Genomic DNA, 72,089 nt, shown 5'->3' with positions numbered 1-72,089 from the left:
CTGTTCGTGGTTTGGAGATTTTATTCTGATATGACAAATAATGAGTAGTTTTCTTTGATAGCACTTTTTAAGATGCAGCTGGATCAAAAATCAACCACAAAGGGAGTTCGATTTTATTTATCATTAATTTTGACATGTTTCCACAGATGTTTTCTGGAAATCATTGTAACCTGCTTAATTTGTCTCTGTATAATAGGAAGCAGATAGCCTCAATTAATGTACTGATTAGCAAGTTTTTAAATGAGTTTCAGTAGTTTTACTCATTATTGTGATACAGTACACTGAATCCTAGAAGTTGGGATTTAAGCCTTATTGGAACATAAAACCTGAACCATTGCAGAATTGCTTTTCTATGGCATATTTGTTGTTTACTAGTAACTTCTCTCTGTGCGTATGTGTAAGCAGGGAAGACATTGAAACCACACGGAAATGAATCCATAGAGTTGTGAAGTTTGCAGACTTGCTGATAAGTCCATGCAAGCCACAGATAAATGGAGAGCTGGTTGTGGTAACCCACTGGTGACTACAGAATTATAATTCATTTTAAAGATGTGGCTGATACCAAGAACCAAAGCAGACTCTAGCCTCACTTCATTATGAATATATGGATATTTTATACAAAGAGTTCTTTTGTGTACTCTTTACTGTGAGGAAGAGATAAAATACTTCATCCTTGGAACATGGATTATCTCCTTTAGGAGGCAGTTTAAGTATAGCAGTAGGGTTTTTAGAAAGATATTAGCAAGTTTCTTTTGTCCTGAACAGGGAGCAGTAAAAACACCCACTGTCTATACATTACCAAGAAAATTGTATATTCTCTGGCTTGATATCTGAGTCTTCTAAACAAGAAGATTTAAGACCTGTGGGATCTTCTAAATATTGTAGGTGCTTTGATAGCAATGGCCTTTTTTTTTTTTTGGAACAGGAAGACAGAAACCATGGTCAAAGCATCAGACTTTCTCCTGTGAAAGTTTACAGCCAATTTTTCTTTTGTTTCTATTAAGGGCATTTATTGTTATAGCTGTAATGTGCCAGATGAAGCAAAGACCTGAGTATCTTGCAACTGACTGTTAGAGAACTCTTCCACAGAAAGGTGCTTCCTTGTTGCCAATTTTATGGTAACATAAAGTTTCATGACATTTATGGAAGTGTGTGTCATGAAGCAGATGGCTTGTTAGCCTGTTTTAGTAATCTCATTCATATCCATACAATATTAAAACTTTTCCAAGTTCATGAATTATAAAAGAACACTAGATGCTACGTGGTCCAAAGAGTCCTTTAATTATTAAAATTAGATATGCCAAAGGATTCAAACCTGAGTGGAAATTAAAGATGAGCTTTGAATCAAGATAAGGATCCTGAATTTGATTCATGCAAAATTACTTCTCTTCAGGAGGTACTGAATTTCTACTAGTATTACAAGTACTAATTCAACTTTATCTCTTATTATTTCCTGACTGAAAACCTTTGTGAGAGCTAAACTTGTATTACAAGGACTGTTCACTTCCCTAGGAGCATGAAATGCACTCTATTAATTTAGTGCTTTTGCACATGCTGCCTTTATGTCTGAAAATTTTTTCCTTAGCTTTCACACATGCAACTTTGAAAAATCTACCTAAATGTCAAGGCCCATTTCAAATAAAACTTCCTCTAAGAATGTTTCCATGAGGACTTCCTTAACAGTCCAGTGGCTCTGTGTTTCCGCTGCAGGGCACATGGGTTCCATTAATGGTTGGGAAATTAAGATCCCACATGCTGCAGGATATGACCAAAAAATGAATGAATAAAGAATGTTTCCGTGATCCCTGCAGTCATGTGTGATTCCTCTCTCCTCTGAATCCCATTATATTCCTCTGTATTATTTCATATCTTGTCCAATATTATGTTCATGCAGTTTTTGTCCTGTGTCATCCATTAGACAACACTTCAAAATCTGATGACTAAAGGAAAATCTTAGAAGTAGTAGGTGCTTAATGGATATTTATTGAATTTTATTTTTTAAATATTCTCATAAAATATTATAAAATATTATTTTAATAGATATTATTTTCTTATTTAAGTGTGAAAATCATATGATCTTTTTACGTTGACTCTCAGGAAGTTGTGAGCTGACTTCTGTTCATTTACAATACCTTCTCTTAGGCTTTGCTGATAGAATTTTTCTGTTCCTTCTCCATCAGCACCTGGCTCTATCTTTGTATTCTTATTTCTGTGGTTATAGATTTTATTACAGCTTCTAGCTATATCAGATTCTCAGTCATTCACTTATGAGACATTTATTGTCTTTTACATAGTGGACATTTAGGCTAGACACTAAAGATATGAAAATTAATAAGAGTTTATGTAGTCCACAGCCTAATAAAAGTGTAGTTGAAGTACTAAAACAATTACAATAAAGTAAATAAAAACAAAAGCATAGCTTTCAGTTCTTTGTTCTTTCCCAATGGTGGTAAAAGAAAATCATATTTGCCTTAGGAAAAACTAATGCTTTTTCTTGCTTGTTTGTAAGAGTTCTCTGCAATTCTAGAAAGCTCCTTTCCTTTCTTCCTCAATAATCTTTTTGTGAAGCAAATATTAGTAGTTACAGGCTTCTCTTCATCCAGAGAGGATGCTAAAGAAAATCCAGGTCACTGAAAGCCTATTAATCTCTTTGGTTTTGTGAAATGTTTTACTTCCTTTAGTAGAAGTGAATAAATTATTTAAATCTATTTCCAGGGTGATCTTGGAATTAGGTAATATGGCAATAATCAGATTGCCAGAAAATGTTGCTTTAATGTCACCTCAAAAAACAAGCCAATTACACTTAAAAATGAGCACCCCAATCTTGAATTTTTCTTCACTGAAGCAGTGGACTCACAGGGTGATGTTTACAGGTACATAATCAGAAGATATAATTTTTCACTGTTTGTAATTTTTCTTATTACAAACACTTGCTTTTCAAATTTTGTTAAACTATTTCTCAAATAGTTTAACACATAGTTTTATATCCCGATTACTGTTGTGGAAAGAACATTAACTTAACAAATGAAACATCTGAGTTCAAATTCTAACACAGGGTACTTGGTGTCACCAAATTGTTGCTGGCGTGGGACTTCTCTCAACCCTTATCTACAAAATGCAAAGACTGGACTTGTATAGTCTCTAAGATCTTTTTAAGCTCCCCAGTTTTCTATTATTGCAGGTTTGATTTAAGAGATTCTGTGAACAAAATTAATTAAAATAAAGATTATTTTATTTAGATAATTTATTTTGCATTCTTTTCCCCATTTCAGTTAAAATGGAATCTTAACTTCATTAATTTGCTACATTAAAAAAAAGTATTCTGAGTATAAATTCATAAGTGTTCTGTTTCTACAAACATTAGGACTCTAAAAAAGAAAAAAGCTATGTTTGATCTCTTCATCTTGGCAGATAGTAATTGGGCTGATCACTTTGAAAATTCACTGTTGGCCAATTAGCAAGAGCCAGTGCATTTAAAATATGCATTCTGGGTGACTAATGTTATGTAAAATTATGTACAAAAAGTCACATAATTATAATCAGATCCCCATTTGTTTGTAAAAAGGTGATTTTTTCCAATTAAAAGCAATAAAGATGAAGTATAGGTTTTTTTCTTCTAACTTAAGCCTTTACTAAAACCAGTATCTAATGATATATGAGGAACATATGCAGTTTAAAAACAGACAACAAAAGCAGTGTTATACATACCTATAGAGTACTTAACGGTTCATCATGAGTCCTTCTCCTGTCCATCAGGATCAAACCTCCTCTACACATCAGAATTGAGGTCACTTCCTAGACAGTCTTTCTTAATTAGAAGTTTTGAAGATTATTGTGGTATATTTATGAAAAATTTTTTAGAAAGTTCTCTCTGAAATGTGCCTGGGATAAGCACATCATTCTTTACTATAAACTCCACAGGTGGTGCAGTTCCCTTCACATCCTGACCTCTCTGTGTCAAACCAATTACCAGCCAATTTTCAATAATGAGCAATCATATAATCACAAGATTGGAAGAGACCTTGAGAAGGCATATGGTTCACCCTCCTATCCCAATTTGGCCTGCACAGAAATCATTTTGTAAAGTGATTCTCTACCCTTTTCTTTCATATTTAAAAGTGAAGGATCCACAGTTTCTGAGCTCTAGTTAACCACTATAGTAACTGGCTTGATGGTGCACCTTTTATTGCCTTTCTTTTCTTCCCTATCTCATTCCTCACTCCTCCGATGACATTTCTTGGGATCAGCTCCCAAATGAATTGCTTGTACTCAAATCCTAATCTCAGAGTCCACTTTAGGGGAACTCAATTAAGACACTCTAATTATAGGCCTTAATAAAAAAGAAGTCATCAATTACATAAAGCAGTAGATTGATTACATAAATATTAACTTAAACTGTATCTTCTGATATGTATATTGTTACTAAAACCAGGTGCCAAAATGTCCTTCACATAAAATAGCTTTTTTGTATTAGTCATTATGCTGTTTCTAAATCCTGGTCTGCTTAGCTTTAACTTTCATCATGATAATAGAGGTTTTTGATCCACAATTCAGGCATTTCATTCAGGAATAGCTAGAAACAAATCTTTATAATATTGAAGGGATGTGGAAAAGCTTTTTAGGGAATACTTCAGCATATCTGTCAAAAAGAGTTGGGAGTCTCATCCTATTCTTATATTTCACAGATGTAGATAAATATGGGTTGGAAAAAGTCATCTTGGCTAAATCTGTTAGAGCTGTATTTTAAGTAATGTGTAAAAATCAGATTTTAGCTTAGTTGATTAGAATTAATATAGATCAAGCACTGCTGATAGCTCAAAATGTCAATTAGAACAATTTGAATATGTAGCCTGGCTGGGGGCCACACAAACTAGAATTTTACTCATTCTTCACTCTGTACTTCAAGAGTTATAAAGAAAATGTTAAAGGCTACATGGAGGCGATTCAGTAGGTCATCATAAATTATATTCTGTCCCCAACTCCTGAAAATAGGAGGGTGAATCTTAGGGACAAGCATATAAAAACACTACATCTATAAATTTTCCCTTCAGTCTCTTTTTCTGTTTCATCATTTATGGAGATAATAGATGGGTAAACAAGTTTAAGTTTCCTCATTTTTATTCCTCCTTTTTGAATGGTATGATATACTAAGGTATACCACTAGTTTGAGTGGTAGCCTTTAACTCTGGCAGCTCAATTTTCACCTGGGTAAAGACAAAGCAAGCCTTTGAAGGCTACTCTCCATAATCCATTTGTAGGCATACAGGCTCACTGGGTCATGTCCAACTTTGTGACCCATGGACTGCAGCCCTTCAGGCTTCTCTGTCCATGGGATTTTCCAGGCAAGAATACTAGATGGGTTGCCATGTCCTCCTCCAGGGATCTTCCTGGCCTGGGGATCAAACCCACATCTCCTGCATCCATAGGCAGATTCTTTACCAGTGAGCCACCTGGAAGCCCTTGTTGGCAGGAAAGCAGGAAGCTTATGGTATCTAGAGGCTTATGATATCCTGTACCTGCCATCCCCTTCTTGATCTTCGTATCTTAAACCTACTGTATAATGCAGCCTTCCTTTCATATGCTCACTGTGAACATCAGTCAGTTGGACTTAGTTTTCTGAGTATGTTTTTCTCCACCAGGAAAAGCTATCTGTTCTTTATTCAATTGATCTGATTAGAGTAGATATTTTATCCATTGCTTCACCACCCCATTGGTGAAGGGTAATTCTCATCTTGAGGCTATGGAGATGACCAAATGCACAATATCTAATCCTGGAAAGGAAACTTCAACAGAAGTGTACTGATTACGCATACTCACAGCTTGGGGGAGGAAGACACTGAATGCAGTCAAGGGTGAACAAGCAGGGGGTTGGGAGACGGGCTTTGTTGTAATAAGAGGGTGTGGGAACCCCTGGTTCTTGTGAGAGGAGACTATTGATTTGCTTGAATCATTTTGAGGACTAGCAGAGAAGTGAAGTCCAGTAGGCTTAGCACTAGGAGAAGTAGAGCTGGCCTGGCTGAGAGGGAAACTAGCCTGGTGAGAGCCTTCCTTCCCTCATCCATGAGGGCATGTCTGGTGAGAGTAGGGGAACTCACAATTAGCTCTTCAGGGCCCTGTGAGTTTTAAAGATGTCAGGACAGCACAGGACAAATTTGGTCTTGTAATAAATTAACTTTAATAGGAGTTTGGGGGCTAGTTTGGGGTTGTCCATAATATTCTGGTCCTAGTCTGATCTCTGAATAGGATTATCCTTGTTATATGAAGCACTGTCTGTTTCAAGTCTACCGGTTTGGACTAAACTTGGAATATCAGTTTAGTCTACTTGGTGTTGATGATGGTTACCATCAGTTTGGACTAGAATTGGAGTCACCACATTTCTTATAACAGTGTGGGTTTCATAAATCATGTACAGGCAGGTTGAGCCATCAAATCTAACTTTCTCCAACCTTGCACTTATCTCTCCTTCTGAACTCTCACCACACATTACAACTGTTTTGAAATCTCCTATGCCAGGTATAAGGGCTTCCCTGGTGGCTCAGCAGTAAAGAATTCAGCTTCAATGCAGAAAACACAGGTTCAGTCTGTGGGTTGGGAAGATCCCCTGGAGAAAGAAATGGCAATCCACTCCAGTATTAATGCTTGAGAGATCCCATGAACAGATGAGATGCTGGAGCCCAAGGGGTCTCAAAAGAGTCAGGCATGACTTAGCAAATAACAACAATGCCAGATATATCAATGATCCCTAAGAATAATTTTCAAATCACATTCTTTACACCAGTTCTGTTCAAGTTTCAGTAAAAATGAAAATGTTAATGATGATAGAATACACTATGGTGTGTGTGTAGGTACTACGTCGCTGCAGTCAGGTACAACTCTTTGCGACTTCAGTGACTATATAGCCTGCCAGGCTCCACTGTCCATGGGGATTCTCCCTCAAGAATTATTATGTATTCATTATTATGTGCCAGTTGCTTTGCTGAGTTCTTTATATACATGTTCTCAATTAATTCTCACAATCATGATTTCAGAAGTAAGGAAGGTTAGGCTTATCTGTCTTAGGCAACTGTTCCATCATCAGACAGTTAATGGCAAAGTCAAAATTTGAATATGAATCTATCTTTGACTCCAAGGATTTGATGCATGTCTTAAAAATCTCATAAAAATTTAAACAATGTAATTAAGCATCTCTGAAGTTCCAAATGAAGACTATGAGTTCCTGGAGTTTTGGAAAACCTTGACACTTATTTAGAGACCCCTGAGCCTGACCAGGACAAGTGCCCAGCACGATGGTCTCAGATGTTCACCCAGCATTAGACCTATGTTGCCAGCCATTATGTCATCAGATAATACCCACAGTGCAAGGCAAAAAGCAGAGATCCTTGGGGAGACAGATTTTAGTACGGGAAAGAGGCTTTTAATGCAAGAGTAACATCTTTCAGCAGGGCAACAGACCTTAAAATGAAGTTATTAGACTTATACATTACGGGGAACAATGCCATGGGTTAGAGAGTAGAAGGGGGTGTTCTTATAGTAGCAATGAAATCTTCTAAGTCTTCTGGGAGAATATACCAATGATTTATAGGGTACAAGGATTATATCTTCCTCCCTTCCCTGCTTAGTTTTGTGGCTAGCGCAATTAAGAGCAGTTTAATACTCCTAATAATTGTAATTTGTATCTCACCTTCTTGCTGTATGACAATTCCAAGCGAAGAAAAGAAGACAGTCTGCCACTCTGAAGGATTTATAGCTTTGGCATCCCCATCTGGGAGGGACCCTGGTACCTCATAGGAACAGAGTAATGGAAATTTTCCATGCTCAGGGTTGATTTGAGTTTGCCTATCTGGTCAGTGCCAATGTATTCTGTGGGAAGCATGTGTGAATCCCAAGATATTTTAGTTTTGTTAATCTGATCAGTGCCAGTCCATTTCTGGCTTTCCTGTCCACCTGCTGACTCCCTGGTGTTGGCTTCCTGCTGCTCTGTCCATCTGTTAAGAATTTATTTACAAAATACACTAAAATGCAAACTGCACCAGAGTGGGACTTAGCATCCCCCTGCTCAGTAAATGGCATTGCGCCAGAGCATAATTTCCAATTGTTACTAAGCTTGAGTACAAGAAATTGGAAGATGCAAGGGACTCTGACTTCCTCTTGAAATCCCTCAGGCAACATGGCAATGAAAATAATCTTTATTTCCATCCGGGGTAGGCAATGCTTTCAGAGAAGTAGAGTCTAATTTCAGAGTGGTTTGTAGAGATAACACTGGATTGGTAAACAGGAACCTGTGCTTATGAGCCTAGGTCTCTTATTACCTGTTTATGTAACTTTAGTTAGAGCTTTACTTTTGGAAAAAAATTGCATGTTAATATCTGAAGTTCACTCTAGTACACAGTCAGGGTTTTTCTTACTTTCATGTAGATACATAAGTGCATATAAATGAAACATGTAGTTGTAACATATATGGAGGCAAATTAAAACAACTGAAGATGTTGACTGTCATACACACTGAGGGTAGGATATTTTTATGAGATACAGGTTGCCTTGGACGTGGAGGGGCGGGGGGAACTCTTAGATTGATGAGGTAGGAAGTCTTCCAAAAGGACAAAAAGTAGAAACAAATCCAAATAGCTCAAAAACTATCAAGAGAAAGAGAAAGATATCTTTTGAAGTGCAAAGAAAGTAACTGAGTAAAAAGAATCTGCAGTTTTTCTATTTCTCTTGGTTTAAGGGTATGTGTGAAAGCAAGACTTGGGATATTATTCATCACTGAGCATAGAACAGGTGATTGGATTAATACCTCAACATACAAATGTTTTTATGAAACAAAGATTTAGAGGAAATGTTTCTGTTATAGTTCTAGTCAGAGAACCATGGTAGAAGGGTCTTAGCAGAGCCCAGCAAGGAAGGTGGATTAAAAAGGCCCTCCATTATTTTAGCCATCACAAATAATATGAACAAAATTGGGGCTCAGTAATATATAGAATTTTCACTTTCCATGTGCCTTACACTGGCTTAATGATCATCACATACAATTTTCTATTAAATGTCTTTACTGATCGTTGATGTAAAAACTTAGCAATTAGTTCGGCAAGATGTTATCTGTATGTCAGATATTTCCAAGAGGACTCAGAAATGGTAAGGGTGTGGATACCAATTAGGGTAATATTGTGTAAATTCTTAATCAGTATTTCCTAGATGGGATAAATAATATTAATGTATTTTGGGCTCTTATTAATTTATTCAGCAACCATTGTGCTCTGATCCTTATGGAGCATATAGTCTTGAAGTAGAAGGAGACATTAAATAATTTTAAAGTATAAATTTAATATAATTTTTAAATAGCTTTTGACTTTTAGTTTTAGGCTTCCAGAAATATGGTGTGTCAAGTACAGAGTTCTTATGTACTAGAGTTCCTCCTCACCAGCATTTTCCCTGTTAACATTTTGCTTTAGTGCAATAAAGAAACAGTACTGATACATTGTTATTAACTAAAAGTCATCATTCAGAGTTTACTCTTTGTACGATTTCAGTGGTTTTTGACAAATTTGTGTCATGTTTCCAGCATTATAGTATCATAAATAATAATTTCAGTTGTAAAAATACCCTGTGCTTCACCTATTTACTACTTCCTCCCCATCCTCAAACCCCTGAAAGCCGCCAATCTTATTTTCTCTGTAATTTTTCCTTTCTCAGAATGTCATCGTTAGAGTTATACAGTATGTAGATTGTTCCAACGGGCTTTTTCACTTAGCAATATGTTTTTAAGTCCCCTCTGTGTCATTTTGTGATTTGATAGTGCAACTTTTTACTACTTAATATTCCATTATATTTATATTTATTCATTCATCTACTGAAGGGCATCTTGGTTGCTTTCAACATTTGGAAATTATGACTAAAGGCAATATAAATGTTCATGTGCAGATTTTTGCATGGTCATAAAATTTTAACTTATTTTTATATATACCTAGAGACACTATTGCTAGATCATATACTAAGCATATGTTTAGCTTTGTAAGAAACTTATAAACTGTCTTCCAAAGAGGCTGTGTTATTCTATATTCTTGGCAGCAATGAAACAGAGTTTCTGTTGCTCCATACTCTTGCTAGCATTTGTTATTGTCAGGGCTTGAATTTTGGCCATTATAATGGGTATGTAGTACTAACTGGTTATATTAATCTGCAATTTTGAGGTTGAACATCTTTTCGTATCCTTATTTATGATCTGTTACCTGCTTTGGTGAGATATATGTTCATATCTTTTGTCCATTTTTTATTGAATTATTTTGTCATTGTTGAGTTTTAAGGATACTTGTATAGTGTGGATACAAGTCTTTTATTAGATATGTGTTTGCAAAGTGAGTTTCTTATAGGCAACTTATACTTGAGTGGCTTTGTTAAAGAAAAAAAATGGTTAGATTTAATCACTCATAGTCTCTGCCTATGATTTGTATATTTTAACCATTCACATTTAAATTCATTATTTGTATAATAATTTTTTAATTTGTAGTCCTTTTCATTTTTTTTTCTGCCTTCTCTAGTTTGAACTGAAGGGCATCTATGATTCCATTTTCTCTTCTCTCTTAATATGCCTATTATACTTCTTTAAAATATATTTTAATGTTTTTCTTAAAGTTTGGCATATACATTTACTACTAATCTAAGTCTACTTTAAAATAACAGTATACTGCTTCATGGGTAGTACAGGTACCTTATATTTATTTAATTATGACTTTAAGTAGTAAGTTATAACATATTTTATACTTGGGCTCTAAAATTACCATGGCATAGAATCCTTCATACATGTTTATATTATAGCAGAGCATAGCATATTGAATTATCAGCCTCTATTCTGTTTTTTTTTTTAATATTTCCAACATGCCTCATTCCTTTATTTAGGTGTACATTCCCTTCTGGTACATTTTCCTTTCTGTTTTATTTTTTAATATAAATTTATTTATTTTAATTGGAGGCTAATTACTTTTAATATTGTATTGGTTTTGCCATACATCAACATGAATCCACCACGGGTGTACACGTGTTCCCCATCATGACCCCCTCCCACTTCCCTCCCTGTACCATCACTCTGGATCATCCCAGTGCACCAGCCCTGAACGTCCTATATCATGCATCGAACTGGCAATTTGTTTCACATATGATATTACATATGTTTCAATGCCATTCTCCCATATCGTCTTACCCTTGCCCTCTCCCACAGAGTCCAAAAGACTGTTCTATACATCTGTGTCTCTTTTGCTGTCTCGCATACAGGGTTATCATTACCATCTTTCTAAATTCCATATATATGCATTAGTATACTGTATTGGTGTTTTTCTTCCTGACTTACTTCACTCAGTATAATAGGCTCCAGTTTCATCCACCTCATTAGAACGGATTCAAATGTATTCTTTTTAATGGCTGAATAATACTCTGTTGTGTATAACAGCCTCTATTCTTTAGTGTACTGTAATGGGGCTTTCCAGTTGGCAATAATGATTTAAAAAAAAACCCGTCTGCCAATGCAGGAAATGCAAGAGACTCCAGTTCTATTCCTGGGTCGAGAATATCTCATGGAGTTGGAAACCCACTCCAGTATTTTTGCCTAGGAAATCCTATGAACAGAGGAGCGTGGTGGGCTGCAGTCCATGGGGTTTCAAAGAGTCAGACATGGCTGAGTGACTGAACACCACAGTGGTATTATTACGCTGCATGTCTTTATGGTGGAGGGTGATGAGAGATAATTCTCCATGGATTGCTCATGTTTCTTCACAGCCTGGACTTTCTGATCTGTTTGAAAAGCAAGCAGCCCTGGAACCTAGAAATAGTATCTCCCTCTAGAGAGCTTTAGAAGTATATTTCCCCAGAGCTATCCCAGGGTAGTAAAAATAAGGCCTGAATGCAGCAGGCATGAATGACGTAAGAGTTAATAAATTTTAATGCATATCGATTTTGAAGAAAATATATTAAATAAAATTAATATAGTTTGTGGAATTTTAGGCTGTATGGAAATGAAAAACATTCAGGCAAATCAGACTTTAAGGTCTCTGCTAGCACCCGAAGCACCTCTGAACATCAAAAACACCCATTCCTCAAGACACTTTACTTCCATCTGCTGGAAGATTGCTGTGATATCCTGATTTTGCTGGAACAAAACACTGCCATCTGCCAGTAAATTGTTGTCATAAATAAACAAATGGATGAGGTCTGTCCTGTGAATGGGTCTGCAGGGCACAAACTGTACAACCATATGGGGCAGCATTGAATGGAAGAAAACTTTTCCCAGAAAATTCACCCTATAGTATGGGATCCTAACCTGGAAGTCTGCACAAAGTTTCTGATCTCTTAGAACCTTCCAGCTTTGTACAGACTGCTCAAACCTCAAGTGACTTTCATGAAAGGGAAATGAGGCAAGGAAAAGGAATTTGGGCTTACTGAATGCCCACTTACTACCTACCAGAGATAGCACTAGACATAGATGCTTCATAATGTCTAATTTAATCCTCCCACTAACATTTTGATTTGGACTAAATTATATGTGTTATATGGAGAAGGCACCGGCACCCCACTCCAGTGTTCTTGCCTGGAGAATCCCAGGGACAGGGGAGCCTGGTGGGCTGCCGTCTAATGGATCGCACAGAGTCGGACACGACTGAAGAGACTTAGCAGCAGCAGCAGCAGCAGCATATGTGTTACAAGATGAGAAAACTAAGGCTTGAGAGTACAAATTACATTCCCAGCTAATAAGAGATAGACCCAGGAGATATAAACACCAAATTGTCTATGCAAAACCTCGAGACTTTCAGTGATAAAATTTTCCTAACGCACTGAAATTCTTATCATGGTATTTATACCATGGGGGAAGTTTGAGAGGAAATTCTTTACAAGTTCATATGCCTATTCATATGTATAGAACTGTTTCTATATGTACAGAAATACACATATGTATATTTGTATAGATATACATATCTATATGTATGCTGCTGCTGCTAAGTTGCCTCAGTCGTGTCCGACTCTGTGCGACCCCAGAGACAGCAGCCCACCAGGCTCCCCCGCCCCTGGGATTCTCCAGGCAGGAACACTGGAGTGGGTTGCCATTTCCTTCTCCGATGTATGAAAGTGAAAAGTGAAAGTGAAGTCGCTCAGTCGTGTCCGACTCTTAGCGACCCAATGGACTGCAGCCTACCAGGCTCCTCCATCCATGGGATTTTCCAGGCAAGAGTACTGGAGTGGGGTGCCATTGCCTTCTCCATCTATATGTGTATATATATATGTATGTATATATATATGCCATATATACAACTATACATATGTATATATGCATAAATATATTTCTACACATATTAATCATATACCCATGCTTCACAGTCTAGAAAAAAGTAAAAATTATCACCTTTTCTGTGTTGCCCAAATCTTGGATTGACTAATAGGCCAATATTTTGCTGTCTTTACTCAACACCACTAGGAAGGACTTCTTAGAAGAAAGTATGCTTAGTAAGGATTCACAAAGTAATGAGTTATATCCCATGTACAGAGACTAGCAATTTGGAGGATGTAGGAAATTGTCAGCCATGAAATTAAAAGACGCTTACTCCTTGGAAGAAAAGTTATGACCAACCTAGATAGTGTATTCAAAAGCAGAGACAATACTTTGCCGACTAAGGTCCGTCTAGTCAAGGCTATGGTTTTTCCTATGGTCATGTATGGATGTGAGAGTTGGACTCTGAAGAAGGCTGAGCACTAAAAAATTGATGCTTTTGAACTGTGGTGTTGGAGAAGACTCTTGAGAGTCCCTTGGACTGCAAGGAGATCCAACCAGTCCATTCTAAAGGAGATCAGCCCTGGTTGTTCTTTGGAAGGAATGATGCTAAAGCTGAAACTCCAGTACTTTGGCCACCTCATGCGAAGAGTTGACTCACTGGAAAAGACTCTGATGCTGGGAGAGATTGAGGGCAGGAGGAGAAGGGGACGGCCCAGGATGAGATGGCTGGATGGCATCACGGACTCGACGGACATGAGTCTGAGTGAACTCCGGGAGATGGTGATCGACAGGGAGGCCTGGCGTGCTGCGATTCATGGGGTCGCAAAGAGTCGGACACGGCTGAGTGACTGAACTGAACTGAACTGAACTGAGGAAATTGTCTGAAATTGTGGTAGAAATCAGAATGGTAGTTTCTTTCACAATGTTGGACATGTAGCCTTAACATTATGTTTCCCATTTTGCTTGTTGATTGTTTAAGAAGTTTGTAGGCTGTTTTGCAGAAGTCTGTTGTTCTATTGCTAAGTCGTGTCTGCCTCTTTGCGACCCCATGAACTACAGCATGAGAGGCTTTCCTGTCCTTGATGTGAAATTATGGTTCTGCCATGGGATCTTCAGAAAGATATTCTTGGATTTTCTCAGATAAGAAGTTAAGGTAATAAACATGGCAGGAGTAAGGGAAGATTAAATATATTTATCAGGGAATGTTATAATCCTTATCTTTGTTGTCCTAAAAACAGCAGCAAAGTAATATTTTCCATGAATGAAATAATGCCATTTGCAGCAACATGGATGGACCTGGAGATTGTCATACTGAGTGAAATAAGTCAGAGAAGGAGAACTCTCATATGACATCCTTTATATGTGGAATCTAAAAAGAAATGATACAAATAAACTTACAAAACAGAAAGACTAACAGACTTAGATAATGAACTGAATGGTTTCTGGGGGGAGGGGATAGTTAGGGACTTTGGGAAGATCCTGTACACACTGCTATATTTAAGTTGGATAGCCAACAAAGACCTATTGTATAGTGCATGGAACCCCGATCAATGTTATGTGGCAGCCTGAATGGGAGGGGGGTTTGGGGAAAATGAATACATGTATATGAATGACTGAGTCCCTTTGCTGTTCACCTGAAACTATCACAACATTGTTAATCAGCTATACCTCAATACAAAATAAAAAGTTTAAAATAAAAATAAAATTAAAGTTTTCAGATATGACCATTAATAAACTATTGTCACAAAATTAACAGTAAAATAAATAAATAAAAGCTGTGACAGCAGGGCCTTTATCTTAGCAATGTCTTTCTTAAGCTGAACTGATTTACTGGCATTTCTGAACCTCATAAGATGATTTCACTTGTGAGTAAGACTCCGTCTTCTTCCAGCCATTCTCTGCTGGTGCCACTGATGCTTTCTACCTGTATATTGAGCTTCACTCAGTTTCCGACCAGAACTGATCTTGGAAAGGTACCTGTTGAGATCATTGACACCTCAACCTCTGGGATATGGAACAAACGTGATTGTCTTTGATCTGATTTTATCTCAGGCATCTGTGGGCTCTGCAGATTGCAGCTTGCCCTTTACATTCTCTACACCTGGGAAAAGTCCACTTTGCCAAAGTCTTTTAACCTCATGCCTGTTTTCTTATGGATCAATTTGCTTAATGAACAATTGATTTAAAATTTAACTCATTTTACTAGTTGTTACTTGCCCTTTCTTGGTTTGTATCTTTTCTTTATTGAAGCATCATCATCAAGAATCTAACTTGGTTCTGGAATGTGGTATCTAAGTTTTCAACTGGTACTGACGCTCTTTTTCACCTTCTGTCCACATCCTGTGGTTGGACATCCTCTATAGCTTTTGCTGACTGGATCCTATCCAATGTGATCTCTCCAGATCTCTGGTGATCTGCTCTAAATGGACTGAGAACTTCAAATCTGGCTGGGGATGCACATCTGTGTTAATATTACCCATTAATACAACTCACTATTTGGATTTTCCCTGACCCAGCTCACCTATTACAATGAACCTTCTGAAATGGAGTTTGCAAACTAAGACTGCATTCACAGCCTCTCTTACGACTGTACCAAGTACCTTGGGCTTCTAGTTAGCCTCTAGAGATGGGCTTATAGGCAGATTCCTTCTTGAGAATGTTCCCCTTCTTCCTAAAATGCTGGAGTTTTATTATAACTCTCATTAGAACCCACATCCAGTGCTCAGACTATGAGTTTTATCCCAGAAAGCCCCGTTTATCTTTTGTTTGCTCATACCTTATATCCTGTTTATCAGTGTTTTGGTTTCTCATAACAGAACAGGTTGAGTAGAGACTCTTTAAAATCAGGTTTGAGTAGGAAGCCAAGAACCTATGACTCCTAGAAGACAGTTTTCCTCCCCCAGCATAGACTGTTTGTGCTGGGCAGCCATGCATTTCTGCCAGAGTTTAATGAAATAATTTTTCAGAAATCCCTGTCAGTAAAAGAGGTGAGCAAGTGCACAAACAAAAATGGACTTAAGGCAAAGCAGTGCCCATTGTAAAGAAGAAAGTGGTACATTTAACTATGGGCATTCTCATTCAGTATTTACAGCTATATCTGCAAAAAAAAGTCTCTAAGCATGTTCCACTGAAGTATTATTAAACATTGTATATGGCATTACCGCTGACTGAATCAGTTTAAGGGTTTGTTCAATGTGATCTGTGGAGGCGCATTATTAAAGTGGCCTGTTCCAAAATAAAAAGTCAGATCCTCATTAACCGGAACAGAGAATGTTAGTATCCGAGCTCAAGAACAGAAGGAAAATCCCTATCTCCAAGTGACAGATGTGGGTGTTAGTAGCAATGTCACATAACCCTGGGAATTCATTAAAAGTGTCAGGCTGTGTCACACGGGCACTCTGCATTGACAGGCCCAGGGGAAAAAAACTGTGATAATTGCTTTCATTCCTTGTTTACCTTTCACCTTAGCAAGAAATACGATTGTAAATAAATAATCTGATGCTGACACATCATGAGTTTGGCGCAGAAAACTACTTTGTGAAATGTACATTTCAAGGACTGCAGGGCACTTTTCATAAAAGAACTAATAGAATTTATCCTGCTGGTTTTACTTATGTGACTACTGAATTCCCTTATTCCTAACTTAAACCAAGTTATTTAGTAACCCTTGACTTCTTGAAACAAAAGATGAAGTAGCCAATAGCAAAAGAGAAAAAAAATTAGTAAAAACAGGAAAAAAAAAGGGAAGAAAGAAATAAGCTAGGTAAAGAGGAAGGAAGAATGTGGGAGGAGAGAGGTAAAGACAAAGAGAGAAAAAGAAGGAAGAAATAAAGAAAATGAAAGAATGAATCATGTTTTAGAGGGAAGCATGTTGTTGTTCAGTCATTCAGTCGTATCTGACTTTGTGACCCCACGGACTGCAGCACTCAAGGCTTCTTTGTCCTTTACCATCTCACAGAGCTTGCTCAAACTCATGTCCATTGAGTCTGTGATGCCATCAGATCATCTTGTCCTTTTATCATCCCCTTCTTATCCTGCCTTCTATCTTTCCCAGCATCAGAGCTTTTTCCAATGAGTTGGCATTTTAAAACAGAGACATCACTTTGCTGCCAGAGGTCCTTGTAGTGAAAACTATGGTTTTTCCAGTAGTCATGTATGGGTGCGAGAGCTGGACAATAAAAAAATGCTGAGCACCAAATAATTGATGCTTTCGAACTGTGGTATTGGAGAAGATTGTTGAGAGTCCCTTGGACTGCAGGAGATCAAACCAGTCAATCCTAAAGAAATCAACCCTGAATATTCATTGGAAGGACTGATGCTGAAGCTCCAATACTTGATCACCTGATGTGAAGAGCTGACTCATTGGAAAAGAGGCAAGTATGAACAGGCTGAAGATCTCCTACTAATACTCTTACTGATGGAAGGGCGTAATTATACTATTTACTATTAAACATTTATATTGTTAGCTGGTAATGCACCCACAAACAGTCAAGAAAAAATGTACAGAATAATCCTTTCTCTGATTTGGGAATGTGTCTTTCTATTCATAAGGAATCCTCAGGGAACGTATAAGTGACTTTTCTCTTCTATTCAATTTTTCATCTCAGTTCCTAATGAGTCCTTCAGCCTCCATACTCAACATAACCCCTTTACCTCCATAAAAGCTTAATGTCCTTGACTTCCTTTTGCTTTCTCCTTTAATTCCTCTGCTCAGCTATTCTAGGGTACCTCTGTTATTTGCCTCAACCTCTAGCTCCAGTTCATTTCCAGCTACTTCTAGTCTATTTGGGCCCTAAATTGAGGATACAGATGAGACTATTTAGAACATTTTTTTTCTTTTATTTTTTTGTGGATACTTCATTTGTAGGATAATTTGACTTTTAATCCTGCCAAGACACATCCTCTTTTAGCCTGTTGTCTGTGCACCATTATGCTACGAAGTCTTTGGTTATTAAATAGAAAGTGACTTGGTCTCTTCTCCTACCTTGAATCTTCATGTCACCTGCCTCCTTGTTGAGGAGGCTTTGTTATAAACAAGAACTTAGTAAGAGGGTTTTGAAAAGGGTGGGAACAAGAAAAAACCTTGGCTCTTTCAGTTTTATAAAAAGTATATATTCATGCTTGCTTTTTAAAAGAAGCTAAAGTAGAAAATACTCTAAAGATGTTTGGAATTTAGTGCACATTTAATAAATGGTAGCTGCTTGTATTATGGACTCCATTGCTGAAGAGGATCTGGTAATTAGTCTGTTGTATTGGACAAATGGACACTCCTTTGTCTATCAAATTTTATACTTGAACAAAACATGTTACAGTAGGATTATATGACAAGTGAGTTCTAGAACAAAACAACTCATTTGAGGTGACATTTTTATTTCTGGTACTTTATGGAACCTCAGGGTCATGTTAATAGCACACAGAGTGAAATATAGACTTTGTCCTCCTGACCCAGAATCCTAAACAATGAACTAAAGAATTAAGGAGATGGTTTTATTCACTGCCAAAATAGGCACAGTGTTCTCTAATAAGGAACATCTCAGAGAAAAGGGTTGGGAACTGAGAAATTTTGTGTCTTCAAAGGAATTTTGAAGAAAGAAGACAGGTCTTACCTCAGTTAATGAGGAAGAATGCAGGTGGATCTTGTTTGGAAATAGTACAGGGAGGGGTAATTCTTGAAGATAACTGGCTAGCTGATGAGCCTATTAATGTCCAGAACACAAAAATATGCCTGGGGAAGGGTGGGAGTATTCTCAGTAGTCCTAGTTTCTTAGAGTCCTGAGCCCCCATAAAGTTCAAGTGTCAGTCTCCTCTTCCACTCAAAGCAAATATCATGTTATTGATCAATTTAGAGATGATCAGAAACCTCTTGAATGGGCCAAAACATGGTGAGAATAAGTGTCTGGAAGATTCTTGTTCTTATAAAACCAGTTGAATCATTTGTTAGAGCTGGTAGCAAAGATCAGCTACACTAAGATAAAAATTAAATACCAGATTAAAATAAAGAGTCAGAAATTGAATTATGGAGATTATTAGTCCAGTGAATTCCAAGATGATGGTGGAGGAAAATCTTTTGGTTATGCAGCGTGGGTTATTGAGTTTCTTCAAATTCTCAAGCTAGAATGTCAATGCTTTTGTTGAGCCTGTCTACAGCCTTTGCTATTTTTTAATATAAGGACATCCATGATCTGAGTATTTCATCAAACTTTTTCATTTTCTGATTGAAGTATAGATAATTTATAACATCGTGTTAGTTTCATATGTACAGCAAAGTGATTCAGTTATCCATATATTTATATAGATATATATATAAAATTTTCAAAAATTTTTTCATTTTAGGTCATTATAAGTTATTGGGTATCATTCCTTGTGCTATGCAGTAGGTCCTTGTTTTCCTGTTTTATATATACCAGGGTCTAGATGTTAATCACAAACTCCTAATATCTCCCTGCCCCCATCCCTGCCACTATCTCCTTTGGTAAACATGTTTGTTTTCCATGTCTATAAGTCTATTTCTGTTTTGTAAATAAGTTAACTTGTTGCATTTTTTTTTAAGATTCCCCATGAAAGTGATATCATATGATATTTGTCTTTGCCTGACTTCACTTACTATGATTATGTCTAGGTCCATCCATGTTGCCGCAAATGGCATTATTTCATTATTTTTCTGACTGGGTAATACTCCACTGTGTGCATACACCACATGTTCTTTATCCATTCATCTGTCATTGGACATATAGACTGCCTCCATGTCTTGGGTTTTGTAAATAGTGCTACTATGAATATTGGGGTGTATGCATAATATAAAATTAGAGTTTTTTCCAGATATGTGCCCAGGATTTAGATTGGAAGATCATAGGGAAGCATTATTTTTAGTTTTTAAAGGGACCTCCGTACTATACTCCATGGTGGCCACATCAATTTACATTGCCACCAACAGCACAGTAACATTCCTTTTTCTTTACACCTTCTCAGCAGTTATTATTTGTAGACCTTTTAGAAAAGGGAGAGGAACCAGAGATCAAATTGCTAACATCTGTTGGATCATAGAAAAAGCAAGAGAATTCCAATAAAAGATCTATTTTTGCTTCATTGACTATGCTAAAGTCTTTGACTGTGGAGATCAAAACAAACTGTGGAAAATACTTGAAGAGATGGGAATACCTGACCACCTTACCTGTCCCTTGAGAAATCTGTATGCAAGTCAAGAAGCAACAGTTAGATCCAGACATGGAACAATGGATGGGTGCCAAATTGAGAAAGGAGTACATCAAGGCTGTGTATTGTCACCCTGCTATTTAACTTATATGCAGAGTACATCATGTGAAATGCTGGGCTGGATGAAGCACCAGCTGGAATCAGGATTGCCAGGAAAAAATATCAATAACCTCAGATATGCAGATGACACCAACCTTATGGCAGAAAGCGGAGAGGAACTAAAGAGTCTCTTGATGAAAGTGAAAGAGGAGAGTGAAAAAACTCACTTAAAACTCAACATTCAAAAAACTAAGATCCTGGCATCCAGTTCCATCAGTTCACGGCAAATAGATGTGGAAACAATGGAAACAGTGACAGAATTTATTTTCTTGGGCTCCAAAATCACTGTGGATGGTGATTGCAACCATGAAATTAAAAGATGCTTACTCCTTGGAAGAAAAGCTATGACAAACCTAGACAGTACGTTAAAAAGCAGAGACATAACTTTGCTGACAAAGTCTGTATAGTCGAAGTTATGTTTTTTCCAGTAGTCATGTACAGTTGTGAGTGAAAGTCATTCAGTTGTGCCTGACTCTTTGCGACCCCACGGACTAGAATACTGGAGTGGGTAGCCATTTCCTTCTACAGGGGATATTCCCAACCCAAGGATTGAACCCAGGTTCCTGCATTGCAGGTGGATACTCTACCAGCTGAGCCACAAGGGAAGCCCAGATATGAGATGTGAGAGAGGAACAATAAAAAACGCGGAACATAGAAAAACTGATGCCTTTGATCTGTGGTGCTTGGAAAACTCTCGAGAGCCTCTTGGACTGCAAGGAGACCAAATCAGTCAGTTTTAAAGGCAATCAACACTGAATATTCATTGGAAGGACTGAAACTAAAGCTCCAATACTTTGGCCACTTGATGCAAAGACCTCACTGATTGGAAAAGACCCTGATGCTGGGAAAGACTGAAGGCAGGAAGAGGAGATGACAGAAGATGAGATGGTTGGATGGCATCACCAACTCAATGGACATGAGTTTGAGAATACTCCTGGAAATAATCAAGGACAGGGAAACCTGAGGTACTGCAGTCCATGGGGTCACAAAGAGTTGGATATGACTGAGTGACTGCACCATAACAAGACTTTTAATGATGGCCATTCTGACAGGTGTGATGTGGTACCTCATTGTAGTTTTGATTCACATCTCTCTGATAATTGAGCATATTTTCTTGTGCCTGCTGGCCATCTATATATCTTCTTTGAAGAAATGTCTGCTTGGGTCTTCTGCCCATTGTTTGATTGGGTTGTTTGTTTTCTTGTTATTAAGCTCTATATGGTGTTTGTATCATTTGGAAATTAATCCCTTGTTGGTGGCATCATTTGCAAATATTTTCTTTCAGTTCATAGGTTGTCTTTTTGTTTTGCTTATGATTTTCTTTGTTGTGTGAAAGCTTTTAAATTTAATTAGATCCCACTTGTTATTTTTGTTTTGATTTCCATTATTTTAGGAGATGGGTGCAAAAATATATTTTTCTGATTTATGTCAAAGGATGTTCTGCCTGTGTTTTCTTCTAGGAGTTTTAAAATGTCAGTTCTTACATTTAGTTCTTTAATCTATTTTGAGTTTACTTTTATATATGGTGTCAAAGAATGTTCTAATTTCATTCTTTTACATGTAGCTGTCCAGCTTCCCCAGCACTGCTTATTGAAGAGACTATCTTTTACTCCATTGTATTAGTATATTCTTGTCTCCTTTGTCATAGATTAATTGGCCATAAGTGTGCGGGTTTATTTCTGAGCTTTCTACCCTGTTCCATTGATCTGTCTTTCTATTTTTGTGTCAGAATCATGCTATCTTGATAAGTATAGCTCTGTAGTATAGTTTGAAATCAGGGAGTCTCACTCTTCCAGCTCTGTTCTTCTTTCTCAAGATTGTTCAATTTTATCAGAAGATTTTTCTGCATCTATTGATATGATCATATGCTTTTTATTCTTCAAGTTGTTAATGTCACTTTCTACAGATTGATTTGCTGATATTGAAAAATCCTGCATCCCTAAGATAAATCCCACTTGATCATGGTGTATGATCATTAATATATTGTTGGATTAAGTTTGCTAACATTTTGTTGGGGATTTTTGAATCTATGTTCATCAGTGATACTGGCCTGCAATTTTCTTTTTTGTAATATCTTTATCTTGTTTTGGTATCAGTGTGATGGTGGCCTCATAAAATGAGTTCAGAAGTATTGCTTCCTCTGCAATGTTTTGGAACAGTTTCAGAAGGATAAGTATTAACTCTCCTCTAAATGTATGGTAGAATTTGTGAAGCCATCTAGTCCTAGACATTTGCTTATTGTTAGTTTTTAACTACAGATTCAATTTTAGTTCAAGTAATTGATCTGTTCATATTTTCTATTTCTTCTTGGTTCAGTCTCGGCAGATTTTACCTTTTTAAGAATTTGTCCATTTCTTCTAGGTTGTCCATTTTAATAGCACTTGGTTACTTATAGTAGTCTCTTATGAATGTTTGTATTTCTGTGATGTCCATTGTAACTTCTTTTTCATTTCTGATTTTATTGATTTGGGCCCTATCCCTTTTTTTCATAATAAGCTTTATTAAAGGTTTATCACTTTTGTTCATCTTTTTCCACTCCTCTTTTAGTCTGTATGTTTCTAGATACATAGAATCTCTTGCAGGCAGCAAATATATGTGTCTTAGATAGCAACTAGTCCAGAGAGAACTCCAGTCCATATAAGGTCTGCTACCATGGTAAGGTCTTCAAAATCATCAAGCTTCAGCTCACAAGGCTTCTCAAAATCCTGAGAAAATGGCCAGCCAGAAGGGTCCATAGAGTCCCACCCATAGAGTCCCAATGGGATTTATGTAGATTGGATTTAGATCTTAGTGACAATGAATAAGGTGGGAAGGAGAAAAAATAGAAAAGCTAGGTTGAGTGGTATGCATTAGATATTGAAGAAAACAAAAAAAAAATGAAAATTTGATAAAGATGAACAATTTAGAGGTTTTTTTCTGGAGATGTTTTTCCAAAGATAAGGGAAGGAGAGGAAATGAGAAAGTTAGTAAAATCTCTATCAAATAAGACAAGCCAGTGCATTGAAATACAGACTTTCTCAATAACCTTTCCTTGAAAATAAAGGTAAATATCTGAAAACATCTAATATCTTTGTATTTTTGGAAATATTTTAAGGATTTCATCATAAGTGCCAAATATGATTATAGAAGCATCAATGTATGACTAATTTTCACACTGAAGTTTGTAGAAATGAAATTTTTAAGAGGCAAAAAATAAGAGCATGTAGAGTTTAATCTCACTTTGCCATGTACACATATATATGTATTAATGTATATTTATTAAGATATATCTACATACATCTATACAAATTACACATTTATACACACACCATATATGGAATACATTTATATGGTATTGACAATGGGCTTTTGCTGGATGTTAGTATTATCAATGATTTATATATTTTATATCTTTGTACTACATATTTTCTATGAAAAACTACGTAAGAATTATGTAAGAAAAGAATTTAAGGAATATTTGAATACATAGGGCAGCAGAGGATAAGATAGGTGAAAAATATCACTGACTCAGTGGACATGAACTTGGGCAAACTCTGGGAGATAGTGAGGGACAGGGAGGCATGGTGTGCAGCAGTCCATGGTGTTGCAAAGAGTTGGACACGACTTTGTGACTGAACAACAATAACATACATAGAGCAAAATATGTCCACAAGTAATAGCAATTATCTAAACCCAAGGAGTCACATGATGATTGCAGTGACAAAGAGAAATAGATCAAATCTTAAAAAATAAGATACCACTGCATGTTAAGTCCTTTGGACTGACATTTAGTTAATAATGGGTAAGAATGGCATTTAGTTAATTTCCAGAAAAAGCTGTGGCAAACTTCCTAAAAAAGAGATATTTAAATATATAGGGTCATTTAAAATTCTTACATTAAAAATGGATATAAATAGTTTATAGAATTTACTTACTAGTTTTAAAATAATCCTTATGCTAATTTAATGGCAAATTAACACAGACTTAGATACTGACTTCTGATTTGCTGAAATCAATGATAAGTTTTTGCTCTTTGGATTAAATTCCAGTCTCTGTATTGTTTTAAAGATTACATGTGAAAGACATTATTTCAAATTTCTTTTATTTTATTAGTAAACATCTTGTTCTTATAAAGTCAAATTTATCAGGGAAGAATAAAAGCCTCTTTTAATAAAAGGAGACTAGTAGAAATTCTGTAGAATTGAAATAAACTGTTCCCAGAAAACAACACTGTAACTTGTAGACTGTATCTTTAATATTGAAATGTCAGGATGAAAAATTAGATTGTGTGTAATGAGAATTATCTTAAAAACCATCAGAAACATTTAAAAGCATTGCCAGTATGACACATGACACAAAACATTCAGCTTAAAAAAGGGAAATATATTCAGATGGGTTATTTGTCATTGGGAAATGTTTTTGAGTGAAGATTCAAAATACAGCTCTATCTCTAGAATGGGGTCTAAAAGGTAAATCCAATTCAATGCATGGAATATTTTGATCTCTTGAAAATCACTATTGTAAACAGGGATATAGTTAGAGGGGTAAGAATGGTGGCAAGTAGTACCCCACTACAGGTCTCACCCAAGATCTCAGCGGCTTTTTCTGTCTCTTCTTGTCAGTTCCCATTTTTTCCACCCTCCATTTTGGGATACTTAGGGATATTTTGCTTCCCCGGTGGTGGCTCAGTTGGTAAAGAATCTGCCTGCAATGCAGAAGACCCGGGTTCAACCCTGGGTCAGGCAGTCCACTCCAATATTCTTGCCTGGCGAATTCCATGGACAGAGGAGTCTGGTGTATTACAGCCCATGGGCTTGCAGAGTCGGACAGGACTGAGCAACTAACACTAATGTGCTGGGCAGTATTTGCGTGGGGCTAAATTTTTTAGTTTGGGCGTCTCAGATATTGTCAATGTCATCTCTCCTGGTTGATTCATAGACAACATCAGAAAGATGCTGATGGCTACACTTCTAGACAAGAGGCAGAATAAAATTTTGATTACATATAATCGTGGTGTTAGTTACCTAGTCATATCTGACTCTTTATGACCCCATGGACGGTGGCCTTCCAGGCTCCTCTGTCCATGGAATTCTCTAGGCAAGAATACTGGAGTGGGTTACCATTTCCTTCTCCAATAATAGTGGTATGAAGATGAAAATTTGGAAAATTTGAGTGGAAAATTTAGGTTGATTCTGAATCTAATCTATTGTTTTACTATGACCAAAGAATCCATTCTTTACTGCTCACTAGTTTCTGTCTTTTGATTCCTGTTAGCCTCATTTGGAAGCTTAAAAAAAAGAGTGTTGACTCATTGACCTTTTTTTTTTTTTTTTTTTTGCATTTCTTCTATAACAATGCTAATTCTCCCCTAAGTAATATAAATGGATTCTTGACTAGAAGGATCACAGTTAATAAAAGGAAAAAAAGTTAAAGATTTCTGTTTCAAGATGTTATTAAGGACTGGCCCTACTATAGATTTTTAACAAGGATCTCTGATCTCTAGTCCTCAAAGAAAACCATCTTCACCAAACAACAGTGGGAAGATCGAATGATGCTTAACTAAATACAGTTTTTCCTCTGTTCTGACAGTAGATTCATTTTTACCTTCAGCTTATTCTCATGCTCTCATGTCTTTTCTTCAGGTTAGTAGAGAACATCAACCCCCAATTTTATTTGTGTTTTTATTTTCAGTGAAATTCAATTTACCAGAATCATCTGAAAAATAGATGTAAGGACAGATATTATATAGGTATACATCTATCCATTTTTATTCTCTTTTACTATAGAAAATGTGGTGTCTTTGAAAACTTCAGTTGAAAAAACAAGAATACTTTCTGGACTTCCTCCAGTGACAAACATATCACTCTCATATTCATGATGAGAGCTTATATCTTATGCAAACTGATGTATAATGGTGAATTAAAGAAGAAAATAAATTGTGAACATTTAATTGTGCTCTACTTTACTGGTAGCATAAGTAAAAATATGCAAAATATAATGGTGCTATCAAAATATGGGTTCTTAAAAGATTTGAGTATATGTATTTTATCTGTGAAGTCATCCAGGAAATACCAGTAGGGGGTTATGGAACTAAGATTGAAAAGGGAAGAAATTTCATTGTGTTATCAAGTAGGTCAATACTGTGGACAAAATCTGCTCAATTCTGCTGGAGAATTCTGGTAGACAACATAGACTACTCTTCAGTAATGTCACATTCAGTGGGTAGAGGAGTGGATACTCATATTTCATTGCCCTACTCTTGCTCCTAGGGACTTGAACTTCCAGCCTGCCCTCTCAATGGGTTAGAGTAGCAGGTTAATAGGTACTACTGATGTGTATCCATAGCATTTACTTCTGTGTGTGTGTGTGCACATGTGTGTGTGCACACACGTGCTTAGTCACTCAGTTGTGTCTGACTCTCTGCTGCTTAGTTGCTCAGCTGTGTCTGACTCTGCAGCCTCATGGGCTGTAGCCCTCCAGGTTCCTCTGTCCATGGAATTTTCCAGGCAAGAATACTGAAGCCGGTTTCCATTTCCTACTCAAGGTGATCTTCCCCACCCAGGAATCAAACCCATATCTCTGACTTTTCCTGTATTGGCAGGCACATTCTTTACCAATGAGCCAACTGGGGAGCCCCAGCATTTACTATTACTGATGGTTTTAAAAAGTAAGTTGAATTTAAATGCAGGAACAAATTTATTGGAGGATTTTCCTTGTTGGCTCAGATGGTAAAGAATCTGCTTGCAATGTAAGAGACCCAGGATCATTTCCCACATTCTGTTTACTTTATTTTTTAATGTATGAATATCACTCTTCTAGTCTGTTGAATATTGCCTCCGTGGAATTGAAGTCTGCATTATTACTTGGGCTTGGGTGGTTATTTTCACTCCAAAATAAATTACTTACCAGTTGGTATTACTCTTAAAGATTAATACCAAAAGATACCTAAAAGATAAATATTAAAATATAAACTGTGCTTCATGTACAGTTATTTACAAATGTATAGAAATTAAAGAAAAGTGCCTATGTGATATTCTTTGAAATGAAGTATGACATCTTTTTGCTAATGACTTTACCATTTTATGTGATTATATCAGGTGAAAGGTTGCCACTTGAGCTTGGATGACAATAAATTAATGAAAATAAAACAGCAAGTATGTAACCTTTTTCTCACCTGAATTATACATTTGTCTTAGAATTATATAAGCTTTTAATTCTCTTTATGATCTTTTTTCTAAAAATAGGATCTTGATCATTTCTACAATATAGTAGTATAATGAAGTCTTAGAAATAAGGTTTAATAGATTATTTTCACATGGATATTTATACTCTCTGGTAGAGAAGTATTACATTCTTTACTAAAATTGGAGAAATATTACTCATTATAGATTGAAGTCATACACTTATACTTCTGTGTTAATTGTTTTTATGCTTTCTCTTTTCAAAATGAAGTTGAGGCTGGTCTCATATTTATCTTAGTACAGTGATAATGATAGGAGAATCTTAAAATGGCTGTTGATTAATTGATAGGTTCATAGATATTGTAATAGGATAAAATAGGATATTAAAATTAAAATTATTTTTATTTTATCTTTTGTCTGAGACCTTAAAAGTTTAAGGACAAGACAATAGTGGCAAGTATTTTTACATTGAGGTGCAAGGCTATTTTTTTCAGATTTGCATTAGGAGATGGCCAAAATTCCGAAGATGCCACAGATTGTACTTGAATGGAAGTGGGGTTAAGAATATGCTTTTTCTGGTGACATTTTACAAGTCTCACTCATTCCACCTTGTAATTACAGATTACAGTATGAAATCTGTTTTCTATTAGTTGCATAGTATTACTTTCATTTGACAGATATGGAAACAAAGGGTTTAAAAGGTTAAATAACTTGTAAATTTCTAAAACAATAATCATAAATATAATAGAAATAAGGTTTCTCTATATGTTACTATTCAGAGACTTAATGCCATTCTTATAATCTTGTACTTTTTTCTTTCTTATAATACACTTGTTAAAAAATAGGTAAATGTTTTTAATAATGTTAAGTAACTGAATGATGCTACTGTAACTGAAGAGCTGAGGCTAAATGGATTATGTTGTAGTATATCCACTGAATCTGAATATAAAGTGAAGTCACTCAGTCGCGTCTGTCTGACTCTTTGCGACCCCATGGACTCTAGCCTACCAGGCTCTACCCATGAGATTTTCCAGGCAAGAATACTGGAGTGGGTTGCCATTTCCTTCTCCAATAAATACCCTCAGAAAGAGATAAAAACAGGTTTAAATTTCAAATAATAGATAACATACATAGGACACATGTACTGCTTACAATAAATTTGTGGAATTTATCATAGGATACCCAAGCCTGTTAAAACCTACTAAATGTAACTGTAAAGTATTGCTATTTCTGAGTGGGGGAGGGGAGTATGCATCATCTGTCGACAATTTGATAGCCTGTGATATGTGTAACCAATTGTTCTTATTTACATTAATTTGCATTGTGAAAAGCAATTTTACAGTTTCAGTCAGACTTAATAGGCAATTTGCAGCTGAGTGCCTAATGGCATAGTTACTTAAGCCTGCCCCAGGGGGGCTTTCTAGAGCTGATATGAGACTAAACCTTTTAAATGTTCAATTGAACATCTTAAAAAGTCAAAAAGTCTTCAGCTATTAGACCAAGTTTGCATTTGCTTTGTCTTATTGAATGCTTCTGAAGACTACCTTTTTGTATTTAAAGACTATTTCTCTCTGTAGGCAAGAGATTAGATTCTATAAAATATTGTAGCATAAACCAGATGAGTTTTTCTTCAAGGCAGTAATTGAAACAATACAGATACCAGGTAGTTTGCAAGTGTAATAAACATGTCTTTGATTCAAGACTTGAAACTTTTTTCCTTGAACAAGGTATATATTAATATGGTTTAAATTATCTTTCCTTTCAGGCTTAAGAAAATAAAACTTTCGCAAAATTAAGTTTCTAGACCTTTCTCATTTACAAAGATTTTTTTTAAAAAAGCATTTTTATTACTCTCATTTAATCATTTCTGTGTCTTCTCATGGTTTTATTGCCTCCTTTGTTATTGAGTCTAGTAGATTTCTGCATACACAGTAGGCAATCAATAAATATTTATTGGAGTTTATAATTACCGGGAGTTGTTTGTTAGCTGCTCAGTTGTGTCTGACTCTATGTGACCCCATGGACTGTAGCCCATCAGACTTCTTTGTCCATGGGATTCTCTAGGCAAGAGTACAGGAGTGGATTACCACACCCTCCTCAGGCAATCTTCCCAACCAAGGGATTGAACCCCTGTCTCTTGCTTTGCAGGCAGACTCTTTACCATCTGAGCCACAAAGGAAGCCTAAATATTTATTGTTTAGAATTACTGAGAGAACAGGTATTATGCATAGGCAATTTCTTAAAGAGTACGCAAATTTAGTTAAAGATTGACTGTGTTTGCACACCATGATATTATCCATATAAGTGGTGATTTACACCCCCTGGGGAGTTCAGTTCAGTTCAGTCACTCAGTCGTGTCAGACTCTTTGCGACCCCATGAATCGCAGCATGCTAGGCCTCCCTGTCCATCACCATCTCCCAGAGTTCACTCAGACTCACATCCATTGAGTCCTCTTTCCCCTGGGGAAGGTCATCTTTAGTTGGAGAAAGTATATTTCCCCCCTTGTACAGCTGACTGAGCCAAGATAATGCACACAGCATCTCTGGGTTTGGGTGTAAATAGGTCTTTCTGTGCTCAGCTTTTCTGTGGAGGCAAAAGGAAAAGAACTTGATGAATAAAGCTAGTATCATATTTTTTAAAGGTATACAAATGATCCCTCCAAAAATTACATCATATTTTTAAAGTATTTTCAAAATAGGCTAGGCAACTTGTATTGGTTTTCTCTACTCTGCATTGTTTAATACATAACACTCAAGGGGGACTGGAGAGAGTCACAGGCTTGAGCAAGATTCACTAGAAAAAATGTTGATCTACTCCAAAGAGTAGATGCTGTTTATGTGAAAAGTATTCCTATATGTTTCATATAGAATGGAGAGAAAACATCTCTCTCTCTCTCTCTTTTTTTAACATTTCCTTAGTTCTTTTTTCTTATTTTCATTGTTCTTTTTGTTGTTGTTCCAAACTTTAAACTTTTTATTTTGTATTGGAGTATAGCACATTAACAATGTTGTGGTAGCTTCAGGTGAACAGCTAAGGAACTCAGTCATATGTACACGTGTGTCCATTCTCCCCCAAACCCCTCTCCCATTGAGGCTGGCACAAAACATTAAGCAGAGTTCCATGTGCTGTGCAGTAGGTCCTTATTTATTATTCATTTCAAATATAGCAGTGTTGATTATTAATTTTAAATATAGCAACATTTAGAAGCAGAGGAAGAACAATGGACTGGTTCCAAGTTGGGAAAGGAGAAAGTCAAAGCTATATATGGTCACCCTGCTTATTTAACTTATATACAGAGAGCATCATGCGAAATGCCAGGCTGGATGAAGCACAAGCTGGAATCAAGATTGTCAGGAGAAATATCAATAACCTCAGATATGCAGATGACATCACCATTATGGCAGAAAGCAAGAGGAACTAAAGAGCCTCTTGAAAGTAAAAGAGGAGAGTGAAAAAGCTGGCTTAAAACTCAGCATTCAAAAAATGAAGATCATGGCATCCAGTCCCATCAGTTCATGGCAAATATATGGGGAATCAGTGGAAACAGTGACAGACTTTATTTACTTGGGCTCCAAAATCACTGCAGATGGTTACTGCAGCCATGAAATTAAAAGACACTTGCTCCTTCAAAGAAAAGTTATGACCAAACTGGATGGCATATTAAAAAGCAGAGACATTACTTTGCCAACAAAGGTCCATCTAGTCAAAGCTATGGTTTTTCCAGTAGTCATGTATGGATGTGAAACTTGGACCATAAAGAAAGCTGAGCACTGAAAAACTGATGCTTTTGAACTGTGGTGTTGGAGAAGACTCTTGAGAGTCCCTTGGACTGCAAGGAGATCAAACAAGTCAATCTTAAAGGAAATTACTCCTGAATATTCATTGGAAGGACTGATGCTGAAGCTGAAACTCCAATATTTTGGCCAACTGATGTGAAGAACTGACTCATTAGAAAAGACACTGATGCTGGAAAGGATGGAAAGCAGGAAGAGAGAAGGATGACAGAGGATGAGATGGTTGGATGGCATCACTGAATGAATGGACATGAGTTTGAGAAAGGTCCAGGAGTTGGTGATGGACAGGGAACCCTAGTGTGCTGCAGTTGATGGAGTTGCAAAGAGTTGAACACAACTGAGCAACTGAATTGATTGAACCTTTGAATGTTTACATGACCTTCTCAAAGTACCTAACTATCTCTTCCCCTCAGCCACCCTAAGTTCATTTTCTGAGTTTGTGAGTCTCTTTCTATTTTGTAAGTAAGCTTATTTCTATCATTTCTTTTTGGATTCTACATATAATTTTTATTGTAGTATAATTGCTTTACAATTTCATATTACGTTTTGCTGTACAACAAAGTGAATCAGCTCCATGTAAACATATATCCCTTCCCTCTTGAACCTCCCCCCCCACCTCACCTCTTCCCACCCATCTAGGTCATCACAGAGCACTTAGCTGAGCTCCCTGTGCTATGGACTTAACTTTTGCTACACAGCCCCAAGAAAAATGGGCTGCTTTAGACTGCTAGTAACACATGCTGCTTGGGCTTCTCAGACACTTTCTTGTGTACTGCTAGATGTTACAGTAAAAAAAATGTTTTTGCAAAAGTTGACACGAGTGCTGTAATTCTAAGTTAAGAAACTGAGTGTGTGAAGTAGAAAGAATCTGAGGTTTAAGAACAAAGTTCTGCTTTATAAGATATAGGTAAGAGTTCACATTCTTTGGCTATGAAAAAAGTCAATTTCCTGGAGAAACCTGTACCTCATCTGCCAAATCAGGTTATTATCATACATTCCATGAGGGCATCTGAGATTAAATGAGATTCATGGCAAGAACTTGGTGAAAAAGGAAAATCAAGACATAAACTTTTTTCTAGAACCTATTACATTGCCTGATGTAAAATTAGGGTTTTTATATATTTGATAAGTGAATGAATAAATGGAAAGGTAGAAATAAGAATTGCCTCATCTTGTGCTTTACATAAATACACCCAGATTTCTGTGACCTCGGAAGGTTTGTGAGATATCAGTTTAAGGAGTAAATCTGATCATAATAGGGATGGAATTTTTATTTAGTTAGAATAGGAAGAAGGAGTCCAAAATGGCGGTGGCTAAAAGACAAAGAAGGGAAAACCCTATGAAAATAGATCAAAGGAAGGTCTTAGGACCAAGGAGTGAGGGCCTCAGGTAAAAGAAACAGCTCTCCTGGCTAGCCCAATTTACATAGGGCAGGCTCAGAGCAGGGAGAAAAAAACATAAAAAGAGGAGCCAAAATTGAGCTGGGGGTTTCTATTCTGTTCTTATCTTTTGGATTGCCTACCCTCACACCTCGAGGATGTATTTTCCTTTGCTTGTTAATAAAACCGAGCTGTAACACTAGGTCCATCCGTCGCTTCAAATTTTTGCTGTGGCAAGACAGAACCGAGGAAATTACACATTTCCCAAACAGAATAAGAAATGAAAAGTCAGTTCAGTTCAGTTCAGTCACTCAGTTGTGTCTGACTCTTTTCAACCCCATGGATGGCAGCACCACAGGCCTCCCTGTCCATCACCAACTCCTGGAGTGTACTCAAACTCATGTCCATTAAGTGATACCATCCAACCATCTTATCCTCTGTTGACCCCTTCTTCTCCCACCTTCAATCTTTCCCATCATCAGGGTCTTTTCCAAAGAATCAGCTCTTTGCATCAGGTGGCCAAAGTATTGGAGTTTCAGATTCAGCATCAGTCCTTCCAATGAATATTCAGGACTGATTTCCTTTAGGATGGACTGGTTGCATCTCCTTGCAGTCCAAGGGACTCTCAAGAGTTTTCTCTAACTTTTTTGGTGCTCAGCTTTCTTTATGGTCCAAGTCTCACATCCATACATGACTACTGGAAAAACCATAGCTTTGACTAGACGGACCTTTGTTGGCAAAGTAATGTCTCTGCTTTTTAATATGCCATCCAGGTTGGTCATAACTTTTCTTCCAAGGAGCAACTGTCTTTTATTTACATGGCTGTAGTCACCATCTGCAGTGATTTTGGAGCCTCAAAAGATAAAGTCTCTTACTGTTTCCCCATCTATTTCCCATGAAGTGATGGGGCCAGATGCCATGATCTTAGTTTTCTGAATGTTGAGTTATAAGCCAGCCTTTTCACTCTCCTCTTTCACTTTTATCAAGAGACTCTTTAGTTCTTCTTTGCTTTCTGCCATGAGTGGTGTCATCTGCACATCTGGGGTTATTGGTAGTTCTCCCAGCAATCTTGATTCCAGCTTGTGCTAGAAATGAAAGAGTAAGTAGGAATTACTCTATGAATAGTACAAGGATAGTTCTGGAGTAACACATAGGATAGCAGTTTTACTACTGAAACAGAGTTTTATAAATAATCCATTACATTCTTTTATAGTTGTGCCTTATTTTTTTTGCTAAAAGGAACTTAGGAATCATTATACATATATAGACTTTTAATTTGCGCCTGTTAATTTACTAAGTGAAGTATGAATAAAGAGTTCTATATTTTTTTTCCCAAATAATACTTTTGGAAATAAGTTTTTGATGACACACAGAAAAAGTGGTTGTGTGGTCATTTAAAATGGATCAGAGCTAAACATGCAAGTGCAATGGAAAGTTGGCCTTGAATCTGCTTCTAGAATGAAAATCTACTACGCAAAGGAGACTGGGAGTGATCTTGAGCAGCCATGGCCTACAAAGGCTTGGAGCAGGGCTTGGGTTTCCAGCTGGAGACTGAAGCTGTGTAGTGGCAGTGAAAGCATCAGATTCTAGGCACTAGACCAGCGGTCAGTGACAAGGGCCTTGGCCCTTTGGCTTTGCAGAAATGAATTCCCACAAAGATGGAAAGTACTGAAACAAGTCAAGTATTTATTACGAGGAAAAAGAGTATAGTACGTGTGGATACATACAAGGGCAGACTCAGAAGGAGAGTGCCAGGTCACGCCCTCATGGCAGTTTGAATCACTTTGACAGGGCATTTCTTCTGGGTTTCCTTTGGCCAATCACTTTGATTTGCTTCGTTCAGAGTCCATATTTGATATATCTCAGAACCTTCCCGTGTGTATGCATGCATCGTTAACCAAAGTGGATATTACCAAAAAGGCAAATGGGTAGGGAACATCCCTTGACATAATTCCCCTCTGGCCTCCAAAGAGCCTTTTATGTGCATGTGTTGTCAGGGAGGTCTCTTGACTTTAGGAATGAGAGGAATGTGGTCTGGCCAGGGTCCAGACTCCTGCCTTGATTGTCCTACTAATCTCATCTTGGAGTTTCAGTCCATAGGGAATGAATCTCCAATTGCTTTACCTTGGCAGGTAGGGGAGGTCCTCCTCCCTCAGGAGGTTCCCTGGATAGGCCTGACTCTTTAATCACCAGCGTTAGTCCTGGAAAGGGCATTTCTAAGTCCTAAATGTGTATAGCCTACTAGAGCATTTCAGTTTCCCTAAGTTTTCTTTTAGATATGTTTTTAAACCCTTTGTTTCTAGATAAGATTGTTAGTCTAGTTCTTCAGAGCATAGCAATGATACAACTGGAGTTTCAATGAAAGCAGCTTTGTTGGAGTTCCCTAGTTCATTGTTTTTGTCAGAGGTCCTAAGAAATATCACTGTTGCAAGATGGGTTTGACTCATGTTTTTTTATGTGATTACTCTATCAGTTTAATTGTTCACAGGACATAGTAGGAGTCAACACATGGCTCATGCTATTCAATATACAATATTTTTATTCTTTTCTGAGGGCAAAGGACTATTAAGGAGAGAAAAAGGATTAGCTTTCAACTAAGTTCAATTAAGTATCACCTAAAAACACAGTAAATAAAAAACAATTTCAATATAAATATTGAAAGAAGTTTTCATTTATTTATATGTTACTTTTCAATTAGGTGCTCTAATGAAGTCAAAGAATTTTTGTGATTCTCTCCCTAACTCTTCAAATGTAGTTCCTAGTTCAACAAAATTAGCATCACCCCAGATTGCTAGAAATTCAGAACCTTGGACCCCATCTCAGATCAATTGAATCAGGAACTGCATTTTAATAAGATCACTAGGAGAATTAACACACATTAAAGTTTTCTGACTTTGTCCTTTTTTGACATGTACCACAGACTAACTTCTTTTACTTTACAGGTAAGGAAACTGAGACTTAGAGAAGCCAAACAATAGCCTTAAAGGTCATGGCCAGTTAAAGCCAGAAGTAGAACTAGCTGGGGCCCAGATGTTCTTTCCTTTACACCCATTAACAATCCAGTGGATGTACCCTTTATTGTGTTGTGTTCCATGGGCCTGTTTCAGAAGTCTTTCTACGAGGCAGTGACTGGGATAACAATATGGAGATGACTTACTTCTTTTAAACAAGACAGAGGATTTTGCTATTCCAATCAGCCAAGACACAGGAGGAATGAATAGCAAGTGCAAACAGTATGCAACAGAAAGATTTAAGGCAAGTAAGTGTTTTAGCTAGGTAAAACCACCACAGACATGGAGTTCAATACACAGTTCCCTTCGTTTCATGAAGAAATAGCAAGTCTTTCAAAGAGATTTGCAATGGTTGCCAATCCTTGGCCTGCCCAGCATTTCTCTTTGCAGTTCCATTCATTCATTGAGAGAAACAAGGGATTTCAGCCTGTGACTGCATAACTAAACCCTCTTCTTTGCCAAGTGATTAGAGAGCAGTGTGGGACTGCTTACTTTAAATGCCTTGATAGAATGAAATCAGGGATGTCATTCCTCTTTTTAAAATGCTGATATCCATAGAGAGATGTAAATCTAATATTTTGACATATTGAAATTAACAGCTACAATGGTTATTCACTGGTTATTTGCATATGACTATTTCATGTCCTGGGACCTTTTTAAAAGCTTAAAGTATCTCCTGGGGAAAATTGGAAGCTCAAGGAAGTGGAATTTATGAAATAGATGAGTTCCCCCCTGTATTTCAGTGATTTTTACTATAGAATGAGATAATTTACTTATAGAAAATGTTTTTGGATTTACTATTAATTAATTTGTGCATTCATTTATTTTCATTTCACAGTTTTTTCTCCAAAGGAATTTAAGGAGCTTCTAGGATCAAATTCACTAGAAGGTAACAAAACAGTTGAGGAATTAGGGTCTAAAGAAAAATGAAGCGGACAAAATAAAATAAAGCATGTCTGGGGGCAAATGGGCTTCCATGGTGGTTCAGACAGTAAAGAATCGCCTGCAATGTAGGAGACCTGGGTTCAATTCCTGGGTTAGGAAGATCCCCTGGAGAAGCGAATGGCTACCCACTTCAGTATTCTTGCCTGAAGAATGCAAGCCTGGTGGGTTACAGTCCATAGGGCTGCAAAGAGTTGGACATGACTGAGTGACTAAAACATGGGGCAATCCCCCAAATGCTTACCAATATCCATTAAATCAAATTGAAATGTAAATGTTTTTCAGCTCCTTATAATCATGAAAAAATAATATATAGTCAGTAAGAGGATTTAAATTAGCTGTAGCAAAAAAAGATGCTCCAAACTCAAAACAGCATTTCCCAATTTTTGGCTAGAAAGTTCTGTAATTTTTTTTCTAATAAATAAAAGCACTTTAAGATCCAGGTGTTTTGTCCCACATCATACAACTCTCTGAATAAGCAGTTTTCATATGATTAATCTTCATTTTAAAATTTGCCAGAAGATAAAATTTAGACATGAAATTGATATATAAAATGAAAAATATAACATTTTTTGAAGTGCTAGAAATTTTGATTGACTACTAAACATAGATAATATATGTTAATTTACAAATTAGCTATGAGGAGGTACTGATATGTGGCTCACAGTCTATATAAGGAGAAAAGATATATTGAAGATACACATGGCAATGAGAAAAACAAGTATAAAGCAACGCATCAGACCTAGCTAGCTACCTAAGCAATGTGAACACATTCTTTAGGGCACTTAGGTGACATGAAGCCATTAATTGGCTAGTTGGCTTTCACATGCTGTCAATTAATCTTTAAAACCATTAAAGCCTAGCATGGCACTAGAAGGAAAGCAATCACAGTAATCTTTCAAACTGGGAAATAAAGATTATTCTACTAATTAGTATCTTCTCTTTGCTGAAAGCAACTGAAATCTATGTTGGCATAAGCATGCAATTTTTAGCAATCCTGCAACTCATTGGAAAAGACCCTGATGCTGGAAAAGACTGAAGGCCAAAGGAGAAGGCAGAGGATGAGATGGTTAGATAGCATCACTAACTCAATGGACATGGATTTGACCACACTCTGAAAAATGGTGAGGGACAAGAAAGCCTGGGATGTTACAGTCCATGGGGTCACGAAGAGTTGGATATGCTTAGTGACTGAACAGCAGCAACAGCAAATACTAAGTGTAGTGAAGGTGAAGGAAGTGCTATGGGAACATATAGCTAAGGGCAAGTTGGGAGAAATATCAATAATGTCAGATATGCAGATGACACCACCCTAATGGCAGAAGGTGAACAGGAACTAAAAAGCCTCTTGATGAAAGTGAAAGAGGAGAGTAAAAAATTTGGCTTACCGCTCAACATTCAGAAAACAAAGATCATGGCATCTGGTCCCATCACTTTATAGGAAATAGATAGGAAAACACTGGAAACAGTGTCAGACTTTATTTTTTGGGTCCCAAATCACTACAGATGGTGACTGCAGCCATGAAATTAAAAGACGTTTACTCCTTGGAAGAAAAGTTATGACCAACCTAGATAGCATATTGAAAAGCAGACATTACTTCGCCAACAAAGGTCCATCTAGTCAAGGCAATGGTTTTCCCAGTGGTCATGTATGGATGTGAGAGTTGGACCATGAAGAAAGCTGAGCACCAAAGAATTGATGCTTTTGAACTGTGGTGTTGGAGAAGACTCTTGAGAGTCCCTTGGACTGCAAGGAGATCCAACCAGTCCATTCTAAAGGAGATTTCTTTGGAAGGAATGATGCTAAAGCTGAAACTCCAGTACTTTGGCTACCTCATGGGAAGAGTTGACTCATTGGAAAAGACTGATGCTGGGAGGGATTGGGGGCAGGAGAAAAAGGAGACAACAGAGGATGAGATGGTTGGAAGGCATCACCGACTCGATGGACATAAGTTTGAGTGAACTCCGGGAGTTGGTGATGAACAGGGAGGCCTGGCGTGCTGAGATTCATGGGGTTGCAAAGAGTTGGACAGGACTGAGTGACTGAACTGAACTGAAATAGGGAAACTTTTCTTTAGGAAGTGCTTGTTGAGCTGGGATTTGATGGATGAGGAGGGTGTAATAATGAGAAAGGGAAGAGTGAGAGGGAAGAATTTGGAACTAGGTCGGGGAGATGATGCAGTATTTCTGAAGTCACTGAGAAGGAGCATTTCATATTCAAGGGCCTGAAAGGAGACAAATAGACTGTAGGTACAGTGTCTCAGTAAAAAGAAAAGAAGTGCTCCCTGGTGGCTCAGTGGTAAAGAATCAGCCTGCCAATGCAGGAGAAATAGGTTCAATCCCTGGTCTGGGAATATCTCACAAGCTGTACAGCAGCTAAGTCTGTGCACCACAGCTATTGAGCCTGTGCTCTAGAGCCCAGGAGCCACAACTCCTGAACCCACATGAACTACAGTCTGTGCTCAACAACAGAAAAAGCCACGACAGTGAGAAGCCTGTACACCACAACTAGAGAGTAGCCCCCACTCACCGCAACTAGAGGAAAACTACAGCAATGAAGAGCCAGTGCAGCCAAAAATAAGTAATAAATAAAATTATTTTAAAATAAAGGAAAAGGAAAGAAATCATCCTACTGATTGCAGCCCAATTCGTTGTAGATTTTCCACTAAAGAAAGCAAAACATAATGATAAGTGCTTTCCTGGAGCTCATACAGCTGGACTCTGCTGACAAGGCCACAGGCCCAGATTTTCAGCTCCTATGCTATGTGTGCTTGCCCTATCCTATACAATCTACCCAGAACTGTTCCTTGAATTTACCCAAAGCTCTTATTTCCTCCCCTTCTCTATACACAGAACACCATTAGTCTAAAATTAGAATTAGACAAATAGTACCTGCCTCAAGGAGTGTGAAACACACTTGGCTCAGTAAGAAGTGTGTAAAGAGGGCAGTGTCCCACTCACTGCAGTATGTATTTCTGTAAGTACAATAATTTGGAGGGAAGGAAAAGAGCCTAAGAACTAAGGCTTTATCCTGCCTTCTATAATAATGGCCAATATATGATGGCCTCTAAAATCTCAATTAACAGGATGAGGCAGAGAGAAATGTTAATTAACTTCATCAAAAGGCCTGTTGGGATCAAGATTAGCAAGACTAGCTCTCCAGTAGGAGAGAGCTAGGGTCCTGTGTATGCAGGCCACTAAGTCACACTGACCACTGGCACATGGGATCATTTGGAAGTGGTCCTGCACTGGCATGAAGTTGGTGCAGCTTTTAATGCTTGTCATTTCAGAAACAGCAGCTCATAGTTGTTTAATCATAAGTGCAGAGACTACAAACTAGGCTTTCATAGAGTGGGCTGCATTAAAAAAATGATTCAACTCTTTAAGCCTGATACCACATTTCAGGTAGTAGAGATTATTAACTGTTTTTTTTTGTTGTTGTTGTTAACAAAAGACAATCTAATATTGAAATCACTGAGTTGCTTGAAAATTGATGTTTTGCCTCTTTTTATTGCTGTTTTTGTAGTTTTTAATGAAAGAGAGACACAATGAAAACCTTCTCTCCACCTGAGTTCTTATGGAGAGTAAGTCAGTCAGTAATCCCCATATATATATCTCTGTTGAGAGAATCAGGTAATGTTTCATTCAAAGACCTTATGCTAGGATATGCTTCCCACTGAAATACTGACATTACCAAGGGTGACTTATAGGTCCTTAATGATGATTTTGAGGGTAACATGTCAAAAAGCAAATATGAAAGTAAAATGAAGTTACATATTTGAATATTATATAGCAGTTTGAAACAGTGGTATGCAACTATATGGATGAACATTAGCAACATAATAGTAAATGAGAAAAGGTTCTGAAAGATTAAATACTGCATGCTAAAGTTAAAAAATTAAAATAGTAATTATATATATATATATATATATATATATAATAAAATACATAAAAATAGATGCCAGGTAAAGATGAATAATGGCTGCCCACTCCAGTATTCTTGCCTGGAGAAACACAACTGAGTGACTAACTTTCAAAATGAATATGGTATTCAGGATGATGGTTAATTTGGGTTAGAGAAAAAAGCACTAGGGTGATGGGGAAACCAGTGGTCATGTATGGATGTGAAAGTTGGACTGTGAAGAAAGCTGAGTGCTGAAGAATTGGTTCTTTTGAATTGTGGTGTTGGAGAAGACTCTTGAGAGTTCCTTGGACTGCAAGGAGATCCAATCAGTCCATTCTAAAGGAGATCAGTTCTGGGTGTTCTTTGGAAGGACTGATGCTAAAGCTGAAACTCTAATACTTTGGCCACCTCATGTGAAGAGTTGACTCATTGGAAAAGACTCTGATGCTGGGAGGGATTGGGGGCAGGGGGAGAAGGGGATGACAGAGGATGAGATGGCTGGATGGCATCACCAACTTAATGGACATGAGTTTGGGTGAACTCCGGGAGTTGGTGATGGACAGGGAGGGCAGGTGTGCTGCGATTCATGGGGCTGCAAATAGTTGGACACAACTGAGCGACTGAACTGAACTGATGGGGAAACCATACTGTTAGACTTAAGTTGATGCCAAATACTAGTTGTTCCCTTGGATGGTGGATTCTCAGGTATTTATTTCCTTTTTAAACATAATCAAACAAATATAATAGATTGATTAAAAAAAAAAAAGTCCTCAGTGTTTTCTCACTTTCTATTCCTGCCTCTTGCAGTGATTTTGTAATTGCACTTTGCAGAAGTGAGGGAGAAAGATTCCAGAAATAACAGACATTCCTGACCCTGACTGGTCATTTTAATTGTTCCTTTGACGTGAGAAGAGAAATACAAACATGGCCAATGTGTCATACACAACTGGAAAGGCAGCATATAGCATCGTGGGAGATCTACAGAGCCTCAGACCGCCAGTAAGCTTCCACTTGAGAAAAGCCTGTGCAGAAATAAAGCACAGACATTCCATATTATGAAGTTTTCTCAGATTATAGGCTTTACATTTCAAAGCTGTGTGGCACTTTAAAGATTAGGATTTATTGGGTGAAAGTGGTGTAGAGCGTGGTAGAGGGAGTGAACCGGAATTGCATGGTATTGGGAGAGGCTTTTTAACAAATGCATACTTTTGATGTATGTATTTGTATTATATCACAGGTCTTCACACAGTTAATCCTGATCTACCAGCTCATAATGAAATCTTTTCTTTACAATTCCAACAGTTGGTCTTTTGTGGGGGAAAAATCATTTTGCCTATATTAAATAATTTACCTAATTGGCATACAACATGGTGTTGTGCTTGCTTATTTGCAGTTTTGGAAATCTCTGTTCCCCATGGATTTCTGATTACAGCTAGTTCTATATCCATCTTTCACTGTACTCGTCAGTGCTTTTACCATTAGTGCCTTCTTTCTTCAGCAGTAATCGTATAATTTTTAGGCTTTGGGTTGCTATCTGAAAGTATTATGCTTTCTAGGGATATGTGCATTTTACTAAGAAATCTTTAAGCAATGGCTTTGGTCAATATACCTTTTGCTAATTAAATGTCAGAGAAATTGTTATCTATATGCTGCTTGTCTGAAGTTAGCCTATAAACTGACTTGGGATGTGATGTTCTAATTGGGGTGCTTAAAAATCGTGTTGTTTGTATTTGTACTGAAATAGTATTAGTAGCATTGTTTCTGAAATAACATGTGGAAATTTTATTTCAGTATCCAAACTGGCCTCAGAGCTTCAGTGTTCAATAGGAAGACACATTGTTTTGGCAAGGATCCGAGAGAGAAAGATAATAACTCATTCAGTTAGATCCCTACTGCTGGTTCAACTAAACATGAATTCAGCTAAATTATCTATGCTGATGGAGGGGAAAAGTGACCTAAGTGATCAAAAACTAGGAAAGAAAAAAAGATTGCCTGGATAATACAGAGACAATCTTTTTAAAACAAATGTTTAAAATTACCCTAGTTTGTTTTTCAGAATTCAATACTGATTTTCTTCTCTCTTGGAGCCAGTTAGATGGGGTGTTAAGCATTTTGCACAATGAAAAATAATAGTATTAACAGGAAAAAAAAAAAACTATTAAAAAGGTGGCTCTGTGTTCAAGAATCTGTCTACAGTGTAAGAGATGAGGGTTTGATCCCTGGGTCAAGGAGATCCCCCAGAGAAGGAAATGGCAAGCCACTCCAGTATTCTTGCCTAGAAAATCCCTTAGACAGAGAGGCCTGGTGGGCTACAATCCACAGGATCACAAAAGAGTTGGACATGATTTAGCAACTAAACAATAACAACAAAAATCTATTGAACACCTAATTTTGTTGTATATATAGCTATAAATAAGATATGATTATGTCTACTTTGTTTTTTCAATGTGTATGTGTGTGGATTTCTTACTAGAGTAAGAGCTAACAAAATTTATCCATATTAAATATTTAAACAAAATCATTGAACAGCTACATTTTCTTTACATATGAACATCTGTGTACTATTATAACACATATTATTTATTTTAAAAAATTTAAATAATATTAAAAAGTTATGGGTGATAAAAAAGAATTATAATAAAAAAGTATAATCATCTGCATTTCTCCTTTCACAAATCTAGAGTCCTTCTCTACAGATAAAACTACTTTGTAATCATTTAGATATTTCCTTGAATATTTTTTAAACAAAAAATTAAAAAGTAAAACTACTCTTTCTGTGTTTGTATTTTGAGAAGTTAAGATTTTGCATTGTTATGTTTCTTATTAGGCATATGGTTAGGTAGCATCACTAACTCAATGGGCATGGATTTGACCAAACCCCAGGAGATAGTAGAGGACAGAGGAGACTGGCATGTTAGAGTCCATGGGGTCACAAACAGTAGGATATGGCTTCAGTTCAGTTCAGTCATTCAGTTGTGTCTGACTCTTTGTGACCACATGGACTGCAGCATGCCAGGCTTCCCTATCCATCACTAGCTCCTGGAGCTTGCTCAAACTCATGTCCACTTGAGTTGGTGGTGCCCTCCAACCATCTCATCCTCTGTCGTCCCCTTCTCTTCCTGCCTTCAATATTTGCCAGCATCAGGGTCTTTTCCAATGAGTAAGCTCTTCACATCAGGTGGCCAAAGTATTGGAGTTTCCGCTTCAGCATCAGTCCTTTCAGTGAATACTCAGGACTGATTTCCTTAGGATTGACTGGTTTAATCTCCTTGTGTTCCAAGGGACTCTCAAGAATCTGCTCCAACACCATAATTTAAAAGCATCAATTCTTTGGTGCTCAGCTTTCTTTATGGTCCAACTCTCACAACCATATATGACTACTGGAAAAACTTGAGCCTTGACTAGACGGACCTTTGGTGGCAAAGTAATGTCTCTGCTTTTTAATATGCTGTCTAGGTTTGTCACAGTTTTTCTTCCAAGGAGCAAGCATCTTTTAATTTCATGGCTGCAGTCACAATCTGCAATGATTTGGGAGTCCAAGAATGTCTGCCACTCTTTCTCCATCTTTTTGGCATGAAGTGATGGGACCAAATGCTATGATCTTTGTTTTTTGAGTGTTGAGTTTAAGCCAGCTTTTTCATTTTCCTCTTTAACTTTCATCAAGAGGCTCTTTAGTTCCTCTTCACTTTCTGCCACAAGGGTGGTGTTATCTGCATATCTGAGGTTATTGATATTTCTCCCAGCAGTTTTGATTCCAGCTTGTGTTTTATCCAGCACGGCATTTCATATGAAGTTCTCTGCATAAACAGGCTTCAATATACAGCATTGACGTACTCCTTTCACAGTTTTGAACCAGTTGTTGTTCCATGTCTGGTTCTAACTATTGCTTCTAGATCTGCATATAGATTTCTCAGGAGGCAGGTAAGGGGTATCCCCATCTCTTGAAGAAGTTTCCATAGTTTGTTGCCATCCACACAGTTAAGGGCTTTGACCTGTCAATAAAGCAGAAGTAGATGTTTTTCTGGAACTCTCTTGCCTTTTCCATGATCCAACAGATTTTGGCAATTTGATTTCTGGCTCCTCTGCCTTTTTTAAATCCAGCTTGAGCATCTGGAATCTCTCAGTTCATGTACTGTTGAAGCCCAGTTTGGAGAATTTTGAGCATCACTTTGCTAGCGTGTGAGATGAGTGCAATTGTGTGGTAGCTTGAACATTCTTTGACATTGCCTTTCTTTGGGATTGCAATGAAAACTGACCCTTTCTAGTCCTGTGGCCACTGCTGAGTTTTCCAAATTTGCTGGCATATTGAGTGCAGCACCTTCACAGCATCATCATATAGGATTTGAAATAGCTCAACTAGAATTCCATCACCTCCACTAGCTTTGTTCATAGTGATGCTTCTTAAGGCCCACTTGACTTTGCATTTCAGGATGTCTGGCTCTGGGTGAGTGATCACACAATCGTGTTTATCTGGGTCATTAAGATCTTTTTTTGAATAGTTCTTCTGTGTATTCTTGCTACCTCTTTTTAATATCTTTTGCTTTTGTTACATACATACCATTTCTACCCGTTATTGTGCCCATCTTTGCATGAAATGTTCCCTTGGTATCTCTAATTTTCTTGAAGACATCTCTAGTCTTTCCATTGCATTGTTTCCCTCTATATTTGCATTGATCACTTAGAAAGGCTTTCTTATCTCTCCTTGCTATTCTTTGGAACTGCATTCAGATGGGCATATCTCTCCTTTTCTCCTTTACCTTTTGCTTCTCTTATCTTCTCAGTTATTTGTAACACCTCCTCAGACAACTGTTTGCCTTTTTGCATTTATTTTTCTTGCAGATGACTATAGCTCTCATATCAACAAGGGTCCGAAATGCAGTACTTGAGGGGTGCTATCTCAAAAATGACAGAATGATCTATATTTGTTCCCAAAGAAAACCATTCAATATCACAGTAAGCCAAGTCTATGACCCAACCACTAATGCCGAAGAAGCTGAAGTTGAATGGTTCTATGATGACCTACAAGACCTATAACTAACACCAAAAAAAGATGTCCTTTTCATCATAGGGGACTGGAATGCAAAAGTAGGAAATCAAGAGATACCTGGAGTAACAGGCAAGTTTGGTCTTGGAGTAAAAAAATGAAACAGGGCAAAGGCTAACAGAGTTTTGCCAAGAGAATACATAGGTCATAGCAAACACCCTCTCCCAACAACAGAAGAGATGACTCTACACATGGACATCACCAAAAATGCTGAAATTACATTAATTGTATTCATTGCAGCTAAAGATGGAGAAGCTTGTACAGTCAGAAAAACAGGACTGGGAACTGACTGTGGCTCAGATCATGAGCTCCTTATTGCAAAATTCAGACTTAAATTGAAGAAAGTAGGGAAAAGCACTAGACCATTCGCAAAGAATCAGACACGACTGAATGACTGAACTGAACTGAACTGATTCAGATATGGCCTAAATCAAGTCCCTTATGATTATACATGACTTAGCAACTAACAATAACAAAAAAATAGTTCAAAATGAACTACCCTCAAATTTAGTAGCCTGAAATGACAAACATGTATTATCTCACATTTTCTGGAAGTCAGGCATCCAGGAGCCCATATAGCTGGTTGGTTTTGCTCAGCATCTCTCATGAAGGTGCCGCTGAGATGTTAAGTGGGGCTGCATCATTTGAAGCTTCATTTGGGACTGGACAATCAAATTCTTAGAAGCCTTATTCAGGCAGTTGTTGGAGAGAAGCTTCAGTTCTTTGCCACATGGGACATTTCAAGGATGCTCAAAACTTTGTGTATCCTCAAGCATGGCAGCTGATTACCCCCAGAGCATATACATAGGCACAGGTATTTTTGAGTTAAAAGAATACTGTAACCTTTTGTAACCTAATCTTGTTCATGACATACTATAATTTCTGTCCCATTCTATTGGTCATACAGACAGACAATGGTCCAGTGCAAAAGGGAGTTATCTGAGGGAATGGACACCAAGAGGCAGAGCCACTGGAGTTCCTCAAAAGGGCTGAATATTACAATTTGTAGCACTCTATCCCTTTGAGTCTTCTGCTGCTCCTAGTTTCTCTTAGTTACTCAGATTACCCAATGTGGTAATAGAATAATTGTATTTAGATCAAAGCTCAATTTATATCATATGGCTATTAGAGGTATATTTTGAGACTTCACATGTCTGAGAATTTATATCCTAACTCAGTTTGTCAGGGCATAAAAATCCAGGATGAAAATAAATTTTTCCCACAGAATTTCAAACACATGGCTCAATTTTTGTTTATCTCTTGTGGTTGCTTTTAGAAAGTGAGACACCATTCCTATACCCAGTTCTTATATATTTATTTCTGGAAAATTTTAAGGCCTTCTCTTTATTTGTGGTGTTTTGAAAATTTTCAGTGGTGTACCTCACAAGGTTGCAGTACAAAATGCCCCATTAAAGTTGAATTTCAGATAAATAATAAATATATTTTTCACAGAAGTATGTCCCAAACATTGCATGTAACATATTATACTAAAAATCACTGTTATACTTAAAATTATTTTATGGCCCATCTTGCATTTTTATTTGCTGGATTTGCCAAACCTAGTATCTCAGAGTGATAAGTGATCCATCCTTCTTCCTTCCTTCTTTCCTTTCTTTCCTTCCCTCTCTCCCTCCTTATCTATCCCACTCTGTCTGTTTGTCTTTTCCCAACTCTCTATCTTCTTCTTTCAACTGTGTGGAAAACCTTGCTATTCAATTTGGGGAGATGAAATAAAGATTATTTCTAAAATATCTCCTCCTCCTTGTTCTCAGTTAAGTGCCTGACACACGTGCTCTCTTCTGGGGAGACTGAGGAGTATTCTTCTGGTTGTATGTAGTGGAGATGGGACCTGGTTACAAATTTTCTTTATTTAGATTGTTTGGTCTAAATGGTCTTGTTTCAGTTACATCACGACTACTATCTTCTCTGATACCTACCCCATGGCTCTAACTTACACACATTTCAATGGATGTGTGTCATGAATTAGCTTGTATATTTTGTCATTTTATGCAGGATTTTAGCTTTTAGAACTTAAGGTTAAATTTGCTGAGTTAAGACTATATTCTTTTCTTTTTCTGAAGTTTTCCACCCTTTCATCTTGCGTTAGTTTGAGGTCATCTAAGAGGCAGACTGGAGAAGGTGATGGCACCCCACTCCAGTACTCTTGCCAGGAAAATCCCATGGACAGAGGAGCCTGGTGGGCTGCAGTCCCTGGGGTCGCAAAGAGTTAGATATGACTGAGCGACTTCCCTTTCACTTTCCACTTTCATGCATTGGGGAAGGAAATGGCAACCCACTCCAGTGCTTGCCTGGAGAATCCCAGGGACAGGGGAGCCTGGTGGGCTGCCGTCTCTGGGGTCGCACAGAGTCGGACATGACTGAAGTGACTTAGCAGCAGCAGTAACAAGAAGCAGACATGAAGATTTTTTGGATAAGTCAGAAATATTACTCCTCATAGGAAATGCCTGTGAAGAAAAAGCAAGAGAGAGACCTGATGGAGGCTGGGAGATCTGTCAGACCAGTTTGCAGTTTTCATATTTTGAAGGAGTGAGGAAAGGAAGAAAAATTGAGTGGAGGAGTTTTAGGTAGCAATACAATTCAGAGAATTCAGTAAAGTTGACGAAATTGATCAAGCTAAAGTCACCTCTCAAAGAAGTCCACATCTCCCAGGACCTGACCTGTGTTAGTATTCCTACGAAGCTTAACCCTTGGCCAGGAGCAGCTTATGGGAAATGCTGCCTCAGTGTAAATGCAGTGGTATGTTTCAGAGTGAAATAAATGAGCTGTTGGTCATTTATGCTCCCCACAGTAGAAGATCTGAAAGGTGCGTTTTCACGGCTACTATATTCCTCCTCTTCCATTCACTCTATCCTTATGGTTTATGATTATAATTAGTACCCCCCACACATATATGTTTTAGCACAGAATTTCACAGAAATATACACCACAAAAACATACATATACAGATACATGTATATGTTTATATATATATATATTATTATTATATATATACACACACACACACATAGAGATACTAATGCTGGAGACGGAAATAGCAACCCACTCCAGTATTCTTGCCTATAGAATCCTGTGGACAGAGGAGCGTGGTGGGCTGTTGTCCATAGGGTCACACAGAGTCGGATATGACTGAAGCAATTAGCATGCATGTATGTGTTGGAGAAGGAAGTGGCAACCCACTCCAGTGTTCTTGCCTGGAGAATCCCAGGGACAGAGGAGCTTGGTGGGCTGCCATCTCTGGGGTCGCACAGAGTCAGACATGACTGAAGCAACTTAGCAGCAGCAGCAGAGGCTAGTACATAGAAAAAAAAATATATATATTCATATATATATGAATGTACATATATATATGATCATGAACTCATTATTGTTTAATTCAGACTTAAATTGAAGAAAGTAGGGAAAACCACTAGGCCATTAAGGTATGACATAAATTGAATCCTTTATGATTCTACAGTGGCAGTGACAAACAGATTCAGGAGATTAGATCTGATTGACAAAGTACCTGAAGAACTAAGGATGGACGTTTGTAGTATTGTACAGGAGGCAATGATCAAAATCATCAACAGGAAAAAGAAATGCAAAAAGGCAAAATTGTTGTTTGAGGAGGCCTTACAAACAGCTGAGAAAAGAAGAGAAGCAAACGGCAAAAGAGAAAAGGTAAATTTTACCCATCTGGATGCAGTGTTCCAAAGGATAGCAAGGAGAGATAAGAAAGCCTTCCCAAGGGATCAATGAAAATAGGTAGAGGAAAACAATAGAATGGGAAAAAATAGAGATCTCTTTAAGAAAATTAGAGATGCTAAGGGAATATTTGATGTAAAGATGGGCACAATTAAAGAAAGAAAATGTATGAACCTAACAGAAACAGAAGATATTAAGAAGAGGTGGAAAAGATAAACAGAATAACTATACAAAAGAGATCCTAATGACCTGGATAACCGTGATGGTGTCATCACTAACCTAGAGCCAGACATCCTGGAGTGTGAAGTAAAGCAGGCCTTAGGGAATATCACTATGAGCAAAGCTAGTAGAGGTGATGGAATTCCAGCTGAACTATTTCAAATACAAAAAGATGATGCTGTGGTAGTGCTGCATGCAATATGCCAGTTTTCACATTTGGAAAATTCAGCAGTGGCCACAATAGTGGAAAAGGTCAGTTTTCATTGCAATCCCGCAAAAAGTCAATGCCAAAGAATATTCAAGCTACCACACTATTGCACTCATCTCACACACTAGCAAAGTAATGCTCAAAATTCTCCAAACTGGGCTTCAATAGTATGTGAACTGAGAAATTCCAGATGCTCAATCTGGATTTAGAAAAAGCAGAAGAACCAGGGATCAAATTGCCAACATCTATTGGATCATAGAAAAAACCAGATAATTCCAGAAAAATATCTACTTTTCCTTAATTGACTACACTAAAGCTTTTGACTGTGTTAAGTTCAGTTCAGTTGCTCAGTCATGTCTGACTCTGCAACCCCATGGACTGCAGCATGCCAGGTTTTCCCGTCCATCACCAATTCACAGAGCTTACTCAAACTCATGTCCATCGAGTAGGTGATGCCATTCAACCATCTCATCCTCTGTTGCCCCCTTCACCTCCCTCCCTCAACATTTCCCAACATTTTCCAATGAGTCAGTTCTTCCCATCAGGTGGCCAGTGTATTAGAGTTTCAGCTTTAGCATCAGTCCTTCCAATGAATATTCAGAACTGATTTCCTTTAGGATGGACTGGTTGCATCTCCTTGCAGTCCAAGGGATCGTAAGAGTCTTCTCCCAAAACAGTTCAAAAGCATCAATTCTTTAGTGCTCAGCTTTCCTTATGGTCCAAGTCTCACATGCATACATGACAACTGGAAAAACCATAGCTTTGACCAGATGGACCTTTGTTGGCAAAGAAAAGTCTCTGCTTTTTAATATGCTGTCTAGATCAGCCATAGCTTTTCTTCCAAGGAGCAACCGTCCTTTAATTTCATGGCTGCAGTCACCATCTACAGTGATTTTGGAGCCCCCCAAAATAAAGTCTGACACTGTTTCCATGTTTTCACATCTATTTGCCACGAAGTGATGGGACCCAATGCCATGATCTTCATTTTTTGAATATTGAGCTTTAAGCCAACTTTTTCACTCTTCTCTTTCACTTTCATCAAGAGGCTCTTTAGCTCCTCTTCAATATCTGCCATAAGAGTGGTGTCATCTGTGTATCTGAGATAATTGATATTTCTCCTGGCAATCTTGATTCCAGCTTGTGATTCATCCAGCCCAGCATTTCTCATGATGTACTCTGCATGTAAGTTAAATAAGCAGGGTGACAATATACAGCCTTGATATACTCCTTTCCCAATTTGGAACCAGTCTGTTGATCCATGTCCAGTTCTAATTGTTGCTTCTTAACCTGTGTATAGATTTCTCGTGAGGGAGGTAAGGTTGTCTGGTATTCCCATCTCTTTGAAGAATTTTCCACAGTTTGTTGTGATCCACACAGTGAAAGGCTTTGGTGTAGTTAATAAAGCAGAAGTAGATGTTTTCCTGGAACTCTCTTGCTTTTTTGATGATTCAATGGATATTGGTAATTTGATCTCTGGTTCTTCTGTCTTTTCTAAATCCAGCTTGAATATCTAGAAGTTCACAGTTTTTGTACTGTTTTGAGCAAGAATTTTGAGCATTACTTTGCTAGTGTGTGAGATAAGTGCAACGTCCAGTAGCTTGAACATTCTTTGGCATTGCCTTTCTTTGGGATTGAAATGAAAACTGACCTTTTCCAGTGACCTTGACTGGGTTGATCACAACGAACTGTGAAAAATTCTTAAAGTGATGAGAATACCAGACCACCTTACCTGCCTCCTCAGAAACCTGTATCAGGTCAAGAAGCAGCAGTTAGAACCAGATATGGAACAACAGACTGGTTCCAAATTGGGAAAGGAATTCATCACGGCTGTATATTGTCACCCTGCTTATTGAACTTACATGTAGAGTACATCATGGGAAATGCTGCGCTGGATGAAGCACAAGATGGAATCAATGTTGGCAGAAGAAATATCAATAACCTTAGATATGCAGAGGACATCACCCTTCTGGCAGAAATAGAAGAGGAACTACAGAACCTTTTGATGAAATTGAAAGAGAAGAGTGAAAAACCTGGCTTAAAACTCAACATTTAAAAAATGAAGATCATTGCATCTGGTCCCATCACTTCATGGCAAATACATGGGGAAACAATGAAACAGTGAGAGACTTTATTTTATTGGGCTCCAAAATCGCTGCAGATGTGACTGTAGCCATGAAATTAAAAGATGTTTGCTCCATGGAAGAAAAGCTATGACCAACCTAGTCAAGATCCATCTGGTCACAGCTATGGTTTTTCCAGTAGTTATGTATGGATGTGAAAGTTGGATCATAAAGAAAAATTGATGCTTTTGAACTGTGGTGTTGGAGAAGATTTTTGAGAGTCCCTTGGACATCAAGGAGACCCAATCAGTCCATCCTAAAGGAGATCAGTCCTCAGTGTTTATTGGAAGGACTGATGTTTAAGCTGAAACTCCAATATTTTGGCCACCTGATGCGAAGAACTGACTCATTTGAAAAGACCCTGATGGTGGAAAAGATTGAAGGTGGGAGGACAAGGGGATGACAGAGGATAAGATGGTTGGATGACATCACCAACTCAATGAACATGAGTTTGAGTAAACTCCGGGAGTTGGTGATAGACAGGGAAGCCTGGCATGCTAAAGAGTTGGACACGACTGAGTGACTGAACTGAACGGAATTGATGCAAAGAGCTGACTCATTGGTAAAGATCCTGATGCTGGAAAAGACTGAAAGCAGGAGGAGAAGGAGACAACAGAGGACATGAAGGTTGGATGGCATCACCGACTCAATGTACATGAGTTTGAGCAAGCTCCAGTAGTTGGTGAAGGACAAGGAATCCTGTCGTGCTGCAGCCCATGGGATCGCAAAGTTCAGACATGACTGAGTGACTGAAACACAAATATATAGATATCATATATGGTGTATGTCTTATATACAAAAGCATTCCTATCTTATTAAGTTTTCTCAGATTAATTGTTTTACCCTCCAAAGCTGTGTGGAACTTTAAAAATAAGGATTTTTGAGATAAAAGTGATTGAAAAGCAGAGACATTACTTTGCCAACAAAGGTCCATCTAGTTAAGGTTATGGTTTTTCCAGTGGTAATGTATGGATGTGAGAGTTGGACTATGGAGAAAGCTGAGTGCTAAAGAATTGATGCTTTTGAACTGTGGTGTTGGAGAAGACTCTTGCGAGTCCCTTGGACTGCAAGGAGATCCAACCAGTCCATTCTGAAGGAGATCAGCCCTGGGATTTCTTTTGGAAGGAATGATGCTAAAGCTGAAACTCTAGTTCTTTGGCCACCTCACACGGAGAGTTGACTCATTGGAAAAGACTCTGATGCTGGGAGGGATTGGAGGCAGGAGGAGAAGGGGATGACAGAGTATGAGATGGCTGGATGGCATCACTGACTCAATGGACATGAGTCTGAGTGAACTCCGGGAGTTGGTGATGGACAGGGAGGCCTGGTGTGCTGCAATTCATGGGGTCGCAAAGAGTCGGACATGACTGAATGACTGAACTGAACTGATGGCTGTGATAGAAGGATCACTTTTGAGGGATTAAATATTGTTAGTATTGTAATAATTAAAGTTACTACTGTTATTCCCACTTTGATCGTGGTTTAGTGATTTAGTCACTAAATTATGTCTTGTCTCTCATCTATGATATCTAGAGTATGACTTGTAAGAATCAAAGGCTTGATACTGGATTCATCTGAAAGGACCTGCATTCTAGGTTTAATTGTTGATGTTGCCTGTTGGCTGGAAGCTTGGGTAAAAATGCTGTTTGACACACTTGCATGGGACTTCTCCATATGGATCGGGTTTTTTTGCTTATTTGTTTGTTGTGTGTGTGTATGTGTGTTTAATAATAGGTGGTTAGTTTCTAAGGCAAGCATTCTGTGAGAGTAAGAATGAGAACATATTGCCTTTTTTTTTAAATTTACCTTGGAGATTTCATAGATTTATACCACATTCTATTAGTAGAGGCTGTTATAAAATTTCACACTTGAAGGTTTAAGAGAAGAAAAATAGACCTCAGCCCTTGAGGAAGATGTGTTAATAAAACATGGTCAGAAGAGCAGGTTAGGTGGGATAGCTCTATGTACTTACCTACCTACACTTGCATGGCTTCGTTTGGAAAATAGAGTCTTCTACATATCCTTGAATGAAAAGCAGTGGGAAAACTGGAAAAGATCTAATTTGTGCTTGCTAATGACTATAATGTAAATTTCTTAATATACTCATCAATTTTGGTAACATTTTATAAATACTGTAAACATATTGCTGCTTTAAAATAGAGAAGATATCAAGAAAAAGTAATCTTTGGTTAATACTTGTCTACTAAGGAGCAGTTTCTCTTAAAGTAGGTTTGTTTTGTCTAACAAGCTGTCCTTTCTATAGTCTCTGTTATGATGGTATAAGATCCAAAGTGTTGGATCTACACACAGTGTTTAAAGCTCAGTAGTCACATTTACTGCTTTTTTACCCTGGGCAAGTTATTTAACTTCTGTAAGTCTCAGTACCCTTCTCTAGGAAGTGGAGAATGATAACAGCTAGTTTATCTTGATAGAAAAAAATGAATGGTTAAAAGAAATAATACATACAAAATACATGGCATGGAATACATCATTGTTATGTTTCCCTCCACTTAGAAACAGGTCTTTGGAAGAAGATTCCTCTTTGGATCAGTTTGTAAAGTAAGAAAATCTTTTAAAGCTATAATTATTTTGTCATGTAGATTCCAAATAGGTTAGGCTAAAAATTCACTTGAAAACATAAAAATATATTGCTTTATTTTAGTTATATAACTTGTGGTATAAAAATTTGAGAATAATCTAGAAATAGTGCCCAGAATTCTAGATTGTGTGGAACAATTCATTAAAAAAATCTTTACTGGGGATCCCTTATATGCCAGAATCAGGTGAAGGACTGGGCAAATCAGTGAGCAAGGTATGCATGTCCTAATATATAAAGAAAATGTTTGCATGTTTGTTGTATATATTTGTATATTATGCATGTCCTAATTTACAAACAAAATATTTATATGCTTATTGCATATTTTTGTTGTATTACATGTTGCTTTTCACTTTCATGCATTGGAGAAGGAAATGGCAACCCACTCCAGTGTTCTTGCCTGGAGAATCCCAGGGACGGGGGAGCCTGGTGGGCTGCCGTCTATGGGGTCGCACAGAGTCAGACACGACTGACGTGACTTAGCAGCATATTGCTCTTCTGCTCTTTTCCCGACATCTTGATGATAATTTATCTCCCATATTTTAATAACTTTACTGCTTCACACGTTCATTCCACATGACAGTTGTCTACGTCTTCCTTTTCCTTTATTTTAGAACTTTTGAAGGAGTCAGAGAACATCTGTCTTACTGGAAGTCACAGAAATTTTGAGTCGTAGATTGAATAAAATGTAACAGCTTCCTGTTTAACCTCTATTACTTTTAAAACATACTGGATTCTAAGGGATTTATGGAGTAAGTTTAAAATACACAGACTCAACACTCATATATTTCTCACTTGACACTTCAAGCTAGCTTCCTGCTTTTTTTGCATCAAGAGGTGTACAATAACCCCAGGTAAAAACTCAGAAAACAATTTCATTTCTGGTGTGCCAAGCTGTGCCTGAAGGATGCTTAATACCACAACCTTAAATCCCAATGCTTGGTGTGGTAAGGAAGAGTGTTGGTATTAGGGATTTTTTGAGCTCTAACTGTGCATTATTTACTCTAGCATAATGGATTTCCCGTAGGTGCTGAGATTTTACCTGGCTTTTTCTCTGTACATATTCTTTGTACTTTCTTCATCTCAAATTTGTCTTTTAAAAATATTCTGTAATGATCAGCAGAGTATATAATGCTCTTCCATGCAGGAAATATTTCTGAAGGATCGACAGAGAGGAGTTACTAGAAACCATGCCACTTAGGAAAAGAAAATGGGCTAGGTGCTTCTCATTTTATGTTATTGTCACAGTACATGTGCTGTGTCACTTAGGTGTTTTGGGGAAAAGGAATAAATATGCATTTTATAGTTCAGGCTGTAACATTTCAAAGTATACTTTGAAATTGCTTCTTTTGTGCTGATAAATTAGGTTATGATCAGTGTTTTATTACTTCCTCTCTGACTGTTCTTTAATTTGGTAAAATTTATTTTGATTAGGATAACAAAAGAAAAGATATTCATGGGCTAATATTAGATGAATCAACAATGGTTTCAGCAAAAATATTTCCCTTCCATATCTGTATATCTCTCAGTTATAAGTGCATTGTGTCAAAAGCAGTAGACATGAAAATGATGGTTCCATTTAATTAAAATAAAACTGAGATTTGAAGTGGAGAATAATCAACAATGTTCACTAATTTTTATCTTTTGAAGTGATCCCTGAATGATCCAATAATTTTCTGTATAGCATATTGATTCAAGTGTCCACATCAATATTTTTGAAGGCAGGCCTTATGTTGAAGGAGAAAAAAGAGAAGGAGACAACAAATAATCAATCAACCCAAAACACATTGGCTTTGAATCACATAGACCTGGTTGTCATTTGCTGCCTTACATCTTAATAGCCATGTGATTTGGGGTAGTTTATTAACCTCCCTTTTACATATTTTATCTGCAAAAACAGATTATACAGAATAAAATATAGAGTAATATGCCTGGCATACAGTAGATGCCCAAGTAAGTTTAATTGTTCTCCATCATTCTCCCTCATCTCTCAACATTTTGGTAGTTCTACATTGATAGAATCAAGGCCATATGATAGTATATAAAACTAACTGGATTTGCTGTAACTAGTTTTTAGCAAATTGTTTGATAGGTTTGATGTCTGAAGAGCTGACTCATTTGAAAAGACCCTGATGCTGGGAAAGATTAAAGGTGGGAGGGAAGGGGATGACAGAGGATGAGATTTGTTGGACGGCATCACAGACTCAATGGACATGGGTTGGGTGAACTCTGGGCATTGGTGATGGACAGGGAGGCCTGGCGTGCTGTGGTTCATGGAGTCACAAAGAGCTGAACACGACTGAGTGACTGAACTGAACTGATGAACTGAACCTGTCCAAAAAGTCACTCCCAAAAGAAAATCCAGCTTATTTATTTTAAAAATATTTATTGACTGATACAGCATTCAAGGCACTATGTAGAACTTCTAGAGGTTGCAGAAATAAATAAAACACAAAGAAATAAGGTCAAGTAGGGAGGACAAATCACCATAATGCAAATCAGGATGATGGGGGAGCCTGGTGGGCTGCTGTCTATGGGGTCGCACAGAGTCGGACGCGATTGACGCGACTTAGCAGCAGCAGCAGCAGCAGCAGCAGCAGCAGGGAGATGTACACACGTGACACGTGGTTCAGAGAAAGGAGAGAGAATATCAAATCATTATATAAACCTTCAAGTTGCATTTTATTCAGGGTTTAAAGATTTAAATTGCTAGAGATAGAGTGATATTCAAGGCAGAAAACATAGCATGAACAGTACCCAGGAAGAAGCTTATAACTGTGGAGCAGATTTAGACAGTAGTTGATAGTTTTATACATGAGACTTGTGTAACATAAGCTTGCAAACAAGTGTTCCATCCAGTTTGCTTACATTGCATTCCAAGTAAACTGTAGGTTGTGAAGAGACAGTGAAGATTTCTGAGTAGGGGAGACTGGGAAACTCTTGAAGGCAAAAACTGATCTTTTCATCTTTGAATCACTAGTACCATGGGCTTCCCTTGTGGCTCAGTTGGTAAAGAATCGGCTTGCAATGAGGGAGACCTGGGTTCAATCCCTGGGTTGGGAAGATCCCCTGGAGAAGGGAAAGGCTATCCACTCCAGTATTCTGGCCTGGAGAATTCCATGGACTAAGTCCATGGGGTCGCAAAGAGTCGGACATGACTGAGTGATTTTCATTTTCACCATGGACAGTGCTAGAGCTTCAGTGGATGACACTGAATGACTTTTCAAATTTTGCATTAATTCGCTTATGACTGTTAACTATTTGAAAACAGAGACTATTGTGTTCTGTTGTTCTTTTTTGTATTATGAAAATATCTAAAGACTTTTATATACCTTACATGTACCAAGCACTGTTCTGAGCAATGTGTAGGTATGACTCTATAAGATAGAACTGTTATATCTCTGATATTTAATGCCTGAAATTTGGTGTTTCAAAGTGATTTGGATGTATTAATGCAAAGAGTAAATATATATTTTGGTTGTTTCTGATTCACATGGAGAGAAGAGAGTGAAGGAGTGAGAGAAGCAAAATACCTGCCAATATATATCAGGCAATTCTTTAATTTCTCCACGCACTTAGTGCCTATTGCCTGTCAGGCAATTGTGTTACTTGCAAGCTGGCTAAAACCTGGTTGCTATGATGGAAACTGACATGTAGATATATACTCAGAGCACAACATGATAATAGCCCAGGGATTTGTAGGTGCTTTTTAGGAATTTGTTAAATGAGTGAATTATGGTGGTGGTGGGAAGATACCCTGGAAAAGGGAAAGGCTACACACTCCAGTATTGTGGCCTGGAGAACTCCATGGACTCTATAGTCTATGGGGTAGCAAAGAGTTTCACTTAGTTACTAAGTCATGTCTGACTCTTTTGGCCTCATGAGCTAAAGCTTGCCAGGCTGCTCTGTCCATGGAATTCTCCAGGCAAGAGTACTAGAATGAGTTGCCATTTTCTTCTCCAGGGGATTTTCCCGACCTCAAGATTGAAGCCAGGTCTCCTTCATTGCAGGTGGATTCTCCCCAACTGAGCCACCAGGGAAGACCCTGAATGAATAGTGAGAGGTTATAATAGTGGCCTAACTGTAGAGGTAGGGAGGCAAGGTCATGACAGACATTCAGAATCATATTGTACAGTATTTACATTCATAAATATCTATAAGTAGTTCTGGCTTTTCCAGACAAGAAGTTTATAAAAATAATTCAGACATGGATCTTGCAGTAACTAGATTAACTGGATCCCGGCAAGAATGGGAACTAAAAGATTAAGAACACAATTGTGCTTGATTATTAGATAGTATGTATATTTTTGTTCAGGGAGGTGAATTGTGAGACTATTCTGTTAAAGGAAATAATGGTTTAGTGAGACTAGAAGAGAGACCTACTTGTCTGTTATTGAGATTAAAAAAAAAGTAGCTTGCGTGTCTGCATCAATACAACAGATTCACATCTATGTTTGATATGCAGTCTCAGCTAGCTGAGAAGCAGACCCCAATCTTATTAGGGGAGGAAACCCCAAACTGCATTAGATAATAAGCCTAAATTTCTTGAAAACACAAAATTATATCTTTTGTGAATTATCATAATTAATCTTGGGAACATTTAACATTAAATTTTGGGAAGATTAAATCAAGTCCATAGTATCCATAGTTTTATGTTAAAATTGGAAATGAGTTGTGCTTCTTTGGTATTTTGAGTACTTGTAACATTTAAGATAATTTGATATTTTAAATGTATAATTTGCCAATTTAAAGCTCATAACAAATTGGACTTGTGATTCCAATGAAAAATTTGTCACTCAGTAATTGTGAAATATTTGTAACAGGATAACATGATTTTCCTAAATTTGTACAAAGTGTTAGTATTTAATAAAAATTAAGATTGACTATGCTATGTTTAAAATTTTATGTTTATAATAACTTCATAAGTACTTGGGAGAGTTTATCTATTAGGCAATTTACTTAAAAGTAGGATACAACATGTTAGATATATAAGTGCAGGATAAAATCTTTAAGGACATTTAAATTAATAAAATCTCTTTTTCTTAGATTAACTAAAAATTTTTCAATTTTGTTGATATTTTTAAAGACTCAATATTTGGATTTATTTTCTCTTTTGTTTTCATAATCTATTTTATTCATTTCTACTGTTTCTATTATTGGATTGGCCAAAAATTTCATTAATTTTTTTCCCATAACATCATATATAAAAACCATAATGAACTTTTTGGCCATCCCAATATTTATTCCTTCATCTTGCTCTAAGTTTAGTCTGCTCTTCCCCCTTATTCCCCACTCCAGAGTTTTAAGATGTAAGTCTTGATTTGACTTATTTTTTCTTTTATAGCTATAATTTTCCCTTCTACGTAGGATTTTATCTGTATCTCATAATTTTTTGTTGTATTTTTATTTTTATTCTCCTTAAAGTATTTTATAATTTATCTTATGATTTATTTTTCTATCTATTATCTATTTAGAAGTGTGTTCCTTAATTTCCAAAATATGTGTGAATTTCCAAAATTTCCTCCTGCAGTAGATTTCTTATTTTATTCCGTTGTAATCATAGACCATATTTTGTATTATTTTAGTTCTTTTAAATGTATTGAAATATCTTTTATAGTCAGTATATAGTCTCTCTTGGAGTAGGAAATGACAACCTGCTCCAGTATTCTTGCATGGATAATACCATGGACAGAGGAAACTGGTGGGTTACAATCCATGGGGTTGCAAAGAGTCATACACGATTTAGCAAGTGGGTATATATTCTCTACTGGAGAACATTCACAGAAAGATTGCATTCTTTGTTTTTGGTTGGAGTGCTCTCTAAGTGTTGGTCAGGTCTATCTGGCTTATAATGTTGTTCAAGTCTTTTATTACCTTTTGATCTTTCAGCTTATCTCTGTGTAAAAATCTAAAATGTGTCTCCTGTGGAAAAAATATCAGTGGATCTTGCCTTTTATCTAATCTGACAATCTCTGTCTTTTGATTGGATTTTCTAATCAAATCATTGCTAATACTATTATCGATACAGTCGAATTTGCCTGGCATTACTTTTGTCTTCAATAAATCTTACATCATTTTTAGTCATCTAAGTAGGTATTTTCTAGTTATGTAACATTTTAATTCCTTTAATATGTATTTTTCTAGAATTTTGGACTTATTTTCTTAATGATTCATTAGGAATTACTATATTCAGCTTACTTATCAAAATATGCTTTTAGTGATACAGAGAAACTTGATTTTATATAGCTCTATTCCATCTTCCCAATTTTTGTGTAGCTATCATTTTTATCATTGTATATTCCAATTCTATGTATATTCCAAAACCAACAATGTCTGTTACAATAAATTATATATTTTATGGTTTTAAAGAAGTTAAGAGAAAAAGGAAATTGAGTGTGTATTTATAAAGTTTGTTATATTAACCTTTTTATTTACCATTCTGCTTGTTATATTAACATTTATTTACCATTCTGCATTCTCTTTGTCTGTTCAGTTCAGTTGCTCAGTCATGTCCAATCCTTTGTGATCCCATGGCCTGAAGGACACCAGGCTTCCCTGTCCATCACCAACTACTGGAGCATACTCAAACTCATGTCCATCCAATCAGTGATGTCATCCAACCATCTCATCCTCTGTTATCCCCTTCTCCTCCTGCATTCAAACTTTCCCAGCAACAAGGTCTTTTCCAGTGAGTCATTTCTTCCCATCAGGTGGCCAAATCATTGGAGTTTCAGATTCAGCATCATTACTTCCAATGAATATTCAAGACTGATTTCCTTTACGATAGACTGGTTGGATCTCCTTGCAGTCCAAGGGACTCTCAAGAGTCTTCTCCAACACCACAGTTCAAAAGAATCAATTCCTCAGCGCTTAGCTTTCTTTATAGTCCTATTCTCACATCCATACATGACTGCTAGAAAAAAAACATAGCTTTGACTAGATGGACCTTTGTTGGCAAAGCAATGTCTCTTCTTTTTAATATGCTGTCTAGGTTGGTCACAACTTTTCCTCCAAGGAGAAAGCATCTTTTAATTTTGTGGCTGCAGTCACCATCTGCAATGATTTTGGAGCCCCCCCAAAATAAAGTCTGTCACTGTTTCCATTGTTTTCCCATCTATTTGCCATGAAGTGATGGGACCAGATGCCATGATCTTTGTTTTCTGAATGTTGAGCTTTAAGCCAACTTTTTCACTCTTCTGTTTCACTTTCATCAAGAGGCTCTTTAGTTCTTCTTCGCTTTCTGCCATAAGGGTGGTGTCATCTGCATATATGAGGTTATTGATATTTCTCCCGGCAATCTTGATTCCAGCTTGTGCTTCATTCAGCCCAGCATTTCTTATGATGTACTCTGCATATAAGTTAAAGAAGCAGGGTGACAATATACAGCCTTGACATACTCCTTTTCTGATTTGGAAACAGTATGTTGTTCCATGTCCAGTTCCAAATATTGCTTCTTGACCTGCCTACAGATATCTCAGGGGGCAGGTCAGGTGATCTGGTATTCCGACCTGTTTAAGAATTTTCCACAATTTGTTGTGATCCACACAGTCAACCGCTTTGGTGTAGTCAATAAAGCAGAATTAGATGTTTGTCTGTTCTTTTGGATTCAAATTATTGTCTGCTGTCATTTTCTTACTCCAATAGAACTGTGCTCTTTTGTATCTCTTTTGTGCTATTATTATCAGATATTTCTATCTACTATATCAAAGTTGTAGAATAATATTCATATAATTTACAAAATTAGTTTTTAAATTAAGAGCATAAAGGTGACAAAATATGTATTTGTTTTATTGAATAATTCCATAATTGTCTTTATCTATGACTCTTGAGAGTCCCTTGGACTGCAAGGAGGTCCAACCAGTCCATTTTAAAGGACATCAGTCCTGGGTGTTCTTTGGAAGGAATGATGCTAAAGCTGAAACTCCAATACTTTGGCCACCTCATGAGAAGAGTTGACTCATTGGAAAAGACCCTGATGCTGGGAGAGATTGGGGGCAGGAGGAGAAGGGGATGGCAGAGGATGAGATGGCTGGATGTCATCACCAACTCGATGGACATGAGTTTGAGTGAACTCCAGGAGTTGGTGATGGACAGGGAGGCCTGGCGTGCTGTGAATCATGGGGTTTCAAAGAGTCAGACATGACTGAGCGACTGAACTGATGCCTCTGTGTGTTTATATATATATTTGTTACTCTCTTATTCACATTCTTTCAGACTTTAATAAAAACTTCCTTTAGTATTTATTGTAAGGTATGCCTACTGTAGATGGATTTTTTTCATTTTTTTGCTTATTTCAAAAAGTCTTTATTTTGCCTTCATCCTGAAACATATCTTTGCTGGATATGAGATTCTTATTTTCTGATTTATTTTCCCAGCACTTCTATCCCACTGTATACTGGTCTTTATTGTTGCTGATGAAAAATTAGCTCTTCACCTTATTGGAGTTCCCTTGTACATAAGTCCTTTACCTCTTGCTACTTTCAAGATTTTCTGCTTGTCATTGGCTTTCTATGTTTTCAATATGATGTCTTAGTTTTGAATCAATTTGTATTTACTTCTTTGGAGTTCAAAGAGGTAAATTCAAGAAGTTAGCTTCTTGAATGTACAGATTAAAGATTTTCATCACATTTGGGAAGGTTTTTCTCATTATTTCTTTGAATATTTTCTGCTGTTTTTTAACACATTTTTTTTTCTGGTACTCTGGTACTTAATGGTGTCCCATATTTCTTTATGGTTCTGCTTATTCTTCTTTATTCTTTTCTTGCACTGTTCTTTGGATTGTAAAATCTCTATTGATTTATCTTTATGTTTTCTATTTTTGTCTGTCATTTTAAATATAGAGTTGAGCCCCTTTAGGGATATTTTTATTTTTATTTTAGTTATTAAACTTTTCACTTCAAATTTTCTTTTGGTTACTTTTTATAATTTAATTTCTACTGTTCACACCTATTAATATTCCCTTTTGGTGAGACATGATACTTTTGTTTATTTTGTTAAGCCTATGCTTAATATATTTTTAAAAACTGATTTAATACCTTTTTTATGTCCAAGATCTGAGCCCTTTCACAGGCAGTTCCTGTTGTCTATTTTTTTTCCCCTGCATATGGGTCACATTTTCCTGCTTCTTTACCTGGCTCAAAATTTTAAATGGAATACTAGAGAATAAATTTATGTGTTTTCTTTTCTGCTTCAGAGCTTCTTGTTGCTGTTTCCTTATTTACTTGTTTAAAGACTTTGGTTGACTATTTTCATGGCTTCTGTTTTCCCCACAGCATACAACCTCTGACATCACCTCTCAGAGGAGAAAAACTCATTTATGCAGGTCACATTTGATGACTCTTTAGCAGGGTTCTCTTTGACTGTCTCTTGTCCTGATCACTCTATTAAACCAGCTGCTTCTATTGGTATCATATTCAGATTTAGGCTCTATTAATTGCTGTCTAATTACAGTATTTTCATCGGTGCCCTGGGGCATAAATTGCTTAACAATATGATGCAATTAAATTCAAGTTCCTTTGCTAATTTAGTTTTTAAGGCTTGTCTCTGAGATAGGTTGTAACTCTAGGAAGACTTCTTCCTGTCTCTTTCTCTATTTCTTTCTGGTCAACTAGCTGGCCTATGATTTAGCAAGGGCTATCAGCCTCCTCTTAATTGTTAACCACCAAAATCTCCATTGTTTTGGGGAGTTCTCTGAGGTTTTTAACTTTTCACAATCAATTCCAAAAAAAGTAAGTTCCTTTGGGGAAAAGATTCTGAGCTATCTTTCCTTATTGCCTACCTTTCCTTCTGGAGATGGAAATGGCAACCCACTCCAATATTCTTGCCTGGAAAATCCCATGGACAAAGCAGCCTTGTGGACTACAATCGATGGGGTCACAAAGAGTTAGACTTGACTGAGCAACTGGGTGCTCATGTGTGTGTGCACACACACACACATACACACACACACACACACACACACACACACCTCTTGAGTAAAACCTCTGAGCTACTATTTCAGAACTGGTTGTGGGACAGTGTCCCAGGGTGACATTTCTTCTTTATAAGCTGCACAGTGGGAGGAAGTGATAGCCTCAGGTGTTCTTGGTTTGCCTCCTCTGGAAAATAACATTGGTCAACATTGAATGACAAGTTTACTGCATTAATTTAGGTATAAGAAAAAAATTTTAAATAAACTAAATTATCTAAAAGAGTATAAGCCTTATGGAACTCAAAGCATATACAAATTTTCCTATAGAATGGGGGCATTTATTAATTCTGCAATCTTATGTTGAATGTTAGTGACTGACTAGAAATTATTCAGACAAAATCTGGGATTGTGTGGGGAAGAACAGTTATCAGAGATCATGACTATCTCCAGATGGAGACAGCAGGTGTATGCCCAAGATAGCATATAGACTTGAGGAACTGCAAGGAGTTTAGTATGACTAGAGCTTAAGTTGGGAGGTGAAATGTAGGAAGATATTTGATTGTAGATTTAAGAAGGGCTAGATCATGAAGGCAATTTATATCAGGTTTTGTAGTCTCCATTAAACTGAAAAGTGGTGTTGTCCCTCAGTTATGAGAAGTGTTGGATTTGCAGTACATTTTAAAAACCTTTCTCTTGTGGGTCACCCTTTGGTTTTATTTGAATTGAACTTTATTTTTCATGAAATATTCTTAGGGCTTGCATGAAGTGGAGTAGAGTATTTCTGAGAGTGATAAAAGGTATCTAAAGCAGAACTGGAGGGCATGAATGGATCCCAAGGTATCTTTTATTCCCCTGGCATCATAAAAACAGGTGAATTATGACTAAACCATGGAGAACTCAGCATCTAATACATAGATGAAATTGCATAATTGGAACACACCAGGGGGATGATATTGTCAAAACAGTTACATCTCTATTATGCTGTCCACTTTAGCCAGGTCACACACACAATTGGATTAGTAACAGCTCTAGGCTAGCTGAGTTAAAATTGGATGGAACTAAAACAGATTCATAAGGTTTTGGGTCTTTTGGGTATGACAGGAAACCACCTTAGGGAAAAGATATCCACAATTTCTATTCCACTGGGCTATTCATTGTCAGACTAAAGGGGATTTGGAAAATTGTTTATGCATGTTTAATTTTGTGAATTGTTCCCTTGGCCCTTAACTCTCACAGTTGCATTTACATAATTATAATTACAACATAGTTATTTCTGATAATTTTAAGCAAGTGAAAGATGTTTTCCCCCTGTGCCCATATCAGGCATGTAATTGGAGCTCAGTAGGTATATCTTGATTTATTTGGGAGTGAAGGGTCACAATCATTCTCACGGTACCTTTGAGATAATCTGGCACAGGTTCTGTCACTTAAAGACTCATCAATTCCTATTTTTAGTCATATTGAAACTAATGAAAATTTTGTCCCCATTGTATATTGATGTGTTTTTTGAAAAAGCAGACTACAAATGCTTAAAGAATTCCTCAGTCCTTTCTTCTGCCTCTTAAGTCCTTAGAATTGGTAGTGTACCCCTGGAGATCAGGGTGACATCCTTAATCCCACACTGCCTATGAGATGAATTTAGGTCTCTTCTTTTTTTTTTTAATATGTTTATTAATAAATGGAATGGTGAATTGATTCTTTAAGAAAGAATTGGGAAACAGGAAATTTGGAATTCCTTTCCATAGGGAGTAATATCTAAGAAATAGTATGAGTATACCTGTATCAGAGATTAGATAAAACGATACCTCTGTATGGAAAGAAAATCATTTCTATGGGGGTTCTTTTAGAGTTATAAGTATTTTAAAACTTTTAAAATGCATTAATATCTTATTGAAAAAATAGTTTTAATATATTTGGAAAATATAAAATATTCAAAGAACAAAATTAAAGTTATGTATAATCTCATTTTAAGTCATAACTTCTGTTCATTTGAAGTATGTCTTAACCTTTTTGTCCTATATAATTTTTATAATTGGATACCCTTTTCCTCTCTTAACATTATTATTTGTACATTTCCACATTACTAAATAGTCTTAAAAATATTTTTATCTGGTGTTGGTATGTAGGACATTTAGATTGCTTCTATTTTTGTCTGTACTGAACAATGACATAATAATCTTAATCCATGTTTTTTTCACTCTTATTATTTCTTATGGGGCTTCCCTGGTGGCTCAGCAGTAAACAGTCTGCCTGCAGTGCAGGAGCTATAGGAGACACAGGTTCAATCCTTGGGTCAGGAAGATCCCCCTGGAGAAAGGCATGGAAACCCACTCTAGTATTCTTGTCTGGAGAGTCCCACTGGCAGAGGAGCCTGTCAGGCTACCATTCATAGGACTGCAAAGAGTCAGACATGATGTACGCATATGACACAATTAAAAAAAAAATTAGAGGATCTAAAATAAATGAAACATGATAAATATCCAAAAGTCCATATTACCTTATCTTATTAGTTGATCACGACCGTTTTTTCCTACTGAACCTAGTCAAGACCTCAGAATACTTTTTAAAAAAAATTATATATTTCTGTTCAAGATAGTCCAACAGTTTGAAACTTTTATTTTAATCTTACAACTTATGTCTGAGTTTAGCTAATTCAATTTTAATATCCTTGCCTACTACAATTACTAGACAGTTTAATTTATTAGTATGATTTTTACATTAGGTATTCACTCAGTCTTATCTACTCCAGATTTTATCCACTCTGTGATATCTTGCTCTACTTCCAGACTTACCTTCTTTTTTCACATCAATCCTATCTTGTTCATGGCCTTTCAGTATACCTCTTAGCTAGGGAAATTAAATACAAGCTCTTAATTCCAATATTTGAAGCATTTGTAGAGAAAGTCCTGTTTTTTGTTTTTTAAATGAAAACACTTAGGAAAATTGGACAAAGGGTTAAGTTCAGGTCAAGAGTATGGAAGTATGTTTGGATTTATGGCTTAGCTCTCTTTCCTTACCACACAGTAAACGATACTTTCCATTCAAGAAAATAAAATAAAATAAAGATGTCTTTGGCTAGCTAAAGAAAGAAAAAATCTAACAGCAAGAAATCTAATGAATGTCAGAGGCTTGGATTTCATACTAGCATGGAGATTGTGTGTTTATTGTCAATGGTCTGCATTAAAGTCAGTACTTTGGTTCCAGTGTTTAATTTCCTGAAGAGTATTGGCCACTGCCCCAACTTCAGTATGGATATATATTGCTTTATCATCTAAACTTAATAGCATCTTTTAAAGGAAATCATCAGTTAGTCACAATGGTATTTCATTTTTGCTTCATATCTATCACTCATATTTGATGGTACTGCACATATTTACTACCTATATTTTGGTACAAAACTGTGCTGACAAAAACCAGGCTTTTAATGGTAATGCTTCCTGTGTAAACTGGAAAATGCTAGTATAATTAGTTTCACTAGAGTGTGATAGGAATAGAGTGTTTTCTGTAGTAATCAAAGGTTCAGTGTCAGGAAATTAAGTAAATCTGTTTTTCCACAGAAAAATGGAAGAGGATCCCTTGAGTTTATGGTGTGTGTATATGTGCTCAGTTGTTAAGTTGTGTCCAAATCTTGGCAACCCCATAGACTGTAGCCCACCAGGCTCCTCTGTCAGGCAAGAGTATTGGAGTGGGTCTCCATTTCCTCCTGCAGGGAGTCTTCCCCATCCAGGGATCAAACCCATCTCTTGCATCTCCTGCGTTGGCAGGTGGATTCTTTACCACTGAGCCACCTAGAAAGCTCTGAGTTTATGGTACATTATCATAAAGAGCTCAAAAGCAAAGTTCTCATAATTAGACCTTTATCTGCATATCAAAATGCAGTTGTTGTCATTTACAGTGCTTTATGGGCTTGAAACTATATTGCAAAAATCAGTGCATTCTTTCAATGCCATCATTATTACTCATGTACTCTTGGAATCTTCTGTTTAAAGTTTTCCAGCAGTCTTAGTTGTTCAGCTAGTCAATGCTACACTCTAATGTTCATACAATGCTGTATGTATGCAGGATAATTAGATCAGATTTCTGAGGTTATTTTTAGCCTTTTCAAAGAAGTTGGGAATGCGATATATTTGCTCCATGCTGTTATTTACGGGGAAATGACTTGTATTTGATGATAGTTTACTCTGATGGTATTTGAAGAAAATTGGCAAAGTTTTAACATTTTTTTAAAAAATCAATGGGCTTCTGTTTTTGGCACTTGCTTCCAAAAAAACTACCATGACTGCTGCTGCACATAATAAATTCTTCACACCATGGTCCAGCTCCAAGTCAACTTAGGGAAAAAATAGCCTGGGCTCTGGATCAGAGCCATGCATTCTGGAAATGATGGACTTCTGAATCTTAAACTTGAAGTCTCATTATAGGAATGGTGAAAGTCATATGGCCTGAAGTCCAAGGAAAATGGATAGAGAAGTACATCTGGCTCTTTTGGCATCTACTACCATTGCAGCCATGAAATTAAAAGATGTTTACTCCTTGGAAGGAAAGTTATGACCAACCTAGATGGCATATTAAGAAGCAGAGATGTTACTTTGCCAACAATGGTCCATCTAGTCAAGGCTATGGTTTTTCTAGTAGTCATGTATGGATGTGAGAGTTGGACTGTGAAGAAAGCTGAGTGCTGAAGAATTGATGCTTTTGAACTGTGGTGTTGGAGAAGACTCTTGAGAGTCCCTTGGACTGCAAGGAGGTCCAACCAGTCCATTTTAAAGGACATCAGTCCTGGGTGTTCTTTGGAAGGAATGATGCTGAAGCTGAAACTCCAATACTTTGGCCACCTCATGCAAAGAGTTGACTCATTGGAAAAGACTCTGATGTTGGGAGAGATTGGGGGCAGGAGGAGAAGGGGACGACAGAGGATGAGATGGCTGGATGGCATCACCAACTCGATGGACGTGAGTTTGAGTGAACTCCAGGAGTTGGTGATGGACAGGGAGGCCTGGCGTACTGCAATTCATGCAGTCGCAAAGAGTTGGACACAACTGAGTGACTGAACTGAACTGAACCACATTCTGGTTCTAACACCATGGAAAAGTGAGTAGATCCTCAAGTGGGAGTGATTTGGTATTTGAGAAATATTAATATTTTATTTTATTCATTTTAGTTTTGCTTGATATTTGCTATCACAAAGTGGAATTGTTTCTGTTTAGTTCAACCATCAAATGGGGGGTGCCTAAGAGGTATCAGAAACTATATGTAGTTGCTGTAGAACACAATTCCTTGCTTTGTAGAAGTTAGTAGTTTAGTACAAAATAGCTGTTTAAATGAATGTGTACAATATCATGTGATAAATGTTATCTATGATATAGATAATGTGAGCTGACAAAGTGTGCTTTGAAAATCAAAGTACCACTTAGGTTGGACTCTGTTCTGCTTCATGCCAGGAGTGAGGTTTGGGGATCTGAACTGCTAACCTGAATGCTAACATCCCTGTGAGGTTGCTGTGCCCTTCAAACTCAACGTGTACCTCCAAGATCTCTTCCCAGACCAAGTCTGCGAAAGACTATGGTATTGACTACTCAAGTTACTCTTCCTTCCCCTTACTCGCAAAAAAAAAAAAAAAAAAAAAAAAAGTGTCATTTTAAAGAAGTTCTAGTTATGTGCCAAGCATATATTTGATTTAACATTGGCATTGTGGTGGTTAAACAATTGATTTTGATGACAAATCACTAAGCTTAATGCACAGAAAATAAATTTGCATCTAATATGCAAGACACATTATGTATTATGTCACATTGGGTCTGTAAAAGTCTTATTTCGATTACAAATGACACCTGCTTGGGTGTCATGTTTTTTTGAAACTTTCTCTGCCCTGCTTTAAATAAGAGATAAATGTATCCAACTCTGTTGTTACTATCTTGACATAGATCACATTATATTCAGGCTTTGTAACATTAACTATGTGATTATGGACAAGTAATTTAACCTCTGTTTCCTCAGTTTCCTCATTTGTAAAAGAGAAAGAATGACCCCTAACTCATAACTGTGCTCTGAGGGTTAATTGAACTTTGGATATAAAGTGTCAGGCACAGTATCTGACACATAGTGATTTATGATCATTGTTTTGTTTGGCTGTCCTGTAAGTCTATGCATTTCCTGGTGTCAGGAATAGCACCTTGCATAAGGCAGTATCTCTATAAATCTAGGCCTAACTTAATTATTTCTCGGTCCTAGATCTCAATATCTTTTAGGCAAAAATGGTGATAAGATGTTTTGTTGCTTAAACAATCTGTCAGAAGAAGAATTTCCTTTTAACTTATGGAAATCCTTTAACTTGGAAGATCCTTACGGACTGATATTAAAGTAGAATGTGTTATGATCCTTTTTCAGGGCAATGGCAGTCTTAAGAGACCATATCAAGTCCTCAATTACATATCCACTTGTAATTCCGAGGGCAAACATGTTACCAGATTGAATAGAAGGCATTGTGTAATGCCCTTTCCAAAGATAATATCCAGAAGAAGCGTTTCATAAATTATGCAGCCTATACAAGGATAGAAGGAGAGCACAGAAAACACTATGCGTTACAGGCCACATTAAATGAGAAAGCAATTTTGAATGAGGAGAAAGTTTGAATTCCATCTCTACTGCCAAGCTAATCTGGGCAAATAATTTACTTTAAGTTCAAGGTTACTACCAGTAAAATAATTTTAATACTCTCTACTTTAGGGATTAGCATGAAAATTAAACATATTATAGATAAAAGCACATTATACAGTGCTTTCTCAAATATGGAGATTTTCATGACTGCCAGAAAGTTTTCTCAAAGGCAGTGGTTCTCAATGTTGGCTGCAGGTTAGAATCCCCTGGGGGAGATTTTAAAAGCCCCAATACCTTGCTACATCTTTGAGTGGCAGTTGGTGTTTGGATCCCTCTAAAATTCTGGGAGTAACTCATGTGTGTTCCTGATGCAAGCTATCTGCTGTGGTCTTTGCCTCTGTTTCTGGTACAGTCAGTCCTTCTGCGAGCTCCCCAGCCAGACACTGTAAATTTTCATGCTGAACTTTGGGCATATGTATGAAAGTCTGTGTCTGCTTATTCCACACAGGGACCAAGTTCATTTCACGCAGTTCAAACCCTCAGTCTGCCCAACTATAGTGCACTGCTCTGTTCACTTGCATGCATGCTAAGTCACCTCAGTCGTGTCTGACTCTTTGCAACCTTACGAACTGTAGCTTGCCAGGCCCCTCTGTCTATGGGATCCTCCAGACAAGAATACTGGAGTGGGTTGCCATGCCCTCCTCCAGGGAATCTGTTTGCTTAGATATACCTTATCCCAAACTCGGCTAGAATTACTGTCTTAGAATTCCCGATGCAAAATACAAAGTCCTCCCTCGGCATTTCCCTCTAAAACCTCTCAAACACATAGGTTGAGGTAATGACCGGACATCTGTTTCCCTTTTTCTGACTTCTTTATCCATCTCCAATCCATTAGTTCCATCTGGGTGATGCAATCACTTGTTGAAAAATTTATCACCA

This window comes from Ovis aries, chromosome 1 (assembly GCF_016772045.2).
Source record: "Ovis aries strain OAR_USU_Benz2616 breed Rambouillet chromosome 1, ARS-UI_Ramb_v3.0, whole genome shotgun sequence".
Classification (NCBI taxonomy): domain Eukaryota; kingdom Metazoa; phylum Chordata; class Mammalia; order Artiodactyla; family Bovidae; genus Ovis; species Ovis aries.
This window is presented reverse-complemented; position numbering follows the sequence as displayed.